The sequence below is a fragment of the Adiantum capillus-veneris genome, chromosome 22, assembly GCF_014529385.1.
Source record: "Adiantum capillus-veneris isolate H3 chromosome 22, ASM1452938v2, whole genome shotgun sequence".
Classification (NCBI taxonomy): domain Eukaryota; kingdom Viridiplantae; phylum Streptophyta; class Polypodiopsida; order Polypodiales; family Pteridaceae; genus Adiantum; species Adiantum capillus-veneris.
In genome coordinates, this window is record NC_140952.1 from 11,385,950 (window position 1) to 11,458,038 (window position 72,089).

Here is a 72,089-nt window from a genome sequence, read left to right on the forward strand (position 1 = left end):
CCAGTTTGTAGTCACACACGGGAGCTTTGTAACACATGCCAAATCACAAGCTCGGTCCACTGGCTACGTGCAGCTTTTTACAAGATGTCATGCTCTATAAGACATGCAACGGACCCTGAATTGCTTCAATTCTTCACCATTTTTTGTGAAAAAAAACCACTCGTAGATAAGATCAATTGTATCAATTGTCGATGCCATAAGACAGAATGTGAAGTTACATGTATTATTGTCCTCATTCATTGTACTGGGAATAACTACAAAAGAAGAAAGGCAGCACACAAACAACTATAAAAGAAGAAAGACAAAACATAGTCAAAATCCACCTTCAAGAATGCGAGTTGATGTGTTGTGCTAGCAACCATTCAATGAAAAATTTCATATGTAATACAACCTCGCTTGGATATAATCTCAACTGTGACCACTCCTATAAACTCTAATAATTGATCCCATAAACATTATAGCATTTTTTGAGTGTATATCCCTTTCACGCAATGCTGCCCTTCCCAAATTAGTCTTGCTTTTGTTCTCTTTAGTCATGCTAGCTGCTAAAAGTCAATTTGCATATTTCATGTTATATGCTATAGATGTTATATAGCAAGGCCCACCAAGCAAGACTAGTTCTATATTCATGCAAATCTTGTACACTCTTAAGAATAACTATGGTAGCATTGAATTCTTCAACTTTGGCATCGATTCCAGCCAATTGCAACATAACTTTGTGCATGCTATTAATATGAGTCACAAGAGATGTACTTGACTTCATGAAGAGGAAATCTTCATGAATCTTCACAACAAATTTTGTGTTCTTCATGTGAGCACCAAATAGCTTGTTCAAATCTTGTCATGCAAGCACCAACGTGATCATCCCTACAATATGATGGATGAAGTTCTCGTTAAGTTCTAGGACAATTATCGCAATTTTTTTCTCATCGCATTTTAGCCATTGCAGCTCAACATCACAATTAACGATTGTTGCTTTGTTTTTTTGACAAAACTCTACCAAGTGAGAAAATTGGAACCGTCAAATTTTTCCACTTTTAGTGAGGTTGTGTTGATGATGCCATAGGATCAGGCGTAATGTAGGTAAATTGTGCTAACCAGTAATTTTGCAAATAAACTGTTGTAGACAAAGCCGAAAATAAACTTTCTGGATAAATTCACAAACTACCGCTTATGGAAGTCAAGTTCCAAAATTTTCATTAAAGAAAAATTTTGGCTCTAAAATTAGGGTGAACACTTTAAAGAAAAATTTTATGGAAGCTTCTTTGCAGCATGAAGTTTATAAAGTTGATGGCATTTTTGCTTGTAGGTGACAGTATAGGTCGAGTTTGAGAGGGCTACTATGTCAAAAAATCTTCTACAAGACTGGGTGCCAGTGTTGATACCGGTTTTCAGCAGTGTTACACATAATGATTTTCCTCTTTTCCTCTCTCCAAGAGCTCTTTGAGGGCTTCAAGCGAAGGCTATGGCCCGTTAAACCTATAATGGATATGATACCAAGTTAAGCCTGGAATGGCTATAATACCATGATGGTTTGCATACCCATGATCTAAGGGAGATGGAGTGGAAAAGTGCAAAGCACAAACAAAGGAAGAAGCACACCACAATGAGCCAAAAAGAGAGTGATAGATTGAATTACATCCAAGTTACATATATATAAGAAAGTGAATGTATTCATAGCCAAGTGAATTACATCCAAGTTACATATATAAGAAAGTGAATGTATTCATAGCCACTCAATTTGTGCATGGTGTATGGACATATTTCTATGATGGTGGGTAATATTTGATTATCCACCAACAGGTACACGTGATCTTGCACCCGCTCTGTAATGGTAGCATGTGAGGTAGCATGGCTACAGATGCTACTCAAGAGCGCTTGGAATAAAAATTCACACATTGGTTCTCATTTATTGTGACAACATCATTAGAATACAGTTGGTGTGGACCGTTGTGTTTCACATGAGGGCGAAGCACATTAGGTCCACTACCACTTCATTAGAGATAGAGGCTTGGCTAGTGGCATCGACCTTGGGTACATTAGGATGGATAAGAAAATTATAGGTATCTTTACAAAGGCCCTTGGAGCAAAGAAATTGCAATGATTCTCAATGATGCTCAGAGTGTGGAAGACGGCATTGAGCTTGATGAGGAGTTTTGAGATATTATGTCAGGACACCGGCAAGGCCAGACTAGGCAATGTGGAAAGGGAGTCCAACTAGGGCAAAGGGCCAAGGGCCATGCTATATAGTGGGTGGTTGGGTAGTGGACTCTTAGGTTCTAGTTTCCCTTGTCTAACATTGGTATTAAGAGCTTGGTTCTTTTTTTTGGGAAAGGCATAGTCGTGGAGGAGGGGAGCCACAAAAACTTGCATGAGCTTTTTGCATGTCGGGGTCAACGGAGGGTGGAGCACACCTCCTGTGAGGAGGACGACAGGCCGAAAAACGTGGGAAACTCCCCTTGCAAGGAGAAGCCTCCGAGGTGGGACCTGCACCAAACATAGCCCTTGGGGGCTCTATGGCATCGTGACGGGCGGGGGAGCAATAGTCGACCCAGGGCCGAAGCCCATTGCGCCCTGCAGCGACCGCCATGGCTTCACCTTCCTCCTCGTGTGCTACTGCAGTGGCCATGGCGCTTGTGAGTGTTTGATTTCACAATCAAAAACGCCTAAGGCCTTTGGCCTTAGGACTTTATTGCCACAAGGGGTGATACACACCCCGCCTCAAACAAGGAGCTCTGATTCCGGTGTTGGTAAGCAGTAAGCATCGATCCAAGCGAATCAAAGGCAGGGCCGGTAAACACACACACCCACACCAATTCTCTGCGTATTACGAGCAGAAACTCAAAAATTTAATCAAAGCATTCCGACGGGAGTTCAAAGTACCATTATTTTTCAAAATTGATTAATGGTTGCACGCATAATTGGTTCGGCTACCAAAGAATTAAGGAATTCCCTATATGACAGACATTTCGGATCGATTTCCACCGGGATACTATCGACTTTGATGGAATTAGCAAGGCTAATTAAACTTTGCAAGTGCTCTCAATCTCAGGTATTTTTCTGACTATTCCTTGCACCACACTGTGTCGCCATGGATTCAGATATCAATATGACCTTTGATTTTGAGCAAAGTACGCCCGATCCTGCCCATGATGGCCCGCGATCGCGGATCCTCTCAAGGAGAGTACCCGCGACGCTACGGCAAGTGATGTGAATTGCTCGACATTCAAGAATTTCGTGCACTTCAGACACGTATGTCAGTCATGGATGAAAATTTTAAAGCTTTAAATGCAAATGTCACTAAGCTATCTACATTAGTGATTCAATTAATGCAACAACAGTCCAAGGGTCCTGCTGACACACACATGCATGAGCACGTTGCTACACAAGGGCAAGGCCCTTCTAATCCAGGGCAAGGCCCAACTGCTGATACTTTGCACACTCTCACTGCAAAAGAGGTGGATGAGTTGTTGAAAAATACCAAACCATCGATTTTTAAGGGAGAAGATCGAGACCACAATAAGGATTCAGAGAATATCTTTCTCAGCAAGTGGGATGGAATTCGCGCCTTACAGCGTACTCCGAACGCAGTCAGAGCTCTACAAACGAGATTAACTTTGAAAGGCAAGGCCTACAAATGGTGGATGTCTCTCAAGGAGAAGAATATCATACCACAAAGTTGGGCAGCTTTTGAAGCTATGTTTAGCAAAGAATTTTTGCCTACAAATGAGGCAGATCGGAATTGGACAGCTTGGGACACGTGTTCCATGCGCCAATACCCATCATTGCTTGAATATATATCTCACTATCGGGATGCTATCCTCAAGTTGGAAGGCTTAGATAACTTTCAACAAATACGGGGGTTTATATGTGGTCTAACACCAGAGCTTAAGAAGTGACACCAGAGCTTAAGAAGTACGTCAAGACCCAAGACCCTAAAACACTTGAGGAAGCGATAGTGAAAGCACATATTCATGATGATCCAGATGAAAAGAAAGCACATAATATCTACGTGCCTGTTAATACACATGGTAATACACGCACTCGGTATGGGCACAATAAAAGGAAATTTATAGTAGCCAATTCAGATGCATCTAAAAATTCCAAGGGGTCGAGAGGTCCTCTCTCTCTTGAGAACTTTGATAAAGCTAAGAAAGAGAAATTATGTTTTCAATGTTTAGGAAGCGGTCATGGCAAAAAAGATTGTCCCAAGGGGAAATCTGCTGCTCATAGCAAGGAGAAAGCAGCACACACGGTGCAACTGCTACCTCTTGAGTCTTCCTCACAATTCTCTACAGTGGAAGTAACACACACCGAGGTGGTACATGAATGCTTTCTCACAGCTTCCATGTGGCAACAAACCTTTGGACCACATGAGTTAGTACGTATGCACGGATCTCTACAAGGCCACAAGGTGCGCATCTTGGTAGATGACGATGCTACTCACAATTTCATCAATTATGGATTGGTGAAAAAACTCAAATTGCCTCAAACTCCGAGTATCCACCGCTACAAGGTAGCAGTGATGAATGAACATGATACCGAAATCTGGGATACTCAATGCCGAGCTGTTCCATTGGAAGTACAAGGTTACTCCACATGCTTGGATTTTCAGGTTATGAACATGGAAAGGGCAGACGTGGTCCTTGGTAGGGAGTGGTTGCATAGCCTAGGACCATCACTGAAGCGTAGCTATGAGCACAACAGCTTGATGTTTTGAATTCCATGGCGCACATGTATTGTTGTTAGGAGAGAAGGATGTACCTTCTTCACCATTGATTTGTACCGCTGAGCTTATGCAGGTCGTTTCTGATAATGAAATAGATCAAGTTTTCTTGTGTTACTCACTGTCTCATTTTCTTTCTAACATTGAATCTATTGAACATTCCTCAACGCTGCATGCTTCTCTCTCATCTCTTCCACCAATGGCTAATTCCAAACAAGCAAACATTGCTAGTGAGTTACATACATTATTAAGGGAATTTCAAGATGTTTTTCCTAATGATTTTCCACCAGGATTACCGTTAACAAGATCGGTGCAACATAGCATCGATGTGGCTGCAGGCTGTAAACCTGTCAGTAAACCGCCCTACCGTATGAGTTATTCTAAAGTTGCTAAGGTGGAACGTCAGCTTGATGACTACCTTAGCAAAGGGTTTATACAACCCAGTTCTTCACCATGGGCCTCTCTTATCCTAATAGTGAAGAAAAAAGACGGCAATATGCGCAATGTGCATAGACTACCGTGGCTTAAATGCGGTTACGGTTAAGACAAGCACCCATTGCCCCAAGTGGATGAGTTGTTTGACAAACTCACTCATGCTCGCATTTTCACGAAAATAGACTTGCGGTCAGGATATCACCAAGTCCATATTCGACTTGCTGATATACCCAAAACTGCATTTCAAACAAGGTTTGGATACTACGAGTTCTTGGTGATGCCCTTTGGGTTAACCAATGCGCCCGCAACATTCATAACACTTATGGATAGTGTCGTACTTGGACAAATTTGTCATCGTTTTCCTCAATGACATTTTAGTCTACAGTGCTTCTGAAGAAGAACACTTACAACATCTCAGGCAGGTGTTCGAGTTGTTACGCACAAACAAATTATATGCCAAGGAATCTAAGTGTGATTTTCTAAAAGAAGAAATTCACTATCTAGGGCATGTTATTTCAGCTAATGGGCTATATATGGATCAATCCAAAGTGGATACCATCCGAAAATGGCCTTCTTCTAAAAATCTAGAAGAGTTACAAATTTTTTTGAGATTTGTAGGTTTTTATCAAAGGTTCGTTAAAACCTATGCTAATATTATTGTTCCCATGACGGATCAACTAAAAGGCAAAGGCAAAGCTTTTCAGTGGGGACCTGCTCAACATCACAGTTTTGATACACTCAAGGATGCATTAGGTACAGCTCCCATACTAGCTATTATAGATCCTTTGAAACCATTCGTTTTGGAAACGGATGCCAGTGATCGTGCTATTGGAGCAGTCCTATTACATGACGTACAGTCAATTGCATTTGAAAGCAAGAAGCTTGATGCAACTCAGCAGAACTACTTTGCTAATGAGCACGAACTCTATGCAATAGTGTCTGCCTTAAAAACATGGCGGCATTTTCTATATGGTGCTCAGTTTGAGATTGCATTTGACCATGAAAGCATCAAATGGTTTACACAACAAACGGATTTGAAGGGTCGGAAAGTCAGGTGGGCCGAGATTCTTCAGAAATATGATGCCAAGCTCAGGTATTGTAAAGGTCGATACAATGTGGTGGTTGACGCTCTAAGTCGTATGCCGGAGATCAATTCTCTCTTGTTCACGGAACTTCGTAGTGAAGTTTTGGATTCTCTCAAAGGAAAATATGAGCATGATGAAGCATATTCCAAAGTGTGGAGCCATGTACAAATGAAAGATCCTTCTCACTCCAATGATGGTAGTGTAAAGTTAACCTCCACACCTAGCTCTCCTCTATCGAGTGACGAACTACAGCGATGGAAGCATTTCACCATCGACAATGGGTACCTACTTCATAAGGGGAGAGTTTGTGTACCGATGGACACAGACATTCGGCGCCAAATTCTTTAGGAGTGTCATGATAGTCCAAGTGTAGGGCACACGGGTATTAGAAAAACTTATGTTCTCGTACGACGACAATTTTATTGGCCAGGTATACATGGCTTTGTTCAAGATTATGTCTTACATTGCCAAAAATGCCAAGTTAACAAAGCAGAGCGTCTGAAAGCAAGAGGACTCTTACATCCTTTGGAGATTCCCAATGGAAAATGGAAAAGCATCTCTATGGACTTTATTGTGCGTTTACCAACCACTATACGAGGTCATGATTCGGTATGGGTGGTCGTAGACCGGTTGACTAAACTATGTAAGTTTATTCCAACCAAATCAACGATTAAGACACCAGAACTAGCGAAGTTATTTATGGATAGTGTATACAAGTTGTATGGTTTGCCAAGTAACATTGTCAGTGACCGTGATCCCAAGTTTAACAGTCACTTCTGGAGGGCTGTGTTTAAACGATTGGATACACAACTAAATCTCAATACAACCGATCATCCAGAAACAGATGGTCAAACTGAACGAGTTACCCAAGTGCTAGAGGATATGCTAAGAGCATACGTCAGCAAAAAACAGTCAGACTGGGCAGAATGCTTACCTATTCTCGAGTTTGCCTACAACAGTGCTAAGCATGTCACAACTGGATTTATTCCTTTCATGCTCATGTATGGGTTTCAACCTAGGTCATCTGTTGAAGGAGTACGAGCGGAAGTGCAACGCGAGAGACAGTGCGAGAAGAAGAGCACGACGATATGGTGAACTCGCTCTACTGTAATGTGTCGATCATAGTGAGTTCTTATTAGGTTTTTACAAAAGAATATGTGTACATACCTGGCGGCCCGCCCACTTACCTGGGCGACCACATTGGGCTTTATACCCCAAAAACCTCCCACTTAAAGTCCAATGTGGTACTTTAAGTGTGAGAGAAGCTACTATACAAGCTAATATACAAGAGATGTAGAGAAGTGATGTACTACCCTACACCTAACTGCTTGCGAAAATGCGCACAGCTTTCTGAGGGAAGTCCTTTTGTAAGTAGATCAGCAGGATTTTCTGTGGTGTGAACTTTGACAAGCTGAAGTTGCTTATCCTCGAGCATTTCCCTGATGAAATGATACTTCACATCCACATGCTTTGTCTTTGAGTGATAAACTGGATTGCGAGCTAATTGTATAGCACTTTGACTATCACAATATAACACAGGCATCTCTTCTTTGATTCCCAAATATGTGTACATACCTGGCGGCCCGCCCACTTACCTGGGCGACCACATTGGGCTTTATACCCCAACAACCTCCCACTTAAAGTCCAATGTGGTACTTTAAGTGTGAGAGAAGCTACTATACAAGCTAATATACAAGAGATGTAGAGAAGTGATGTACTACCCTACACCTAACTGCTTGCAAAAATGCGCAAAGCTTTCTGAGGGAAGTCCTTTTGTAAGTAGATCAGCAGGATTTTCTGTGGTGTGAACTTTGACAAGCTGAAGTTGCTTATCCTTGAGCATTTCCCTGATGAAATGATACTTCACATCCACATGCTTTGTCTTTGAGTGATAAACTGGATTGCGAGCCAATTGTATAGCACTTTGACTATCACAATATAACACAGGCATCTCTTCTTTGATTCCCAAATCTGTTACTAGTCAATTAAGCCAAATTGATTCTTTGCATGCCTCTGATGCTACAACATATTCAGCCTCTGTAGTAGACTGAGTAACACAATCTTGTAATCTAGAACGCCATGATACTGCTCCACCAGCCAATGTAAAGACATACCCTGACGTAGACCTGCGGTTGTCTAAGTCACCTGCATAATCTGAGTCTGTAAAACCCTTTACACTTAGCTCCTGACTCCCATAGCATATACGCATACTCTTTGTAGCTTTCAGGTATCTCAATATTCCTTTCACTGCCTCCCAATGTTTCTTGCCTGGGTTTGACATGTATCGACTTACTACTCCCACTGCAAATGCAATGTCTGGGCGAGTAGCAATCATTGCATACATCAAACTACCCACTGCAGACGCATATGGAATCTTATCCATTTCAGCCTGTTCTTCTTCAGACACAGGACAATCTTGTTTGCTAAGTTTCACATATGGTGGCAATGGAACACTCAGTGCCTTTCCCTTCTCCATATTGAAACGTTGCAAAACCTTGTCAATATACTCTCTTTGAGATAACCAAATCAACTTCTTTGATCTGTCTCTCTCAATGCGCATACCAAGTATATGACTTGCCTCACCCATGTCTTTCATGTCAAACGATTTTGCCATCTTTGACTTCAAAGCTGAAATTTCTTCCAAGTGCTTGTCAGCAATCAACATGTCATCCACATACAAAATAAGGATCAGCCAACTACCATCCTTAGCCTTCTTTGTATATAGACAGTGATCGAACTCACTACGTTTGTAGCCTTGAGAAAGCATAAACTTGTGGAATTTATGGTACCATGCCCTCGGTGATTGTTTTAAGCCATAAAGACTCTTTAACAACTGGCATACCCAATCTTCCTTGCCTTTCTCAACAAACCCTTCTGGCTGCTGCATGTAAATTTCCACATCTAAATCACCATGCAAGAACGATGTCTTGACATCCATTTGGTGCAACACCAAATCTAATATGGCAACCAATGCAAGAAAGCATCTCAATGTAGTCATCTTGACCACCGGAGAGAAGACTTCATCAAAGTCAATGCCTTGTTCTTGCTTAAAGCCCTTGGCAACAAGCCTTGCTTTGTACTTTGGCTGACTATCATGAGCGGTGATCTTATACCTGTAAACCCATTTACAAGGTAGAGCCTTTTTGCCCTGTGGTAATTTAACTAGCTTCCATGTCTTGTTTTTATGCAGAGCTGTCATCTCTGATTGCATGGCCAATTGCCAATTCCCGGAGTCCTTCATTTGCACTGCTTCCTTGTAACATGAAGGCTCATTGCAATCAGTCAACATGGCATAGTTCATAGATGGAACAAACTTATCACGAGGTCGCGTGACATGTCCAGATCTACGCACAATAGGTGGCTCAGGCTCAGCCACAACCTGTGGTTCCACTCTATCCTGTCCTTGCTCCTCTTGAGCCCTGACATTTTGTCTTGCACGTACAAGTCCATCTTCTTGGAAGACAACTCTTCTAATCTCCTCAACCCTCTTTGGTTTAGAATGATATTTGGATTCATTAAAGTGAACATCATTGCTACGGACAACCTTTCTGGATTCAGGATCCCAAAGTCCGTACCCCATCTCACCAGAATTACCATAGCCTAAAAAGATGCACTTTCTACTCTTTGGCTCAAGTTTGTTCCTAAATTCCTTTGGAACGTGAGTATATGCCTCACAGCCAAAGACTCTGAGATGCTTGTATGAGGGCATTTTGCCTGACCATACCATCTCTGGCACTGAATCCTTTTGCAAAACCTTGCTAGGAGATCTATTTACAAGATGAACAGCTGTTGATACAGCTTCAGCCCAAAACCCATTTGGAAGTTGTGCATTAGACAACATACTTCTGACCTTCTCTTGTATGGTCCTATTCATCCTCTTAGCAACACCATTTTGAGGAGGATTGTAAGGAGCAGTAAGTTCACGTTTTATACCTTTTGACTCACAAAAGTCCTGAAAGGCCTTTGAAACATACTCTCCACCATTGTCAGTGCGTAAGCATTTAAGCTTCTTGCCACTCTGATTCTCCACAAGTGTCACAAATGTTTTGAAAACACTAAACGCTTCATCCTTGTGCTTGAGGAAGTAAACCCATACTTTTCTCGAGTAATCATCTATAAATGTCATAAAGTAAGAAGCTCCCCCTAGAGATAGGTTAGGCATAGGTCCACACAAATCACTATGAACAAGTGCCAACTGTGTATCTCTTCTACTGCTTCTATGCTTATGTGGCTGCTGTGTTTGCTTACCATACAGACAATGTTCACAGAATTCAAAATCATTAAATGAAAAGCCAGGCAAATAACCAGAATGAGACAAGATTTCCATTCCCTTCTTGGACATATGTCCTAACCGGCTATGCCACAAAGAAACGTTCGACTGCTCGGTTACATCGATTACATTTTTAGAGACATTTGATACATAAATCATGTAAAGTCCTCCAGACTTTACTCCATGTGCTACTGTCATAGAACCCTTGGATATCTTCCACATGTTCTGTCCAAAAATGGTGACGTAGCCAGCATCATCAAGTAAACCTGTGCTGATCAAGCTCTTTGTAATTGTGGGAACATGTCTCACATTCTTCAGCGTGAAAGAAGAGCCATTCTGAAACTTCAATTGAAGATCTCCAACACCTAAGATCTCACATGTCTGCCCATTGCCTAGCCGAACATGATCTTTAGTGGTCACATAAGAGATAAACCACTCCTTGTTTGGAGACACATGAAGTGATGCCCCTGAGTCTATAATCCAGTCACTCAGTGCATTTCCATCAGATGCTGTAAGAAGAGCTGAGTCCATTGTATTCTTCAAGAAGTAGATGTCTCCTGACACTAGACTGTCATCCTCTGCAACAGTGTTTGTCACATTTATTTCTTGAATCTTCACTGAGGACTTGTTCTTCTCACCATGGTCTTCAGCTTTCTCTTTGCCTTTTTCTGCTTTCCATTCTCTGCAGTCTCTTTTCATGTGACCCTTATTGCCACAATGGTAGCATTCTATGTCACTCTTGCCTTTAGCACTACGGTACTTGCTACGAGACTGATTCCTCTTTCCACCTTTGTACTTTTCTTTAGTCCTTCCCCTGACAACTAAGGTTGTTCCTTTGCCTTTGTCCATTGTCTTTCTATTGGTTTCTTCAGTAAGCAGACTTCCTTTTACACCTGCTATGTTCAAACCATCTGGAGGTGCAGAATTACTCAAAGCTGTGCGAAAAGTGTCCCAACTTTTCGGCAATGTGATCAACAGGAACATAGCTCTAACAGGTTCATCAAACTTGACACCTTGAGCTGACAACTGACTGTAGATTGTGTTGAATTCATTCAGATGATTGGACATAGGTGTCCCTTCTTTCATCTTCAAGTCAACAAGCTTCTTAAGCCAGTATACCTATGAAGCTGCACTCTGCTTCTCATAAAGATCACTCAGCTTTAACCATGCTTGATACGCCGACATCTCGTCTCCTACATTGAAGTAAACGCTTTCTGCCAAAGTCAGCATAATGGTAGAAAGTGCCAATTCATCCATTTCGCTCCATTCATCTTCGTCCATATCTTCTGGTTTTATCCCCTTGAGCTTTATAGATTTTATCTGCTTCTTTTGTACCAACACGTGCCAAATCTGCTTCTTCCACAATGGGAAATTGGTTCCATCCAGCTTCTTGATATTGTAAAGAGCAGTGTCCTGTGATCCAGCCATAGCTACGCTTCACAGTGGTTTACTTTCTTGGGAAAAATTCGGCAGAGTTTCCCCTGTAAACTGACCTCTGAACCAATATCAACCTGTCAAATGAACCAAAAAAGCTTCAGATTCTACATAAATTTCGGCAGAGTCTCCTTTGTAAAATGGCTCTGGTGTACTCAAAAACAGACCAAAAAACAGCTCAAAAAACATTGTCTCTCTGACACTGTAAGCTGCGGGTAAACCTGTCCTGCACCTGTACTGTCTCTCACTGTCCTGTCACTGTCCTGTAAGCATAGACTGTGACAATGCCTCAACGGCAGTAAAGCAAAGATGCAATCCCAACTGTCTAACTCACAGTCAATACATCCTAGCTGCCTATCTAAGGGTGCTCAAGGGATCGCTCCAAGACCTGTATCACCGAAAGGATCTCAACATTCGAGAATCCCCCAGCTCAATAAAACCTCACTCGACCCTCAACAAAGGCTGCAGTAAATCTGACAGTACATAGACTTCCCACAAAGTCATACATCCACAAATTTCCCACTATATGCTGTAACTGCTGCGGCGGTTGTTTGCTGCGTGACTCACAGTCAACAAACCCTCAACAAACATATATCATCTCTGACAATACATCCCATGTGGAAGTACCTGCAATGTCAGGATGAAATCTGGAATATCAAGCAGCAAACACAAGCTACCTGATGAACTAGTGGATGTCGCCTACAGTCTGTGTGTAGATGCGCCCGTGTCGTATGTGACACGCCTCCAAGAACTGTGAGCCGTCCTTCGATGTGTAGACAGCCACAAATCAACACTCTGGGAGTGTCGATATCCTCAGCACCTGCAGTCGTAGGCCGAAAACCCCAAATTTGCAGAGTCGGATCTGCACCCGCTGAGACCACGTAGTCGAAAATGGCCTGCGCAGACCTTTGTCGAAGCCGAACGGTGGCCGAGATGACCTCAGAATGAAATTCTGAGAACACCAAGGCCTTCGGGCTTTCCCACAGGATTTGGGGCCGTGTCTTCGCCTGTCGAATTTCACTCCAATCTGAGCTGGTGACTCTAGCCTCCTGTAGTGCTGCCCCGAGCCTCGATCTAAGCTCTGATACCAGTTGAAGAAGTACGAGCAGAAGTGCGACGCGAGAGAGAGTGCGAGAAGAAGAGCACGACGATATGGTGAACTCGCTCTACTGTAATGTGTAGAGCATAGTGAGTTCTTATTAGGTTTTTACAAAAGAATATGTGTACATACCTGGCGGCCCGCCCACTTACCTGGGCGACCACATTGGGCTTTATACTCCAACACCTGTTACGGTGGGGTTGGCAACTAAAAAGCTCCAACAGGTTAAGGATTTTCTCCAATACCACATGTATATATTGAAACTCGCTCGTCAGAATGTTCGACAAGCGCAGGATCGATATAAGAAGTATGTTGATGAGAAATGTCGGCAAGTTACCTTCGAGGAAGGGGAGGAAGTATTTTTACGTGTGCTAGAACATTCAGAAAGTTTGAAAACTGGGCCAACACCTAAATTATCTCCCCGATATTGTGGGCCTTTCAAAATACTCAAGCGAGTAGGTGATCGTGCCTAGAAATTATTACTACCTACACATTCTCGTATTCATCCGGTATTTTACGTAAGCGGTTACATGGGAACGACAATGTCATTGGTCAACAAATTTTGGTTGATTTCATTGAACCTCCTACCTTATCGCATGAACCTAAATGTGTTCTCGATTATCATGAGTTACGTACACGTCATCATGTACGTCAACAAGCTTTAATCAAGTGGAAAGACCAACCTGAGGAAGGTGCCACTTGGGAAAACATTAGTGTTCTTAAGAAGAAGTTTCCGACTTTTGTTTTCGAGGACGAAAACTCTTCTTAAGGGGGGAGTAATGTCAGGACACCGGCAAGGCCAGACTAAATAAGGGCAATGCCGGGATAGGCAGTGTGGAAAGGGAATCCAACTAGGGCAAAGGGCCAGGGGCCATGCTATATAGTGGGTGGTTGGGTACTGGACTCCTAAGTTCTAGTTCCCCTTGTCTAACATATTAAGCCCAACACGTGGTTTGCCTAGATTGCTTCTCACCTACATATATCAAGTTCAATGCTTGGTTTCCCTAGATGGCTTCTCACCTACATTTATCAAACGTAGTAGACAAGAGGATCACTACTAACGATCAGTGAGTCAGACTTTACAGACATGGTCTACCTGCCAAGACTAGCAATTTTCCATTGATCATTGTACATAGCTATTACCTTATGTTGTGTTTCCTCCTCATGTTTGTAGACCTACTCTATCATTTTCTCAAGTGAAAATGAGGCAAAGAAGAAAAAAGTGAAAGTTTGAGTTAGACACCGGGCAAGATAGGCAAAGGTGACCCCCGTCACTATATGGCACGGACATATGGTCTAGAGGGGATCTAGGGCCCAAATTTGGGGGGCGAGGCGGCTTTAATTTCAATCATCTAGTGAACTAGGGGTGCATGTGCCATGCCAACATGGACAGCGACATGCACTAGCGTGGTGGTAAGGCATTCGTGTAGCAATCGAGAGGTCTTGGGTTCAGCCCACACCCCATGAGGCAAGTGAACTAGGGGTAAACTCGAAGCGCCATCTCACCCCGAGTTCACCCTTAGTTCACCACCCAATTGAACGACTGAGATCAAAGCCGCTTCACAACCCCAACTTTGGGCCTTAGATCCCCCCTTATTGACCTCGTGTAAAGATAGTGACGAGGAGAGGCAACAATATATAGACTAGGCACAAATTGCAGCTGTGTGTATGCATAAGCAATGGGTGTAAGTGCTTGCAAGAATCTCCATGGCTCGCTCAAATACTAGCTAAAAACACTAGGCTAAAAACACCCGCTTCTTTGGTAATGCATGCATGTTGGTGTGGTGTCCCGAGTTGCTACCTCTCCGTAATCTCACTCTGGTCAACTATTAAGAGGCTTAGTGCCACTACCATATCTCTCTGTAGAAAAGCTATAACTATCGTTGCATCAGTAGCATTTGTAAGTGTATAGCCTATATCAAAGGTGCATGTGGATCCACCATTGCTAGCAATCTCAAGATCTCAATAATGTAAACATCATTACTCCCTAGAAAACTGGTATATCTAGGATAAACATTGTCTGTGGGCTATCCATGGGTTATGTAGTGTAGCGGGTAGCCCCCCATAACATCCCCACTAATATAATATCTCCCACTTTAGAGTAATCCATACTATATTGTATATAAGACAACTGCTCATTTGGGCTTAGCATATCCAAAGATAGAAGGTGCAAAGAGACATTTTGCAATGTAATGAGGACAAAAGAACTTTGATTCAAATATAACAACCTCCATAAGCTTCTTTCCTAGGCCACTGATTTTCATTTATGCCCTTTCCTTTGTACCATGAGCTTCTTTCCTAGGCCACTGATTTTCATTATGCCCTTTCCTTTGTACCTTGAGACACACAAGTTCCTCGCCTTACACTATCCTCTCATCCTTTACAATCTCCTCAAAAGCACCTAGATCCAATCAAAATGATTCATTTTAAATCTATACTTCAAAGTTGGAAACCTTAGCATGGTCACACATCAGCATGTACTCTATTTGGCCACAATGATTATTCTCCATCTTTACAAACAGCCTCGAGAATATATACATGCATTCTTTCCTATGTGCTGAGTGAGCATAAGTGAGGTCTTTCCTAAATGTATTCCTAGGCATAGATGGCAAGTGAAAACACCCTCAGTTCATCATAGCCCGTGTCACCACTGTGTTCAATTTCAAGAACTTTGAGAATGCATATCTATGCCTACATTTATCTTTGAAATGATAACATCTATTAATACAATGTTTGTTTTGTACAGCAACTAACTCTAGTAGTGGCCAAAACTCTCATAGCAACAACAAAACACATGTGATGGAGAACTCTGGTTTCCATCTTTAGCAAGTGTTTTTCAGCCGGCTTCTATTTCAGCCTTATCTTTGCATTGGCACACTTTGATTGGCATGCCAAATGGTAATCCACATTCAGCTCATTGAAGAAAGAGCCACTGTTGGTAGCTTCGTTCCGACCCAAAAAATACTCCAAAACCAAGTGAAAGAGATCTATACTAGTTTTAAGCCCTCCCCTTTCACATTTCCATAGAGATATGTTAAGGCTCAATGAAAGCAGCCAAGAAGATAGTCCAAGCAATGAGTTGTCCTTAAGCAATGCTCAACTACTAGTACGTCACATTTAACAAATCAAAGAGGGATCTGGCTCTGAGATGTGCACGTAAATGTTTTAAGGAGAGTACAATGGAGACTTGCAAGCACAAACAATTCTGGGCTTCAGGCAAATAATGAAGCTGAAGATCAATGACTTGATAATGCCAATGCTGGTGCAAGCAGAAAGAATCTTCTGAGAGTGCTACCATTGGAAGGACCATTGGCAAAATAGAGCTCTGATGCCAATATGAATGATTCATGGGAAGGGTCTTTGCCTAAATCTTTGAAAAGACTATGCAACATAACATTTATACCTGTTTGCATCACCTTTTGAGCTTTCATAATGGAAACTTCACATTGATACAATGTCCAGCTTTCAGATTTTTTGAAGATATGGAAAAGATGTCTGATCCAATGACCACCACAAGAACTTCATCAAAAGAGTAGTAATAGGCTTAGAAATGACACTTTAATCAATAACTGATCTGCCTCTCATGTCAATGGTAGTTCCAGTTTCAAAGCGTCCGCCATACATTGTCCTTGCTCTATCATCTTTCCCATGAGGATGCTCAAAAGATTTTCTGGCAAAGCTGCTCGATTATGGCAAACGAGTACATAATTCAGCATGTTCCTTGAACCGGCAATGTTCCGGCAGAAAATAGAAGTACTGTGCATTGCAGCCTTCTCTAATATCAGAGCATGAATAATAAACTCCAATCCCTCCATAAGATTCTCCAAATTGTCATGCACATGCTGGTGTGCTAGGAGTCTTCAGAAAGTTTAGGGTGGCCTGCCTGGTTCTCTTATTTGTATCTGCAAGTCAAACCAGGAGAAACAAAAACGATAAGGCAGAAATGAAATGAAATGATATATTAACATCTTCAAAAGGCCAAAATGACCTATGAGACCATCAGATACAAAGTGGTGAATCTAATACAATGTCTTAAGTACAAGTACAAAAAGTACTGAATGTAAAATGTGAAAAATGAAGTGTGAGATGTGAAATGTGAAATGTGAAATGTAGAACAAGCCCTCAATGACACTCTGGGTGTCGTGCTAGAAAGCCTCTGATCCTCTGCTGGAGTCTCCATCGATGGAGTGTGCTCCTGTGTCTCGATCGTGGTCGTCTAGATCTCCCGAGCTCAATCACCCTGTCAATGAGGGTGCCTCTGGTATGAATGGGGGTACAACTCTGTGCTGGTGGTTGGTCTCCTGGCTCCCTCGATCCAAAGAAATCTGTGATCTGTCTTTGTGACTGTCGTACTCCATGTCTCCTCAGCAGACTATCTCTATGACGATGTAGCTATAAGCCAAGGCATCTCTGATCCTGATACCTCATGACTCTATCTAGGGGTCCAAAACCCTCCCTGAATAAGCAATGGAAGCGCCCTCATATCTCATAATACACAGTGCAGTGGCATATGTACTGTAGCTCTGTCTCTGGCTCTCTATCGCATAGTTGGTATATCCTATACTCCGGTGGTATCCCTCTGAATCTACCCGTCTCAATCTCCAGCTAATGTGAGGATGTGCGAATCTGACCAATAGCACGTCGCAGACCATGAGACAAATGAGTGTCCACGTAGCTCGGACGAATCACAAACCCATCTCCCAAAAGTTGGAGAAGATGCTCTTTGTAGAAAGCCATCTTCGTGCCCAACTCCTACATCGGCTCTACCCATGTCCTCCTGGTGTCCAACTGTATAAGATCCTGACGAATGAATCTAGTGATCTCCGTCCGTGTGACTGGCAGTGAGGGTGCATCCAGGGAATACTGAAAAGGAGGCAGTCTATCCATGCTGAAACCATGCCTCTGAAACCATGAGGTCATCTCCGCATACCAACATGATGCGTCTCCCTGCATCGCTAACTGTCCAGAGGACTCAAGAGCTAATCTAGTATATCTGCCTCTATGTGACTGTGCATAAAGGACACCGATCTGGTAAGAGCCTCAATCTCTATAGGAGGGGCGGCTACCTCCGCTCGAATAATCGCATGTGGTACGGAGGCCTTGGTTCTAATCATCCGGGATATCATAAATACCAAGGGTCTCTCCATGCTCCTCCAACTGTCATGATTCACAGATGGTCCCCAAACCTGGACCCCATAAAGCATAGCTGAAGAAACCAAAGTATCAAAGAGCCATAGCTTTGTTTGTGGTTCTTGAAACTGAACCTACGAACACATCCTCTCTAGTCCTCCCAATGCCGCATAGGCTCTCGACAGTCTAGTCTCTGCTGCTCTCCTCAAAGTAAACCTCGGTCCCGTGAATACCACCCCCAGATATGTATATGCATCTGTGTACTCCACACTGTCCTGACCATATACGTGTGTAGGTGCCGATCTCTTGACCCACTGTGGTGTGGTGTTAAACACCATAACCTTGGTTTTACCAAGGTTCACAGACAATCCACTATCCTCTGCAAAGCTGTGCAATGCATCCAACTGTCTCTGCATACCCTCTGGTGACTTTGATATCAACACAATATCATCAGCATATAATAACAAAGGGATCCATGTCCCTGCTAGCTGAGCGCCTCTGTCGCCCTCTCTGTCAATGTAGTCAAAAACCTCATCTACATACATACCAAATAGTGTAGGGGACAAAGGACACCTCTGTTTCACTCCAATAGTGGAATGAACAATGTCAGAAATCCCCTCAAGAGTGCGTACATGGCCAGTCACTGAGCCGTATAAAGCCATGATCCCCCATATGATCTCTGTGGGTACTCCCAACTTCAGTAGCCCGCGCATCAATCAGGCCCTCGGCACTATGTCAAATGCTTTGCGGGAGTCCGCAAAGCAACAATACATCCGTCTCCCATGTGCCCGACCCTCCTCAATAATGGCTCTGAGTGTAAGAATATGGTCCAAAGTGGAGAAACCCCTCCTGAATCCAGCCTGTCCTGCTGCTCGTATGCCCTCATTTCCTACCCATTTACTCAGTTGCTGTTCAAGAATGGATGCATACAACCGTGCCAATGTGTGCCCTATCATAATAGTACGGTAGTTCCCTGGCACTGTGGGGTCCCCTGCCTTGAAGAGAGGTACAATAGTAGATATCTCCAAGACTCGGCTAGTCCCTCACACATGAAATGGTTAAACAACCGCGCAAGAACCTCTGGCAGTAAATCTCTAGCATGTCTCAAGTGCTCTGACAGTAAATCTCTAGCATCTATCAAGAGTTTCCATTCTTCAAGTTAAAAACAATGTCCTACTTAATGCACTAAAGGTTCAGAAAGCAGAAGAAGACAGTTTTCATCAAGCTTTTGCAAAAATAATCAATGACATGAGGCAGATAACGCAATAAGCATTGCATGCTATACCCGGCCCTGGCTTTGAGGTGTCCCTCGCTGTCACGACTGAGGCTTTCCAGGCCTCATAGGAAGCTTTAGCCTTCTTTTTGGAGAGATTCATTCCTGGAACCTATGGTAACATAAGAATTAGTTTGTTATGTAGGTCACAAAGAAAGCTTCAGAGGGAATGTGCAAACCTCAGGTGCATCTTCATCTGAAGGATCTGAATCACTATCTGAGTGCTCATCTTCAAGCCTCCTCTTGCTTGGTAATGCATCTAGCAAGTCTGCCAGAACATGCAAAAGCCCACAATTTAATCGTGTACACCAACATATATGTGTGAGGCACAAAGAGTTGTGAAGGCATTACCTCTATTGCATTTAACAGATTTAGAGTTTTTCTTTTCTTTCTGAATACCCACCATGTCAAAGCAAAGATCAAGCATGGAGGTTGATACCTGCAGTAAGCCCGCTTAGAAAGACCACCCATCAAAGCTTTCTTTTAATGAGCAGAAAGGCAAAAGAAATAGCGCACCGTTGCAAATTCTGATTCTGATGTCCCACAAGACTCTATAAGGCGCATTTTATCAACTTTCAGCTGCCAATATGGATTTATGAATCAGAATCGTAGAGAAACGGGGCATCCATAACACATGCATAGACCTCGCAAGCATCACAAACATCCATTGAGAGGTTGCATCCAGATAAACAGAGTGGCATGTCTATCAGCAACGCGCACTATGAGCTTGACTGTGGTGTTTTGTGAGCATGCAGGATGTGTGGGACTCCTACTCGAATGTGATTAATGCAGTGAGAACAGAATTTTTCTCGGTATATAGGATCAATGGCACCGAAAGAAAAGAGCTTAGAAAATACTGCAGAATCACCTTGTGTTTCTTTGCACAAAGATAAAAAGCAACTGCAGTAAATACAGGCCTACTAAAGTCAGCATTGCCCTTGCGAGAGGCAGGTAAAGCAGCAACAAACCTCTGCTTGAACCTGCTTTTTTTCAAGAGGAGTTTATCAGGAACTGAAAACTTAAAAGTCATAGAAATTATTGAGCCCAAGAACCAACTTACTCTGTCAATACTCTCTGTACAGACCCTACAAGTCTTACACAGCCAAACTGAACAGCGAGCTCTCGCACATCCAAAGCAGGCCTGCAGCCATTAAGATCTTCAGGAAAGCCTCAAAACACTTATCTAAGACTTTCTCTTGCTTTCCATTAGTTCGGGTCTCCAGCAGAAGATAACTACCTTAAACCAAGAGCATTTTGCAGGTTTGTAAGAGACCTTATGTAAGCTTTCTCTGACAAACCACTGATTCTTATAGCCTTTTGTCTATCCATATCCACATGCAACCTGTTGTAACATATACATATGTTAATTTGAGCTCTGCCCAGGTTTTCTTGTTACAGGAATAAGCTCAAGAGGTAACAAAATGATGAGGTGTGCAAAAGGTTGGATAAAAGAACAATTGATCTGCCTTGCTGAACATTGCCACCCACGATAAGAGATGTGTCACTATTAACTAGCAAAAAGACATGCAGGGAAGATAGAGTCTATTGGTGTTTGTCCAAAGCAGAATATCAACAAAGAAGTCGCTCAGACAGTTCATCCTACTAATAAAGCTGTGCATTATCCTCTATGAATTTAAAATCACATTTTAATTGCCAAGATCTCCATGCAGAGATCAATCACCAATCATTTGTGACATTCTCAAATCTCAAACTGTTTCTGCTAATACTTTCCCTTTGAAAACCTGTTCGCAAGTCATATCCTCGTGTCTCAGCACTCTAGTTTAGTTAAGATAGGGCCTTGTTTCTTGGCATAAAGAAGCATAAACAAGCAAGGATGCTCTTTCGAGGCCTTGTACGAAAGAAGAAGAGCGATTACCTTGCCAAGCTTGAGGCAGAGATCTATGAGTTTTTCTTGAGTCAAAGCACTAAGATGGCTTGACAAGGTTCCAAGAGGAAGAATCACCCACCCCAAGGCTGTTGCCACATCCATAATGCACTGTAAAAATGCTTCTTGATGGAAATTTGATGATCATGCTGTGTGTAACCAAAGGATGTGCATCTAATCTAAGTATCTAGACATGCACGGTCTGCAAACAGACTCACAAAAGTGTCAGTCACTTCCTAAGCTAACAGAACTGAACCCTAGTCATGAAGTAGTTTGTCCACGTACACATAGGGTTAAATGTGCACGTGACATCCCCTCCTTTTCAAAGTGAGGTACGGGTACCGAACTGTATGGCATCGAGGGAGATCGCCAACAAGGTCTGGAATCCTGGAAAGGACTCGGCCCACTTTGATGCATGGGTCATGCGATACTTCAACTTCATAAAGGTCTGCAATGCTTGCTTCTTTGGGCCGCGCCGAAAGCGACACAAAGTCATTTGTGGCTCATTCAATGCTTCAACTTCGTCAATAGTCATGCGTCTACCTTCTTCAAGAAACTTGATGAAAATTCCTGAAACCACTTCCAAGACAAAAACATGAACATACCCATTCCATGTAAAGTGACTGGAAAAATACTATTTCTTCGAAAAAACTGTGCATGCAATGCAAATGGACAAAGTGACAAAGTGCCAAACCATTCATCAAACACACGCAAACAATGGTATCGAATCTTGACTTTTTGATCTAAAATCAATCAACTGTGGCAAATCACAATGGAAATGCCTATGCTTGATGCTCAATCCTTCTTGTGCTCTTTCTGATACTGTGTCATACCAAGGAAGAGACATGGAATGTGAATTCCTTGAATGCAAACATTTCATCTTTTCATGAGTCATCCACATACATCCGTGCTCATTTATGAATGAATCATGTTCATCGTACAATATGTCATGCCTGTGAAAAGGGATCACATAAGGACGGTGACTAAAATACAGGAAAGCATCACGAATGAAACACTCGAACAATGAGTGCTGACTAATCATTCGAACACAGAATACTTCCAGTGGGGGGTTCTTTGGACCTCGACTCGAGAGCCAAGATCGGTTCTCTTGATCTATCAAATCTTCATGTGGGGGTTCTTTGGACCTCGACTCGAGAGCCAAGTTCGTGATTGATCGATTCTGCAATGAGGTTAGCTTCACTATAAAAAGCATCAATCAAACCATCATCCTTGTGAAAAATCACATCTTTTTCCTACAAATCATCATGCTTGTGAGTAATCACATCTTGATCATGCACATCATCATGCTCGTGAAAAATCACATCTTGATCATGCAAATCATCATGCTTATCATTATCATGCAAATCATGTGTGTCGTGCTTTGGAAAAGAAGAGACTGAGAGAGTCTCCTTCTCTTGATTCTGTTCATTCTGTGCTTGCACATGAGAAAAGAGTCGCAATAACTCTTTAATGTGTTGGTCTCTCATCGCTTTTCTTTCTTTGTGCTCACGATCCAATTCTGCTTTTCTTGCTTTGGCTTCCAAGCGTGCTTGCTCACGCTCACGCGCTATGGCTGTCATTCTTTCTTCGTATTTACGCTCTATGGCTGCCATTCTTTCTTCCCGTTCTAACTTCCTGTCCATCATCATCTTGTCGAAAGCCTCCATAGGAGTTAGTGCAATCCTTGGTGTAGATGGGGAAGGAGAAAAACCTCCTGGTGGGAAAACTCTTCTTCGCCACTCCCATGCTCACCATCTCCATGCGAAGTATCCATTCCGCTTCGGGTGATGACCATCCACTGAAGTCTTGGGTTCTTAAGTTCACGAGGAACTTGGGTTCTTGTGCGTCTTGGGTTCTTGGGTTCGTGAGTTTTGAGGTTCTTCTTTAGCTTGCAATCTGTGTTAGAGAAGGATCTTCTCTTCTTCTCTTTTCCGCGGGCGCACCCCTTGACGGCCTTGCGATCACACCAAGGTTGCTTTTTCCCACCTCACGTCGATTGGCTGGCCGCTTAGTGCACGGTCCGCTCTCAACGAGTGAAAAAGAGGCACAGGGGGAGCCTAGACAAGCCCTTCTTTCTTGGGTTTCCTGTCACTCTTCAAAAACACGATTAGCAATCGACACGCCCAAGAGGACTTGGGTTACGTGCGACCGCAACAAGCAAAAAAAAAATTGTGGTTCTTTTCTTGAGTGATACAGAACACTGTCAAAGCTCTAATACTAATGTAAGGTGCAATGGAAGTGAATGTTGAACTTTGCTCAAGATGAATGCTTCGAATTGTGCTCAAGGTTTCCTTTTTACTCAAGGAAGGGAGAGCCTTCCGTTCCTTTAATGAGAGAGTGCAAGTGATCACATGTCACGTGATACATCCAACCCTATGTGTCCGTGGACAAGCTACTTCATAACAAGGGTTCCGTCAATCCAATCAGTCTAGATTAGCAAGTGTTTTGGCACTTTTGTGAGTCTGTTCGCAGACCGTGTGTCACAAAAATACGGAAGCGTAAACTGACTTTAATTGTACTTCAAATACTCAAGAGAATTGGAGAGAGAGAGAGAGAGAGAGAGAGAAAAAGCTTGACACTTCATTGGGGACCAGAAGATGGGCTGGTCCCCCCCCATAAAGAGAATATCTTTATTACTAAGGGAGAATCTCTACAAGCACAGGAACGGGGCGAAAGCCCGTCCTCTATTCTTTCTTGGCCTTTTTCTGCTTCTGACTGAGAGAGTAGAAGAAATGCTCTCTGATTACTGAGAGGATCTATCCTCTTCTGCGAGATTTTGGGAAGCTCTCGTAGGGGAGAGTCTACCTTCCACAAAACTCATCGGAAGCTCTCACGAATGAGGGTCTATCTTTCGCTAATTGTGCCACTTTGGACGTAATCATTTCTGCAATCAACCAACCACAGAAACATGCAAAACACACACACACACACACACGCGCTTGCTGTAATTTTCTGCACATAACCAAAAATTGTTACCTGAGCACGTTCCAATGCCAAAATGGAGGTCCTTTTCGCGATGGAAATGCTCCAAACTTGGTGTATGTGTAGAGTAGGTAGTGGAGAATGAAATTCTATTAAGACTTTGCTGAAATTCACCCTAATTCAAGTGATTAGGGGCTGAAAACAGGGAATTTGCAACAGTTAGACAAGGGAGAAAGAGAGTTTTCTACTACTTTACGCGATGAAACTTCTCCCAAAGCTGCATGCAACCATGAGAGGCCTTGTTCTAGGTGATGGGTGCTCAGAGCCTCCACATACACCACAAGGTGCTGCTCTCAAGCTTCAATGGAGAGCTTCACTGCGTAGAGGAATGTCAACTTAGGGGGGGTAGTGCATTGCCAACCTGGCAAGAGGGGGAGGGCTGCTCTCTTATAGCCTCCCAAAAGAGGGAACGCTAGCATGAAGAGAGAGAGAGAGAGAGAGAGAGAGAGAGAGAGAGAGAGAGAGAGATTGCATGGGAAAGTGTGCCAAGTGGCACACTTACTTTAAAATTTAAAAACCATTCAACTTTTGACTTTTAAAAATTCTATGCTAGTTAATGAAATGTGCAATTAAGTGCACAACTGCACACATAGATGCAACAAATGAAAACGTTAGCTGCTCCCTAGCGCATTGCCGTGCCAGCACTGCTCTAGCATTACCTGTTCGCACTTGTCCGGCCATTTGGTCCAACGTAAACAATTTAAAATAATTTAATTGACTTATCCTAAGGCCGTAAAATAATTCAGGCCTTAGGATTATTGTTGTTCTAAGGATCCCATCTCATTCGTGTGCTTGAACTAGCGCGCGTAATTTTTCTGAGCCTGAAATCTAAGGCTACTATCTACCCCTTTATTGAAGACCCGATTTCCCAATCACTAGGGCTTCAGGGTATTTTTTTGCTAGGGTCTCCTTGAGGTGCTCTGGCCCAAACTTGGGCGCACCTGAGACCCCAGAAACTGCTAGATCTATTCTGATGTGCACACAACTAATTATATAATTCTTTTCTCGTAAATAAATTAATTATTTACAAAGTCTGACATAGTTACATCCCTCTTGGTTCTAAACAGTTGACCTCAACTGTAGAGCGTCAACATAACTGTGCAAGATATCTGGGTAGTCCTTAAGATCGGACTCAATCATCCACTTTGCATCTAAAGGAATGTAATTCTTGAACTTGACTAAATACTTTCGATGTAGACTCCCCGACTTGAGTTGTCTCTCTGAGTGGTGTATTATCTGTTCAGATTGAAGGATTTCCTCAGTCTCTTCGACTTCTGGAGGATCTTCTTGTACTGGCGCCACTGGAGGAGGTCCAACATATGGTCGGAGGAGACTGACATGAAAAGCATTATGGATGCGCCAGTTAGAAGGCAAATCCAATCTGAAAGTCACGTCATTGACTTTATCTATAATTTTGAAAGGGCCGTAAAATCTATGGGAAAGTTTGACAACTTTCCCTTTGCCAACCCGCTTTTTCAATCTAGCTTTCTCAAACCGAAGCAGGAGATATTGTCCTTTTTCAAGATTGAGATTCCTTTTGTGCTTGTTTGCTTTTCTCTTATGTTGCTCTTGAGTACGAAGAATCGCTTGCTTTACTTGTTGATGAGCAATATCAATATTGCGCACAAATTCATCTGCGGCAAAGATGTTTTCTTTGGTAACCATAATAGGAAGTAAGAGTGGCTTCCCATAAATAATTTCGAAGGGAGCTTTACCAGTTGACGAATGTATGGTATTATTATACCTAAACTCAACTATTGGTAAGTATTGTTCCCATTCGGATTGTCGTTCTGAAACATAGCACTTGAGGATATCTAAAATAGTGGCATTAGCGATTTCGCTTTGACCATCTGTTTGAGGATGATAAGCTGATGAAAAGTCAAGCTTAGTTCCCAAGTTTTCAAACAATGCCTGCCAAAATAGACTAGTCATGCGGGGATCTCTATCGCTGACAATAGTCTTTGGCAATCCATGGTGTTTAAAAATCTGAGCTAGAAATATTCTAGCCATGTGATCAGCTTTGATCGTCTTCTTTACTGGAAGAAAATGTGTTTGCTTACTGAATCTGTCGACTATAGTCTAGATTGCATCATTTCCATTCTTGGATCGAGGAAGATAAAATCCATGGCAATACTTTCCCATGGCGTGTTAGGCACAGGGAGCGGCTGAATAAACTTTATGTCTGTCATATTTTACTTTTTGGCAGACTAAACACTCACGTACATGTTTTTCAATGTCCGCACGGAGTGTTGGCCAAAAGAAATATCTTTTGAGGGCACTAGTGGTGGAAGCAATTCCCCGATGCCCGACATAAGGAGAATTATGTGCTTCATCCATCACCTTTTGTCGTAAGGGCTGAGCTATGCATATTGCTTGTTGACGATAGAGTGTATTATCCCTAATGGCATAAGGTGGCCTTGAGTGACCAACTTGAAGATCTGCCCAAATTGTGGCGAAGTCTCGATTTTGAGGATACATCTCGCTGAGAGATTCTAGTTCCTCATGATAAATTGTTGTTAGTGCATTGATCTTTGGACACCTGCAGAGAGCATCTGCAACTGCATTCTTCGTTCCTGAAGTATGTAAAATCTGAAAATGGAACATTGAAAGAAAGTTGGCCCATCTCATCTGCTTTTCTGATAACTTTCTCTGTGTGAGAAAGTAGCGAAGACTTTGATGATATGTCTTGATAATAAAATCAGCTCCTAACAGATAGTGTTTCCAAATGGAAAGAGCATGAATTACTGCCATTAACTCTTTCTCGTATATGGAAACATGCAACTTTGCATCTTTAAGGCACCGACTTTCATAGGCTATCACGTGACCCTCTTGGTTCAAAACTGCTCCTACACAATCTCCAGATGCATCGCAATATACCTCGAAAGGCTTGCGAAGATCAGGGACGGTGAGAACAGGTCCGTGACTGAGTAGATACTTAAGCTTTTCGAAAGCTTGTTTTTGTCCAAACCCCCAATGGAATGGAATCCGCTTCTTTGTCAGGTCATGGAGGGGACCTGCTATCGCGGCAAAAGCTCGAATGAAACGCCGATAATAAGAACAAAGGCCAAGGAAACTTCGTACATCATGTACTGTAGTTGGCGTAGGCCATTCTACAACTGCTTAAATCTTATCACACCATGTACTGTAGTTGGCGTAGGCCATTCTACAACTGCTTGAATCTTATCAGGGTCCATTCTCACCTGATTGTGAGATACTATACGGCCCAAATAGTGGATTTCGTTTAGAAAGAACTCACTCTTCTTAGGATTCACAAATAATTTGTGTTTGCGTAATTCTTCAAACACTAAGGCGAGATGCTTATAGTGTTCGTCTTCCGTCTCTGAGAAGATTAAGACGTCATCAAAGAAAACGCCTGTGAAGCTTCTATGTGAGTGGAAGATTCTATCCATCATTCTGTTGAATGTGGCTGGTGCATTAGTGAGTCCAAAAGGCATCACTAAGAATTCATACAACCCGAAGGTTGTTCTAAATGAAGTCTTATCACATCCTGAGGAGCTATGCGGATTTGATGATAACCGCTCTTTAAGTCTATACGACTAAAAACACTTGCTCCTTGTAACTTGTCAAGAATGTCGTCAATCTGAGGGATTGGAAATCGATTCTTGATTGTGATCTTGTTTAGAGATCTATAGTCTATGCACATGCGGAATGTGTCATCCTTTTTCTGTACTAGCAAGACAGGTGAACAATATGGAGAAGTAATAGGCCTTATTAAGCCCTTCTCCAAAAGTTCGTTAACCTGCTTGAGAATTTCCTCTTGCTGCATTAGACTAACTCGATAAGGGGGCTGATTTGGAGGAGAACGTCCTGGGATCAAATCAATGTTATGATCCTCAAGTCGCGAAGGTGGGAGTTCATTTGGAAGTTCATCTACAAAGCAATCTTTATAACTTTTTAATATCTTAAGTCGTTTTTGCTCTAAAGAGGAAGAAAGTTGTGAAACAGACACATCTCTCTCTCTTGCAAAAATCAAGTACGTTGAAACACACTTTTTCATTTCTTTCTTGATGGCAATGTGATTGGCGATAGGGATACGCCAATCACCTGCATCTGCAAGTACAAGATACTCCTTTCCTTTACGAGCGAAGGATAAGGTTTTCTGAACATAGTCAGGAATGGGATGCATCTTGTAGTGCCAAGGCATTCCCAAGATAACATCGCATCCTTCAAGTGAAGCTAGTAAGAAAGACTCTTGATCTTTGTAGTCGTCAACCTTTAGATTCAACTTCCCTATGATTGGAGTAGAGTTTGAGTTCTGTCCTTTGAAAGCAAATTGTGCTTGAATAGAAACTCCAAAACGATTGGGCTGCAAGTTCAAGTCATCAGCTAGCTTGGTAGAGATGAAGTTGTCTGTACTTCCAGGGTCAAACAAAATAAGAGCCCGTTGGTTGTTGATACTACCCCATGCTTTGAGAAAAGCTCTTTCTTTTCCATCCTTGGTTGTATTTCCCTGTACATCTGGGACTGCATTGGAAGAGGGTGGTTGCGGAGGTTTGGTAGGACAATCACCCTTCATATGACCAACTTGTCCGCACTTGAAGCATCTTCCTTCACTAATGTAGGTTTGCAACTCAGCAGGAGAGAGATATCTCCCTTTCTTGGGCTGATTTGGCTTTGCTTCTGCTTCGGAGGCGGTTCTTTTCTTCTTTTGCGAAGAAGAAGTAGAGGTAGGTTGCTCATGGAGAGCCTTCTGCTTGGCATGGTAAGTGCTTTGCTCCATCTTCCTAGGAGTACCCTTGTCATGTATTCCATCAGCTATGCGGGCTGATTCCATAAGTATCTGCAAGTTACCTGGAGGATAAAGCTTCATAGCCTTTTGCAAGGCTTCATGCAATCCTGCTTCAAACTTGCGCATCTTTTCCGAATCGTCAATCTTCTTAAATGGAGTGACTTTCAAGAGAACGCCCCAAAACCTATCCACATAGCGTGGAACAATTTCGTTCTCCGACTATGAAAGTCAATCCCATTCTTTCTTTACCTCTTCCTCATAGTCTGGAGGAAGAAACTGTGCGTAGAACTCCTACTTGAAAGCAATCCAATCTTGGGGTTTACGATCTTCCAGGATAAGGGTTAACCACCAACTGTTGGCGATGCCTTTCAGGTACATACTAACATGGCGAAGCTTGGATCTTTCTTTAAAATTCCCTTCAACAAATGCAACTTCGAATTGGCGGATGAAGCTTTGTCATTATCACGCCGTCCACTGTAGGTGTCGAATTTCACATCTTTGTCTCCCGACTTGAATGTTTTCTGCCTGTGGTGCTTCCTCTTATGATGCTCCTTCTTTCTATGCTTAGACTCCTTATGGACAGGAGTCTTTTCCCTTGAATGCACTTCTTGCTGCGACGGATCGTCAAGAAACATGTCTTCCGGAGCAACGATGTCATCCAGATCCTTCATGAAAGAGAACTGATGGGAATCAGGGGGATCCTGCTCTTGAACCTTTGGGTTAAACCGCACATGACGTTCTAGAGGTTTCCTGTGCCTCTCGTGCATGCGGGAGGTTCCAATCAAAGGATCTTTCCTTGGTTCTGGCGCCTTTGGGTTCTGCGGGATTTCTCCCGACCCCATCGGCATTTTCTCCTTCCCTTTCTCAAGAGTATAGAGAATCTTTTGGACTTCTGGATGGGAGAGAGCTTTTTGCAACTCTTCCACCTGCTGTTGAAGGAGAGAACTCTATCTCGCGTCCTCCCATTTCTGCAGTCTGCCAAGAGTTGTCAATCCCTTAAGGAAGAGAGAGATGACCTTGCTCTGATACCACTGTCACAAAAATACGGAAGCGTAAACTGACTTTTAATTGTACTTCAAATACTCAAGAGAATTGGAGAGAGAGAGAGAGAGAGAGAGAGAGAGAGAGAGAGAGAGAGAGAAAAAGCTTGACACTTCATTGGGGACCAGAAGATGGGTTGGTCCCGCCCCCCCATAAAGAGAATATCTTTATTACTAAGGGAGAATCTTTACTGGCACAGGAATGGGGCAAAAGCCAGTCCTCTATTCTTTCTTGGCCTTTTTCTGCTTCTGACTGAGAGAGTAGAAGAACTGCTCTCTGATTACTGAGAGGATCTATCCTCTTCTGCGAGGGCATTACCTGTTCGCACTTGTCCGGCCATTTGGCCTAGCGTAGACAATTTAAAATGATTTAATTGACTTATCCTAAGGCCGTAAAATAATTCAGGCCTTAGGATTATTGTTGTTCTAAGGACCCCATCTCATTCGTGTGCTTGCACTAGCGCGCGTAATTTTTCTAAGCCTGAAATCTGAGGCTACTATCTACCCCTTTATTGAAGACCCGATTTCCCAATCACTAGGGCTTCAGGGTATTTTTCTGCTAGAGTCTCCCTGAGGTGCTCTAGCCCAAACTTGGGCGCACCTGAGATCCCAGAAACTACTAGATCTATTCTGATGTGCACACAACTAATTATATAATTCTTTTCTCGTAAATAAATTAATTATTTACAAAGTCTGACATAGTTACACCGTGCATGCCCAGGCACTTAGTATAGATGCATATCCTCTGGTTGCACACAGCATGATCATAAGCATTCCCATTAGAATCCTTCAGGGGAATTTTCCGATGTATTTAATCTATTTTTCCTATTTTTGGCATTTTTCACTTATTATTTTAAGTGACTTTTGTTGGGAACTGACTAGGGCAAATTGGGTAAGATAATATATAAGCAAACCAAGGCTAGTACTATTTGGCAGAAGAGCAAGGAGAACACAGGCCACAGGTTCCCCCCTCCCTCTCTCTTAAGCAGGACATCTTCTCCCTTGGGGAGATTTTCTCTCAAGCAAGACCTCCCACATGCTAGCGTTTTCAACAGGAGCCTCATCGCCATAGGACTCCAGCACCTGGCGTTTTCAACAGTAGCTTCATCGCCACAACCCCCAGACCTTGGCATTTTTCAGAAACCCAACATCGCCTCCCTTTCCGCAGCGTTTTCAGCATCGCCATAGCATCAGAATTTCAGCGTTTTCGACAGCTAAAACAGCATTTCAGCCAGCAGGATTCAGCCTAAACCAACGTTTTTGGTTTCAGCAAATTTCAGCCCATTGGCGTTTTTGAACAACAGAGAAAGTGCATCAGTTTTCAGCCATAGAGTCGGTCTCGTCATCCCCATCGTCAACATCGACATAGCCTAGATTTGCATAAGTTCTCGTTCATCCACTTTGTACCAGTTTGTGCAATCAATAGTAGACCACTCTCACCAACGAGAGTGGGGCCTTCGGAGGAGGGTTTTACAACATCTCTCGTGTCGTATTCTCTTCTCTCTATCTCTCAGTCTCATACACTTTCACGCACAGTGTCCATTCACTTTGTTTGCATTAAGAACAAAAGGTGTAACAAACTGCTAACGTGTCAAAGCCTAAAGAATGGAGCCAACTTACAAATGACGTGGCTGCCCGAGAGCAAAAACCCTAACCCTAATTTCTGCCAAAAACCCTAACTATTGAAACCCTAATTCTGGAAACCCTAACCCTAAAACTTGCAAACCCTAATTCTAGAAACCCTAAGAAGAACAAGTAACAGAAGAAGAAGTCCTACCAACTTATGGGGACCCCTTCCGATGGGGCCCCAAGTGACATAAAGGCATTAAAAATAAAGCCGAAGACGCTCAAAAGACTTTGCACATCAAAATATGATGATGTGACACCTGTACGGGCGTTCCGGAATTCGCGACAGATTTTTAGGGAAATCCCGAAATTTTAGGAAAGTGATTTTTTGGGGTCAACTTTTCATATTTGATGCTTTTAGGCTTTGGGCCTTTAAATATGAGCCTTGGGAGCCCTCTCTGGCACTCTTCAGCGCGCAGATTACAGAGCAGGTGCTCCCCGGCTGTTGTACTTTGCGAATCAGCAATAATATAAAGAAATACCGAAAGGGGCGCCAAGGTTTGGGACCAATACTCTCTGGGGTTGAATTCCGCCACTCCGTGTCACGTGTCGTCTCTCTCTATTTCAGTTCAGTTGTTATTTGAAGTGCTTAAAGTTGTTCCGTTTGTTCTTTTCTATTCGCACGTGGTGCCCGTCTTGTGACAGAAGGCTCTCCCTTCCATAAGAATAAAAGGAACCTTGAGCACAGATCGGAGCACTCATCTTGAGCAAAGTTCAAACATTCACTCCGTTGCACCTTATATTGGTATCAGAGCTTTGGCAGTGTTCTGTAACACTCAAGGAGTCGTGGAAAAAAAACGCTAGCAAAATGGGGATCATGGCGATGATGCTTGCTAAGGAAAACGCCAAGGCTAAGGTTATCCTGGCGGTGACACTTCTTGATGAAAAACGCTAGGGGATGGATGTCTTGCTTGGAGGAGAAAACGCCACCAAGGGAGGTTCTTGCTGAGAAGTTGCCTATTGAGCGATGGTGCTCCTGCTGCCTCTTCTACCAATTAGTGCTAGTCTAGGTTTGCTTATATACAAACTTACTCAATTTGCCCTACCTACTTTTCAACAAAAGTCACTTAAAAATAATAGGTGAAAAATGTCAAAAATAAGAAAAATAGGCTAAATGCACTGAAAAATTCCCCTGAAGGATTCTGATGGGAATGCTTATGATTATATTGTGTGCAACCAGAGGATATGCATATACACTAAGTGTTTGGACATGCACGGTCTAACAGACTCACAAAAGTGCAAGATCACTTCTAAATCTAGACTGACTGGACTGACTGAACCCTTGTCGTGCTGTAGCTTGTCCACGGACACATAGGGTTGGATGTGTCACGTGACATTCCCTCCTTTTCAAAGTGAGGTACTGGTACCGAACTGTAAGGATCGAGGGAGACCGCCAATAGCATCCGGAATCCTAGAAGGGACTCTTCGCCGGCCCAATCTGATGTGTGGGTCATGCGATACTTGAACTCCATAAAGGTCTGCAAAGCTTGCTTCTTTGGGCCTTCGGAGGAGGGTTTTACAACCTCTCGGGTGTCGTATCTCTTTTCTTTCCTTCTCTCAGTCTCATTCACTTGCACGCACAATATCCACTCACTTTGTTCGTGATCATAGCACTCTCCATAAGACGGAAGGCTCTCTCTTTCCCTAAGAACTAAAAGGAACCTTGAGCAAATATAGATCACTAATCTTGAGAAAATACAACATTCATTCCGTTGCACCTTACATTGGTATCAGAGCTTTGGAAGTGTTCTGTACTACTCAAGTAAAGAACCACAAGAATTTTTTTTGCTTGTTGCGGTCGCACGAACCCAAGTTCGCTTGGGCGTGTCGATTCCTAATCGTGTTTTGTTGAAGAGTGACAAGAATCCCAAGAAAGAAGGGCTTGTCCAGCCTCCCCTTGTGTCTCTTTTCACTCATTGAGAGCGGACCGTGCACTTAGCGGCCGGCCAATCGACGTGAGGTGGGAAAAAGCAACCTTGGTGTGAGCGCAAGGCCGCCAAGGGGTGCGCCCGCGAAAAGAGTAGAACTCGAGTGAAGAAAAGATCCTTCTCCAACACGATTTGCAAGCGAAAGAAACCCTCAAGAACCTCAAGAACCCAAGACCCTCAAGACTCAAGAATCTCAAGAACCCAAGACCCTCAAGAATCAAGAACCTCAAGAACCCAAGTTCCTCGCGAACTTAAGAACCCAAGATCATAGTGCATGGTCGTCACCCGAAGCGGAATGGATACTTCGCATACAGGTGATGAGCATGAGAGAGGCGACGAAGACTCTTCCCCACCCGGAGATGATTTCTTCAACCCTCCCCCTTCGCCGTCTACGCCACCAAGTGCACCAAACCCTATGGATGCAATGGTCAAGCAGATGATAGCCATGATGGATAGACAAGAAGCAAATCGCCTTGCTCAGGACCGCGAGCGCGACAAAAGAAACGCAAAACGTGCCACAAAACAAGAAGACAATCGACTTGCTTTAGAACGCAAGGGCAACGAACGCAAAGAACGGAAACAACTAAGAAAGGCGGAAGAGGCGGCAAGAAACGCGGCCTTGGAGGCCGATCGTACCGCTCATAGATTGGCCTTGGAGACCGAGCGTGAAGCTCAACGAGAGCTACGCACTCAATAATTGCTTCGACAAGCACTAGCCTCGAAAACCGAACCACCCAAAGATCGTGGGAGTACCTCAAGTGGTGCAAGCCACGATGCGGATTCCAACCATCCAGTCACAGAAAAGTTGACCTTCAATAAGTATGACCGTAAGATGGATGCTACGGTTATTTATTCTTGGTTGCATCAATTTAATGCTTATTTTGCGACAACTAAGAAGACAGGAAATAGCAAACTTTTGACGGCAGCTATGTACCTTGCCGGTGATGCCATCAATTGGTACCACGTATGGCAAGAGACACAGCTAGCCGCGCACCTAGAGGCAGCCGACGGATTCACGCCCCTTTCCTTCGATTGGGCTGATTTCCAAGACAAGCTCAAGGCGCGGTTTATGCCACCTCAGTACCTTGCACGGTTGAAGGACGATTGGCGCTCTCTCAAGCAAAATGGTATACCAGTTATATCCTTTTCTAATCGTGTTTTGCAACTAGGAACCCAATTACGCAAATCGGATGATGAACGCAAAGAGGCTTTTCTCTTTGGATTGGACGAGTATATCAAGTACGATCTCGAGGTACTCAATCCAATCGATCTCAACAAGGCGGTAGCGATTGCTCTCGCATAGGAGATGAAGCACAACAAGGGAAAGCCTAAGGAGAACAAGACTTCCACAAGTACCTCGCAGACTTCTCAGAACCCTCAGAACGGTAAGAACGGTAAGAATGGTAAGAATCATAACTCTTCTAACCAATCTTCCAACAGTCTCTCATCAAAGAATTCTTCCAATGAATCTAAGGGTAAGGCTAACACAACTATTAAACCTAAGCTTACTCCAGATGAAAAGGTAGCACAAGGAATTGTAGAAGGATACATCACGTCGGAAGAACAAAGCACTTATTCTAAGGAAGGTCGTTGTTTTCATTGTCACATTAAGGGTCACATAAAAAGAACATGTCCTAAGCTTGAATCGAATGAATCTAAAGAACCCACAACACCCACTACATCTATCAATGCAATGAATGATAATACGATTGTGCCTACAGTTTCTCAGGACACTCCCATTGATGATTCTCTCATTAAATATTATGGTCGTACGTCGGGGCACCGTTTTGTCATATTGTTTAACCCAGGTAGTATGCATGATGTGATCAGTTTCTCTCTTGTTGAAAGAGCCCACCTCGAAGTTAGTCCGAGATCTCCTATCAAGGTCTCCGGCTTTCGTCCCGGTATGGACGCTCTCATCACGGAGGAGTGCCATGATATGTTGTTTGCAATTCAACAGACTGCCTTCACTCGAAGATTTGTTGTTTCTCCTCTCTCAGGATGTGATATGATTTTGGGCATTCGATGGTTTCGTGATAATGATGCTCTCATGAAATTTGCAACTAACACTATAACTCTCAATGCCGACAGTGATTCTCCTATTGTCATTCATGGAGAGGACATTGCTCCTTCTCCATCTCTCATTGCTAATATGCAGGACAAGGTTAAAAGGATTCGGGATAAGGAGATTCTCTCAATCTCTTTTTCTCTACAGCATGACACACAAGATTTGCATGACTATGAGAAGCATGATGATTTGAAGGATAATGATTTGCATGATGATTTGGATGATAAAGACAAGCATGATGATGATGTGATTGTTCACAAGGATGATGTGTTAGTGGATGTTTTTTCTAGCGAAGCTAACCTCGTTGTAGATTCGATCAATCACGAAGATCCGATCTTGGCTTTCGAGTCGAGGTCCAAAGAACCCCCACAGGACGATTTGGTCATTCAGGACACACCGATCTTGGCTCTTGAGCCTTGGTCTAAAGAACCCTCACAAGAAGTATTATGTGTTCACATGATTAATACGCACGCATTGTTCGATTGTTTCATTCGTGATCGTTTCCTGTATTTTAGTCAGCATCGTTAGTGATCCCTTCTCCTAGGCATGACATATTGTATGTTGAGCACGTTTCACTCATGGATGAGCACGAATGTATGCGGATCTTTCATGACAAGCTGAAAAGTTTGTATGTAAGGAAGTCACATTCCATGTCTCTTCCTTGGCATGACACAGTTTCCAAACAAGCACATGATAGTATGAGCACCAAGGATGAGCATTTCCATTGGGATTTTCCACAGTTGATTGATTTCGATCAAACAGAAAAGATTCGACCTTATTGTTTGCATGTGTTTGATGAACGGGTTGTCACTCCGTCTCTATGTTCATCTACATTGCATACACAGTCTTTAGAGAAGACTATTTTTTTCCTTCACTTTACATGGAATGGGTATGTTCATGGTTTTGTGTTGGAAATGGTTTCACGAATTTTCAGCCATGGAGATTCTTGAAGATGAAAGAAACAGGACTCTAGACGAAGTTGAAGCATCGAAGGAGCCACAGAAGACTTTGAGTCGCATTCGGCGCGGCCCAGAGAAGCAAGCGTTGCAGACCTTTATGAAGTTCAAGTACCGCACGATCCACACCTCAGAGTGGGCCGACGAAGAGTCCCTTCCAAGATTCCGGATGCTATTGGCGATCTCCCTCGACGCCATACAGTTCGGTACCAGTACCTCACGTTGAAAAGGAGGGGATGTCACATGACACATCCCAACCCTATGTGTCTGTGGACAAGCTACACCACAACAGGGTTCAATCAATCCAGTCAAGTCTAGTGATCATCAGTATTCCCTTCAGAATCCATCAAATTCAATCAGGGAAATTTTCCAGTGCATTTAGCCTATTTTTCTATTTTTGGTTATTTTCACTTATTATTTTTAAGTGACTTTCCAACAAAAGTAGGTAGGGCAATTTTGCTAAGTTAATATATAAACAAACCCAAGTTAGCACTTTCTGGCAGACGAGGCAGCAGGAGCTTCCCGCTCAACAGGCAACTTCTCAACAGTACCCCCTCCTCAGCACCCCCAGCAGATTACCATCGCCATCCTCTTCAGACTTGGCGTTTTCTTCCACAGCAAGCCATCGCCATCACAACCCAGTTTCCTAGCGTTTCCCCCGCAACCAACAACCCCCATTCACTTGCGTTTTTGATCGCCAGCCAAAACAGCAGATTCAGCATTTTTATTAGAGCTTTCAGCCTTGGTAAAAACGCAGCCATACAAGGTTTAAATACATTTCAAATCAGCCTCAAAACGCAGCTTTGCCCCCTGCAATATCCAACGTTTTTCAGCCTTCAACAACAGCAGAAAACGCAGCCAAAAAAAGTACAACAGTTCAGCGTTTTTGTCATCAGCATGAACCCCGACGGAACCATTCAATTTCAGCCATAAAACAGCAGTAAAACAGTCCTTTTTCAGCCACCAAGACAACCCCGAAACTCAGCAGATAGAAGACCACAGTTTTCCGCCATAAGTCATCGACATAGTCTCCGTTTGTATCAGTCCATTGCATACGCATTGTACACCTTTGTGCAATCAAAGTAGACCACTCTCGCCGACGAGAGTGGGGCCTTCGGAGGAGGGTTTTACAACCTCTCGGGTGTCGTATCTCTTTTCTCTCCTTCTCTCAGTCTCATTCACTTGCACGCACAATATCCACTCACTTTGTTCGTGATCATAGCACTCTCCATAAGATGGAAGGCTCTCTCTTTCCCTAAGAACTAAAAGGAACCTTGAGCAAATACAGATCACTAATCTTGAGAAAATACAACATTCATTCCGCTGCAAGTAACATCTTCGCCACTCCCATGCTCACCACCTCCAAGCGAAGTATCCATTCCACTTCGAGTGATGACCATCCGCTGAAGTCTTGAGTTCTTAAGTTCACGAGGAACTTGAGTTCTTGTGGGTCTTGGGTTCTTGAGGTTCTTGAGGGTCTTGAGGGTCTTGAGTGTAAGGTGCAGCGGAATGAATGTTGTTCTTTCTCAAGATGAGTGCTCAATAATGTGCTCAAGGTTCCTTTTTGTTCTTATGAAAGGGAGAGCCTTCCGTTCTTAATGAGAGAGTGCAATGGATACGAACAAAGTGAATGGACACTGTGCGTTAAACTGCTGAGACTGAGAGATACAGAGAGAAGAGAAATACGACACCAGAGACGTTATAAAACCCTCCTCCGAAGGCCCCACTCTCGTCGACAAGAGTGGTCTACTATTGATTGCACAAACTGGTACAAACTGAATGCATGTGACTGATGCAAATCTAGGCTAGAGCGATGACGACAACGGGGATGGCGAGACCGATCTAAGGGCTGAAATCTGATGCTCTTATCTTGCTGTCCAAAAACACAAATGGCTGAAATTTGTTGTTGTTGAAAACACAAGAGAAAACGCCAGTTTGCTTGTCTTTATTGCTGAAATTCTGCTGCTATTTTGAGGCTGAAAATGCTATGGAAAGAAGCAGTACTGTCTACTGAAAAACGCCAATAAAGGGGGGGAATTGTGGCGATGATGCTAGGGACAGAAAATGCTAGGGACTGTGGGTCTTCTGGCGAGGATGCTTGCTGAAAACGCTGGATGATGAAGTCTTCTGGCGATGGGTACTTAGATGAAAAACGCTAGGAACTGGGGCTCTTGCTTGGAGGAAAAACGCCACCAAGGGGATCTTGCTGAGAAGTTGCCTGTTGAGCGATGGTGCTCCAGCTGCCTCTTCTGCCAATTAGTGCTAGCTTAGGTTTGCTTATATACAAACTTACTCAATTTGCCCTACCTACTTTCTAACAAAAGTCACTTAAATTAATAAGTGAAATGTCAAAAATAGGGAAAATAGATCAAATACACTGGAAAATTCCCCTGAAGGATTCTGATGGATTCTAATGAGAATGCTTATGATCATGCTGTGTGCAACCAGAGGATATGCATCTACACTAAGTGACTGGGCATGCACAATCTACGAATAGACTCACAAAAGTGTCAGATCACTTCTAATCTAGACTGACTGGACTTGACGGAAACCATGTTATGGTGTAGCTTGTCCACGGACACAGGGTTGGATGTGTCACGTGACATCCCCTCCTTTTCAAAGTGAGGTATTGGTGCCGAACTGTATGGCGTCGAGGGAGATCACCAATAACATTCGGAATCCTCGAAGGGACTCTTCGCCGACCCACTCGGATGTGTGGGTCATGCAGTACTTGAACTTCATAAAGGTCTGCAACGCTTGCTTCTTTGGGCCGCGCCGAAAGCGACACAGTCTTTTGTGGCTCCTTCGATGCTTCAACTTCGTCGAGAGTCATGCTTCTTTCTTCTTCAAGAATATCCATGGCTAAAAATTCATGAAACCATTTCCAACACAAAACCATGAATATACATGGAAGAACATACCTATTCCATGTAAAGTGACTGGAAAAAATCTTGTGTTCCTAAAAGACTGTGCATGCAATGTAGATGAACAAATAGACAGAGTGCCAAACCGTTCACCACACACGCAAACAATGAGATCGAATTTTTCTCTTCTGATCTAAAGCAATCGACTGTGGCAATTCACAACGGAAATGCCCATGCTTGGTGCTCATACTTTCAGGTGCTCCTTCTACAACTATGTCGTGCCAAGGAAGAGACATGGAATGTGACTTCCTTGAATGCATACTTTTCAGCTTTTCATGAACAATCCGCATACATTCGTGCTCATTCATGAGTGAAACGTGCTCAATGTACAATATGTCATGCCTAGTAAAAGGAATCACATAAAGACGCTGACGAAAATACAAGAACCGATCACGAATGAAACACTCGAACAATGCGTGTGTACGAATCATGCGAACGCATAATACTTCCTGTAAGGGTTCTTTGGACCGAGGCTCGAGAGCCAAGATCGATCCTTTGTGATTGATCGAATCTGCAACGAGGTTAGCTTTGCTAGCAAAGACATCAACGAACTCATCATCCTTGTGAACAATCACATCATCTTCATGCAACTCATCATGCTTAAGAGAAATCACATCTTGATCATGCAAATCATCATGCTTATGATTATCATCCAAATCATCATGCTTATCATTGGCATTCAAATCATCATGCAAATCATGTGTGTCATGCTTGGGAGAAGAAGAGACTGAGAGAGTCTCCTTCTCCTGAATCCGTTCAATCTTTGTCTGCACATCAGCAATGAGAGAGGGAGAATGAACAACTTCCTCTCCACGAATGACAATGGAAGAGTCACTTTTGGCATTGAAAGTGAACGTATTTTCCGCCCAATCAATGAGAGGGTTATGCTCACAAAACCATCGAATGCCCAAAATCATATCACAACCTGAGAGAGGAGAGACAAAAAAATTTCTACAGAAAGCAGCTTGTTGAACTGTAAACAACACATCAAGGCACTCTTTCGCGATGAGAGAGTCAATACCGGCAGCAAAGCCAGAGACCTCGAGAGGTGATTTTTGACTAACCTCTAGGCGGGCTTTCTTAACAAGAGAGGGACTGATCACATCATACACACTACCTGGGTCAAACAATATGACAAAACGCTGCCTCGTCATATGCCCATAACATTTGATGAGAGACTCATCAATGGGAGGGTCAAGAGAAACTTGGGACACATTGTGTTGTCATTGATTGCATTGACAGAAGAAGTGGGTTCTGTGGATTCTTTAGATTCATTAGAGTCAAGCTTAGGACATGTTCTTTTTATGTGACGCTTAATGTGACAATGAAAACAACGACCTTTTTTAGAATAAGTGCTTTGCTCTTCCGACGTAATGTATCCTCCTAAAATTCCTTGTGCTACCTTTTCATATGGAGTAAGCTTAGGTTTAGCACTTGTGTTAGCCTTACCCTTAGGTTCATTGGAAGAATTCTTTTCTGAGAGACTATTGGAAGATTGGTTTGAAGAGTTACCATTCTTACCATCCTTACCGTTCTTACCATTCTGAGGATTCTAAGAAGTCTGCAAGGTACTTGTGGAAGTCTTGTTCTCCTTAGGCTTTCCCTTGTTGTGCTTCATCTCCTGTGAGAGCAATCGCTACCGCCTTGTTGAGATCCGCGGGGTCAACGACTTCTACATCAAACTTGATGTATTCGTCTAACCCAAACAAGAATGTCTCTTTGCGCTCATCATCCGACTTCCGTAATTGGGTACCTAGCTGCAAAACACGATTAGAAAAAGACATGACCGGCATACCATTCTGCTTGAGAGCGTGCCAATCGTCCTTCAATCGTGCGAGGTACTGAGGTGGCATAAACCCGCCTTGAGCTTGTCTTGGAAATCAACCCAATTGAAGGAAAGGGGTGTGAATTCGTCGGCTTCCTCTAGGTGAGCGGCTAACTGTGCCTCTTGCCATTCGTGGTACCAATTGATGGCATCACCGGCAAGGTACATGGTTGCCGTCAAAACTTTGCTATTTCTTGTCTTCTTAGTTGTCACAAATAAGCATTAAATTGATGCAACCAAGAATGAATAACCATAGCATCCATCTTACCATCATACTTATTGAAAGTCAACTTCTCTGTGACTGGGTTGTTGGAGTACCAGCATCTTTGGCTGGTTCAGATTTCGAGGCAAGAACTTGTCGAACCAATCCTTGAGTACGGAGTGCTCTTTGAGCCTCCCGATCGGCCTCCAACGCCGCTCGTCTTGCTTCACCTTCCTCCTGTCTTTGTGCTTTTCTTTCTTCTCATTCATCGCACTCGCGTTCCAAAGCAATGCGAGTCGCTTCTTGTTGTATTGCATTTCTTTCGTTTCGTTCTTCGCGCTCGCATTCCATGACTTCCTGTCGTTCTGCTTTTCTTTCTAGTTGTGCCATCGCAACTCGATTCGTCTCTTATTGTTGTGCCATCATCTCCATCATCGACTTGACCATTGCCTCCATAGAATTTGGTACAACTCGTGGCGTAGATGGGGAAGGGGGAGGGTCAAGAAAGCCTCCTGGTGGGGAAAACTCTTCTTCGCTACTCCCATGCTCATCACTTGTATGCGAAGTATCCATTCCCCTTCGGGTGATGACCATGCACGATGATCTTTGGTTCTTGAGTTCTCAAGGAACTTGGGTTCTTGCGGGTCTTGGGTAACGGGTTCTTGAGGTTCTTGAGATTCTTGAGCGTCTTCTTTTGCTTGCAATCCGTGTTTGAGAAGAATCTTCTCTTCACCCGAGTTCTTCTCTTTTCCACAGGCGCACCCCTTGGCGGCCTTGCACTCACACCAAGGTTGCTTTTTCCCACCTCATGTCGATTGGCCGGTCTCAAAATAAAAGAGGCACAAGGGGAGGCTGGACAAGCCCTTCTTTCTTGGGATTCCTATCACTCTTCAAAAACACGGTTAGGAATCGACACGCCCAAGCGAACTTGGGTTCGTGCGACCGCAACAAGTAAATAAAATTCTTGTGATTCTTGTGGTTCTTTCCTTAAGTGATACACAACACTGTCAAAGCTCTGATACCAATGTAAGGTGCAGCGGAATGAATGTTGTTCATTCTCAAGATGAGTGTTCCATAATGTGGTCAGGGTTCCTTTTTGTTCTTATGGAAGGGAGAGCCTTCCGTTCTTAATGAGAGAGTGCAATGGATACGAACAAAGTGAATGGACACTGTGCATGAAAGTGCATGAGATTGAGAGATAGAGAGAGAAGAGAAATACGACACCAGAGACGTTGTAAAACCCTCCTCCGAAGGCCCCACTCACGTCGACGAGAGTGGTCTACTATTGATTGCACAAACTGGTACAAACTGAATGCATGTGATTGATGCAAGTCTAGGCTAGATCGATGACGACGAAGGGGATGGCAAGAGTGATCTAAGGACTGAAATCTGATGCTCTTATCCTGCTGTCCAAAAACGCAAATGGCTGAAATCTGCTGCTGCTGAAAACACAAGAGAAAACGCCGGTTTGTTGGTCTTTATTGCTGAAATTCTGCTGCTGTTTTGAGGCTGAAAATGCTATGGAAAGAAGCGGTATTGTCTGCTGAAAATGCCAGCAAAGGGGGGGGATTGGGGCGATGATGCTAGGGACAGAAAACGCTAGGGGCTGTGGGTCTTCTGGCGAGGATGCCTGCTGAAAACGCTAGATGATGAAGTCTTTTGGCGATGGGTACTTGGATGAGAAACGCTAGGAACTGGAGGTTCTTGCTTGGAGGAAAAACACCACCAAGGGGATCTTGCTAAGAAGTTGTCTGTTGAGCGATGTTGCTCCTGCTGCCTCTTCTGCCAATTAGTGCTAGCTTAGGTTTGCTTATATACAAACTTACTCAATTTGCCCTACCTACTTTCCAACAAAAGTCACTTAAATTAATAAGTGAAAAATGACAAAAATAGGAAAAATAGGTCAAATACATTGAAAAATTCCCCTGAAGGATTCTAATGGGAATGCTTATGATCATGCTATGTGCAACCAGAGGATATGCATCTACACTAAGTGCCTGGGCATGCACGGTCTGCAAACAGACTCACAGAAGTGCCAGAACACTTCTAAATCTAGACTGACTGGACTGACTGAATCCTTGTCGTGTTGTAGCTTGTCCACAGACACATAGGGTTGGATGTGTCACGTGACGTTGAGGTTCTTGAGGTTCTTGCGTTCTTCTTTTGCTTGCAATCTGTGTTAGAGAAGGATCTTCTCTTCACCCGAGTTCTGCTCTTTTCCGCCGCAAGCGCACCTCTTGGCGGCCTTGCGCTCACACCAAGGTTGCTTTTTCCTACCTCACGTCGATTGGCCGGCCGCTAAGTGCACGGTCCGCTTTCAATGAGTGAAAAGAGGCACAAGGGGAGGCTGGACAAGCCCTTCTTTCTTGGGTTTCCTGTCACTCTTCAAAAACACGATTAGGAATCGACACGCCCAAGAAATCTTGGATTACGTGCAACAGCAACAAGCAAAAAAAATTCTTGTGATTCATGTGGTTCTTTCCTTGAGTGATACAGAACACTGCCAAAGCACTGATATCAATGTAAGGTGCAACAGAATGAATGTTGAACTTTGCTCAAGATGAGTGCTCCGAACTGTGCTCAAGGGTTCCTTTTACTTACGGAAGGGAGAGCCTTCCGTTCCTTTAGTGAGAGATTGCAATGGACACAAACAAAGTGGATGAACACTGTGAATGAAGGTACGTGAGACTGAGAGATAGAGAGAGAAGAATACGACGCCAAAGATGTAAAATCCTCCTCCGAAGGCCCCACTCTCGTCGGCGAGAGTGGTCTACTATTGATTGCACAAACTGGTACAAACTGAATGCATGTGACTGATGCAAGTCTAGGCTAGATCGATGACGACGACGGGGATGGCGAGACCGATCTAAGGGCTGAATTCTCCTGCTTTGGTACTGCTGTCCAAAAACGCTAATGGCTGAAATCTGTTGCTGATTTGTTGTTGTTCCCAAAACGTTGATGGCTGAAATTGTCTGGCAACAAAAACGCTGATATGGGCTGGTCCTTGCGGCTAAAATCTGCTGGTCTTTAGGGGGGTCAAAGGCTGCAATTTGTCGGTGCTTTATCTGCTGAAAAACGCCAAAAAAAGGGGGGCGGTTTGGGGATCTTGGAAACGCTAGGGCTGCAATCCGTCTTGGGAGGAAAAACACTAGCAAAATGGGGATCATGGCGATGATGCTTGCTAAGGAAAACGCCAAGGCTGAGGTTATCCTGGCGGTGACACTTCTTGATGAAAAACGCTAGGGGATGGATGTCTTGCTTGGAGGAGAAAACGCCACCAAGGGAGGTTCTTGCTGAGAAGTTATTTGTTGAGCGATGGTGCTCCTCCTGCCTCTTCTACCAATTAGTGCTAGTCTAGGTTTGCTTATATACAAACTTACTCAATTTGCCCTATCTACTTTCCAACAAAAGTCACTTAAAAATAATAAGTGAAAAATGTCAAAAATAGGGAAAATAGGCTAAATGCACTGGAAAATTCCCCTAAAGGATTCTGATGGATTCTGATGGATTCTGATGGGAATGCTTATGATTATGTTGTGTGCAACCAGAGAATATGCATCTACACTAAGTGTCTTGACATGCATGGTCTGCGAACAGACTCACAAAAGTGTCAGATCACTTCTAAATCTAGACTGACTGGATTGACTGAACCCTTGTCGTGTTGTAGCTTGTCCATGGACACGTATGGTTGGATGTGTCACATGACAAGTCATGAAGTAGCTTGTCCACGTACACATAGGGTTAGATGTGCACGTGACAGATTAAGGTGGTCCTAGATGTTGATGCTTGGATCTGCCAAGCTAAGGCCTGAAAATGCAAACGCTAGTGGATCTGGATGTGGATCTGCAAACTGACAAGGCTATGGGCCGATTTGCTATGGTTGATGTCGAGGATCCTGATAACGATGATGAAAATGGGCTAAAATCTGAGAACGTTGGTTGATCTAGGTTGGATATGGAGATACTATCGCTAGGGTTGACGGGATACACAGGTGCAACGGAATTGAAATGGTGAAGATCCAAGCTTTACACTTTCACAAATCCTTTACTTCTTTCCTTGCGTTAGTGATTGCTTTTAGCTTGAATGATGGTTCTTTTTATTTTTCCCTGAAGAGTGGGAATGAGAGACTGGCAGAGATGTGTAGAGGGAAACAAAGGAAGAGAGAAGAGGAGAATGACACCCGATAGGATCCCAACCAACAGTTTCAAGGGGCCCCCACACCGTTGCCCATGTGATATTTACTTTAGATTGAGCAAATGGAATGTACACACATGCAATGCCTCAAGTGCAGATTCTGATGACTCGAATGGGGAATGTCGCCTCGGTAACTCTTCAAGATGAGGCTCAATGGGCTGCCAAAGTACCGGACCACAATGGGAATGGCCAACGACTACAAATCCGAGCCAATCCAGCAAGGGATGGGCGAAAACTTAAAACGCTAGGGACTGATCTGCAAATTTGCAAACGCTAGGCTGAAATCTGCTAATCACGGGCTGATCTTGCGTCTAACACAAAACGCTAGGGCTGATGGCTTACTGCGGAAAACATTGGCTGTCAGGTGTAGCAGAAGTGTTTATGGATTTAGCTCGGATCTAGTACTCCGCACAAACACAAGGGACACCTTACTTCAATTGAAAGAATTGAACTGAACTCAAGACATGGTGTTGATGATGAACGGATGTTGCTAGCAAAAACACTAGAGTGGTACTACTACCCATACGGTGTTGGGTATTGAAAGCTAATGGTACTGACTTATGCTAGGAGAAGTAACCCTTAGGGTCATTTATACAAGGCAAAAGTTCTGGGTCGAGCAAGGTCATAAAAAAACCCACGACTTCTACAAATGTTGGCCTAATGTCACTTGTTGAATCATTAATAAGAGGTGCTTCGTATGCAATTACTACCTAAGCTTGGTACTAATGATAGAGTATGGGAACACTACCTAGTGCCTACACCTTGCAAACACCGGTGGCGCTTGTGTGTAATCAAAGGGTATGCAACTACTCTAGAGTACTTCGGACGAATATGAGGCTTCTTATTACTTCACTTAAAAGAAACTGAACTGGACACACTGAGAGAGAGAGAGAGAGAGAGAGAGAGAGAAGAAGAAGAAGAAGAAGATTGTTTTAATGTCGTAGGAAACTATCCCAAGAGACCTTAGAGATCTATCCAACGAGGAGAGTTGAACTCAAGAGAGAGAAATGAAATGAAATGAAATGAAATGTTATATTAACGTCTTCAAAAGGCCAAAGTGACCTATGAGACCAGAAAGTTACAATGTGGTGGATCTGATACAAAGTCAGAGTAACAAGATGATAAAATGACAAAATAAAATACTATGGAATCCTAGACTGTTGGGTGTGGACTAAGCAGCTAAAACAGCTAGCTAGGATAGCTAGATCATAGGAGATCCAGCATCGGTCGCTGTCGGATCTCATCAATCTCCTCCATGGTAAGTAGTCTGATCGGGCGTCGTGCATGTCGAGCCAAAGTGACCCGGATCCTCTGATGCAGCCTCTGTCGATGTTGTGTAGTCCTCCGCAGTCGTGGGCGTCTGGATCTCCCCAGCTCAGTCGCTCGATCGATCAGTATGCCTCTGATGTAAAGCGACGAGCTCTGCTGTGGTAGTAACTCCTCCGGGTGTCCAGTGGTGGCAGCTCTAAAGAAGTCTGTGATCTGTCTCTGAGACTGGCTAGTCTTTCCTCTCATCTAGCTCTCTATGTGTCTACGCAGCTCGAGCAAAAACAAACGCAGGCATCTCTGATCCTCGTCCCGCATGACTGTAGAGAATGGTCCAAAGCCCTCTCTGAACAAGCAATGGAAGCGGCCTCGTATCTCGTAGTAGACGGGGCAGTGGCATGTGTAGTGCAACTCTGTCTCAGGCTCGATGTCACACAGGGGGGATGTCCTGGCCTCTGCTGGTACTCTGATGAATCTCCCAGTCTCGATCCTCAACTGGCATGAAGATGTGCGTATCTGGCCAATAGCACGTCGTATCCCATAAGACAGGTGAGTGTCCATGTATCTGGGCCTCGTCACAAAACCTTCCTCCGTAAGCCGGAGGAGATGCTCTCTGTAGAAAGCCATCTTCGTGCCTAGCTCCTGTACCGGCTGTATCCATGTCCTCTTGGTCTCTAGCTGAGTCAAGTCCTGGCGAATGAGCCTGGTGATCTCGGACTGTGTAAGAGTCAGAGAGGGCGCATCCAGTGAGTACTGGAAAGGAGGCAATCTATCTATGCTGAATCCATGCGCCTGAAACCATGACGTCATCTCCCCATACCAGCATGTTGTATCTCCCAGCATGCCTAACTATCGAGAGGACTCAAGTGCAAGGCGTGCATATCTGTCTCTGGGAAGTTCCCACATGCGGTGCATGAAGGAGACAGATCTGGTGAGTGCCTCAACCACCAAGGGGAGACAGCTAGCTCTGCTCATATAATAGCACGTGGTATTGAAGTCTTGGCCCTAATGAGCCGCGAGATCATAGAGACAAAAGGCTTCTCCATGTCCCCCCATCAATCACTGCGGCCTGTCCTCCCGTGATGGTCCAGTGAAGGTCCCCAAATCTCAGCTCCATAGAGCAATACAGAAGCCACCAAAGTGTCAAAGAGCGAGAGCTTCGTCCGAGGCTCCTGAAACTGAACCTGTGAACACATTCTTTCCAATTTACCCAATGCTACATGAGCTCTGGTCAATCTAGTCTCTGCTGCCCTCCTCAATGAAAATGCTGGCCCACTAAAAACCACTCCAAGGTAAGTGTAAGCATATGTATACTCCACCTTCTCCTGGCCGTATGTGAAGGCGGGCGCTGACCTCCTGATCCACTGTGGGGTGGTATTAAATACCATGACCTTGGTTTTACCAAGGTTGACGGACAAACCACTTTCTTGGGCAAACCTATGCAAAGCATCCAGGTGACGTTGCATCCCCTCCAGAGAGTCAGAGATCAAAACAATATCATCAACATATAACAATAGTGGAATCCATGTCCCCGTGAGCTGTGCACCTCTATCACCATCTCCCTCAATGTATTCAGAAACCTCATCTACATACATACCAAATAGAGTAGGAGAGAGCGGGCAGCCCTGCTTCACCCCAATAGTGGAGTAAACCGGTGTGGATAGACCCTTTGGGGTGCGTACATGCCCCACTACTGACCTGTATAATGCCATGACCCCCCAAATGAGCTATGTGGGTACTCCCATCTACTGTAATCTGCACATCAATCTCGCTCTGGGCACTGTGTCAAATGCTTTACGGAAATCCACAAAGCTGCAATAGATCCGTCTCCCATGCGATCTGCCCTCCTCAATGATGGCTATGAGTGTCAAGATATGGTCAAGAGTAGAAAAACCCCTCCTGAAACCTGCCTGCCCGGCTGCGCGCATCCCCTCCCTCTCTGCCCATCTACTCAGCTGCTGCTCAAGAATAGATGCGTACAACCGTGCCAATGTGTCCAATCATGATAGTGCGATAGTTCCCAGGCTCCATAGGGTCTCCCGACTTGAAGATAGGTACAATAGTAGATAGGCTCCAAGTATCAGGCAAGCCCTCACACATGGCACGGTTAAACATAACTGCTAGAAGCTCTGCTAGTAAATCTCTGGCATGCATGAAATGCTCAGCCACTAAGCCATCATGATCATATGCTCTCCCATTCCTCATCATGTCAATGGCCTTCCTCACCATCTCAGCGGTGAAAAAATTAGCAGTGAAAAAAACACATGTCTATGGACCTGGATCGGGGGGGTCGAGAAGGGGGGGTTGCTCAAGAAATGTGTACAAAGATGATGCATACTGCCCCAGGCCTCTATAGAAGTGATGGCAGGGGGGGGGGAGTGCTCATGAAAGAGCCTCCACGCCTCACGTGAGTCCTGACTCAAGAATAGCTGGTATAGATCCTGCTCTAGGCGCGAGCCAAAAATGCCCTCTTCTTCCGTCGCACTAGATGTCGGAAGTCAATCTGTGACTGCCTATGAGTGATATCCTCCAAAAGCACCTCCCTCTGAAGTCTAGCTCTAGTGTCCCGGCATTCCTCATCATACCAACTGTTCTGGGGCATGTTCCCCGAACGGCGTCTCTACTCATGCTGGGTATGTGGGTATGCCTCTGCTGCTGCATCATGTAGTGTCTGTGTCAGTATAGTAGTAAGCTCCTCCAGTGGTCGCCCTGGCTCCTCTGTGCACAGGCGTCTGTAGATCCCATCTATGTATACAGAGTCCGTCTCCCGCATGAAGGTGCAGCGAGTAGGGGTTGCTGCCCGTAGCCTGTGTGCTACACTAAACTGAAAAGAAATGGTCAGCGATACAAGAGCATGATCCACTGCCACACCAACAGATCTGGGTCCAACCGTGAGGTCCTGGATACTAGAGATGAGGCTCGGTTGTGCCATGACATAGTCCACTGTGCTGGCGCCATGTCTGTGTGGGAAGCATGTGAAGCCTCCCGAGCAGGAAACCTCTATAGGCCATTCAAGATGGCCAGTCCATGTGCGGTGCCCATGTCTATCAGGTGTCGCCCATACTCAGTATATTCCGCATCATGTGAGTCTAGACAGGCCCATCTCTACAACATCTAGCTCTCTCAGCATCTCCTCTGAAGTATCATAAAACATTGTCTGGTGATGGGCAATCCTACATTGAAGTCCCCTAGAATGATAATGTCACCATCTCTAGAGAACTCCCATATGTCATCATCCAAAATAGAAAAGGGGGGCTGTCCTCTGGGTGACGCATAGACCGATGTACTCGGGGGAAAGTAGCAAATAGCAATGTAGAGATATCTACCTGTCTCTGCCTTCAATCTCACCCACATGTACCTAGCCTGCTCATCCCTACGGGCTATATGTATCAATGGCTGTAAATCCTCTCTAAATAACACTGCCACTCCCCCCGAGCCCCGCCCTCTGTGCTCTGAGCATCTCTTGTCTGTAAGCTGTCTCCCACCTGTATCCACTGATGTCAAGTCGCAACCAAACCCTCAAGAGTCACCTTGCTTTGTTGCCAGAGCAAGTACTTGCTTTAGATTACTTGCACAAATGTTGATACAATGTTGAATTGCTGAATGCTATGTTGTATGCTGAGGAACTACAAAAATCCCAAGTCTGATGCTGATGCTGAGGAAAACACTATGGCTGATCTGATGCAAAAACGCAAGGTTGAATCTGATGTTGGGGATGATCATTGTAAACACTAGGGCTGATCTGATGCAAAAACGCAAGGTTGAATCTGATGTTGGGGTTGCTCATGGTAAACTCTAGGGCTGATTTGTATGTTGTATGCTATGCTGTATGCTGAGGAACTACAAAAATGCCAAGTCTGATGCTGATGCTAAAGAAAACACTATGGTTGATCTGATGCAAACACGCAAGGTTGAATCTGATGTTGGGGATGCTCTAGGGCTGATCTGATACAAAAACGCATGGTTGAATCTGATGTTGGGGATGCTCATGGTAAACACTAGGGCTGATCTGTTGATGTTGCCGAAATTGTGGCTGAAACACCGGAGATGATGCTGGCGATGATGATAAGGAAGAGGAAAACGCTACAGCTAATGGGTGCTTCGTACTGCTTCTGATTTCTTATGTCCAAGGGTGAGCAGTAGAAAGGCTCCCATTAAAGGGTTTTTATTGTGATAAATGACTAAGTGACTTTAAAGACCGTTCATATGCCTACTGCTTAAGTGACTGTATTGTGCAAGTGATGGTATGCAACTATTGACTTGCCTGATCATGCATGTCCTAGAGGCTCACAAAGTGCCAAGCTAGATCCTAAGATATACTAACTAAGAATAATGTTAACCTATATGTAGCAATAACTTGTCCACATAGCTCTACGCACGTGACATCTCAAAGTTAGTCGAGACACGAAGCGGCGGAGTTCCGCTTCTAAATGGACTGGCCCCAAAGTCTACCGCCCCTTTCGGTACTTCTTTTTGGATTGAGAGTCACACAGTACAACTACTGGAGAGTCTCTGTGTGTGTGTAACCATACACTAATCTGCCAGAGTGCTCTCTAGGCACACTTAGAAAGGCACTGACACAAATGCATGCATCCCAAAAAATAGGGCACCCTTAAAATAGAAACCCCAAGAGCATTGGTAAAAACATCCCAGTTCTGCCGTACATAAAAACGGACTTTTTGCCTCAATTTATGGAAAATTGGCCACATCAACAGTACAGATTGCCATGTCAGCTCCGTACGGACAGCCACGTATCATGTCTGTGCGATCCCTCTTTTCACTTGTTCTCGCTGGAATTTGACTGCCACATCATCACTTTTGTGACAGTTGCTGCACAAGGCTGTTTCCAATGAACAGTACACAATAACCATCATCAAAGTACGTAATAAGATAATCTTGCAACTATGATGTATATTGTCGATGAGATAAACTAAAAGACCTATCTTTGCGGCATGTCATTTCATGTTTTTTTTGTTGAGCCTATGAGCTGATTGATCAACACAGCAATAACACTATGTATAAAGATACCAACCATAGCTCCACTGAAAGATTACACACAGATGGCTGCAATTTGCTGATACCAACCAAAATTCTACCAAAAGATTGCACATAGATAGTTGCAACATCCTAAGAAGCATTATGAAACGTAAGAAAAGGTTTTAATTTAGCCACTCACAGAGAGCATGCGAGTTCAAAGCAGAGGACAGCTTTGCAGACCTCCCCCTGTCAGCATCAAAGAGAACACAATCATCATATAATTGGAAATTGGAAGAGGAGATAACTTGTTCATAGATCAGAAAAGCTGCTATGGTGTGCATGCACATGATAATGCGCGTTAGATGTTAAAATGCAAGTGCTTGTGTGTGTGTGTGTGTGTGTGTGTGTGTGTGTCGCTGTTTTTCTTTTCCTTTTTTTTTTTTGGGGGGGGGGGGGGGGGGGGGGGGGGTTTACTGACCAAGCCAAAGGCAGACGAATCGAACTGCAGCTTACTAAGCCGTTGGAGTTCTTTGGCTTTGCGAATCGCAGCTGGGCAGCCTGCAAGACCTAGCTTGCCTTCTAGGTTGGTGAGATCCATCTCCTATCTCTCTCTCTCTCGCTCACTCTCTCTCCAGCCGCAAACTGGCGGGAAAACTCGTTTTTTTGCTCAGGTCTTTACACACGGCGCAGCTTAAAACGGTGAGAATAAGCGGGGCAGAGTCCGGCCAACACCCAAAGCCCACCGCAAACCCTCAGTGGAATCTTTTCGACTCTGTGAACTGGGTAAGAGGCATTGTTGGCACGAATGACATTATTCCCATTAGAGACAACATCAAGAGAAGTGAACAAGTCACGACGAGATGTAATGTGCTTTGTAGCACCACTGTCATTATACCACACATGTGAATTTGCAGCTTCACCTGCACTCTTCGTGGAGAGATAGGTCATATTGACATTGTGCACTAAAAGTCCATTCTACATCAGCGAAAAAAATCTGTAGATTCACTCTTTTTCTTACGCGCGTCTTTTGCTTAGGACATTGCTTTATTAGATGATCAAAAACTTTGTAATAGTTGCACTGCAACCTTTTCTTGTGTTTTTCAACACATTTTCCAGATGCATTGTTGTTATGGGAAGCATTTGTCATGATCTGCTACTTGAAGAAGGAACATTGGAACTAGTGGCGTTGGCATTTCTTTGTGCAAACAAAAGCCTGATCAAGAGCATGTTGTTTAGCCATCTTTTTTCTTGACATAGCATCTTGTAATAGTAAACTGACCAACCCATTAAACTTAATATCATTATTGCCCTGTGCAACAAGCTTCAAAGTTGAAACAAAAGCTTAATATGAATATGGTAATGCAGCCACCACGATTTGCATAAGTGAATAGTCGGGAATGGCGCAATAAGTTGCTCATTGATATCTTTGATTTTAGTAAGAAAAATGTCCTTGTCCATTTCATCTTCCTCATGCATGATCTTTGATTATGGCTGTTAGTGTAGATATGATGTTTTTGCATCATTGTGACCTACATACAATCTAGCTAGAATGTCTCAAGCCCATTTTGTTGTTTTTGCTAAACGAATGTGAGGAGTAACGGTATGCTTGAAATACAATGCAATCAATGTGCATACACTTGTGCATCTCTACTATCCCAATGAGTCTATTCACTTGTAGGTAAAACAACACGAGCAGTAGGAGAAAAATTGCTAGAACCTTTGACATTCATGGAGCCTCGGTATACATCAAAGCCTTTAACAATGTTCCAAACACCCTTGGAAACAAGTACATGTTGCATCATGTAATCCCAAAATGGATAGTTGTGTCCCTCCAGTTTGTTATCAGCATACAATGTCTTGAAAACGTCATTGTTCTCAACCATAGTGAAAGATTGCACCTGATGTAGAAATGCCCAAAGTGAGTAGAAAATGAAGGGGAATTGTTTGTGCTATGCAACACAATCCATAGAAGACTATAAAGGGCATGCTCTCGTGGCTAGAGCTATAGGTCACAAGGGGAGGAGGCACTAAGTCCTATTAAGGGCACCATGGCTGGGACAATCACCACCAAGTGTGCATGAACTTGGGCATGCAAGAAAGCGGCCAACGTTGTACGGCAATACAATAGCTAGCAAGAAGAGGAAGCAATGCCCATGAGGAGGGCGACAGGAGGAAGAAAGGAGAGAAAGACTCTCTCTCTCTCTCTCTCTCTCTCTCTCTCTCTCTCTCTCTCTCTCTCTCTTAGGAGCCAACCAAATCTCTCTCCTTTGTGCATGGTAGCCACTCGATGGGCATGAGGCAAGGCCTCTCAGTAAAGTTGAGCTGCCAAGAGTTGGTGGTTGGGCTATTGTGCAAGAAGTCACCAACAAACACACAGCCACCAAGGGTTGTGTGGCTAAGGTTTTCTATTGTTTGCAACATGTAGGCATCTACCATGGTTTTGTATGGGCACACAAGGGTGCCAAGGCCACCCAAGGGGCCATTCTCGCCAACAAAAGGGGGCCATTTGCATCAAATCTTGAATACTTTGAAGAGCATAGAGGGCCAAAATTCCGCCCATTGCATGTGTATATTCTCTCTACATTGTTTTCTACCACGACAATGCATGTAAGACATGCAAGTGTCAGTGTATTCAACTTTCATCTATGCACCAAAGGTGCATATGCTAAATATCTATGCATAATAGTTGCACTTACATCCAATTGTCTTCATCAACAAATTTCCTAAGCATTTCTACATGCATAAGGGTGAATCAAATAACATGTAATGGAACAAGGATGCCTCCATGCAAAGTAACCCTAGATGCACAAGCATAAGCTATGTATCTTAACGTAAGGGTGTCTATTTGCATAAGGTGCATGTTTGTTGATTAATTTGCACAAGGGTGCCTTCTGACAAGCAATTTTTTGACTATTGGAATTAGGGTTGGAGGGATACATACAACTTGAAGAAGATGAAGAATCTCAAGGCACAAAATAGAGAGTGTGTTACTTAGTACGTAAATAGAAAGATAACTTAGCGCTAGAGTTATGGGTGCATATACAATCCACATGGAAAAAACCTCCTAGTGAGGGACAAAATGTCCCAGTGGTCCTAAGTGTGTTCAACACATCACTATCACATATATGGCAACAAATGCCCCCTGGGGTGATGCGGTGAATGAGAGCTTGCACATGGTATATAGGGAAGTTCCATGCCCAAAGGACATGATCAATCCACAAAGAAAAGCAAGCCCAAAGATTTGTGAATAGCTCTCATGAGGCAATGCCTTTGTGAATAGATCTGCAAGGTTGTCCTGCGTTGGCACATAATCAAAGTTGATCTCTCCCACTAAGAGACTCTATGTGACGTAGTGATAATGCATCTCACTATGCTTTTTATGAGCATGAAAAATTTCAATTGCCAATGCACTGTGAATGTTGGCAGTGTCCAATCCAACACCCAAATAAACCATGAGGCATATGAGCCATACACAGTCAACCGTAGTTGTGAAGAATGCCATGTACTCAGCTTCACAACTAGAAGTGGCCATAGTAGGTTGCTTCTTGCTCAACCATGATATGCATGAGCTGCCAAGCATGAAACAAAACCACTTGTGGACCCTCGTGTGTCATAATGACTAGCCCAATTTGAGTTTGAAAAAACATGCAAATATGGCGGCAATGATCCTCCCTTGCTACCTGTCGTGTTTTGAATGCACTTGTTGTTACTTGATCTGCTTTAAGCTCATATGGGTTTCTATTGGGTGGAGATGAAACATCTTCAATAGATTCTATTTTGGTGTTAGTCTCCACTTATACTGTATTCAAGTAATTTGTGTCGTCTTTCGTTGGTAATAGTTTTTATCTCCTCATTCTCGGCTGTCTTTGAAGAGAGTATGTCTCATTTGAACTTTGTATGTCTAGAACTATCTGGGCTAGTAGCATTCCCAATATAATGTTTTCTAGTATATATTTTACTATCGTCACATGAAATTGACCTTTGAGAATCTACTGTAAATTTATTCAAATGGCGGTGGAAATGATTCCCCAACATTTTGCTTGTTTGTTTCTAGACATGCTAATGAATTCTAGAACGTCATCTAGTTGTGGTTGGCCACATTTTTGTCAAGTGTGAAAAGCCATAGATTCCTTATCTAGCTAAAAAACTAGTTGTGCTTCAGTTGATAGCTTATCTTCATTTTGACAATTGATGTTGCCCTTGATCTTCTCAAGATTTCCTTTTGTACTAACTTCCCTGGCTATGATTGTTGCACGTGGTTGAACTTCTTCTGCAACCTCCTTGCTTTGACCACGTGATGCAATAGATGCTAGCTCACTTGGCTATGTGGCTGCACTTTTTTCTTGCAACAACTATTGTGCATTATCACCTGCATTTGAGTAACATTTGATCTTAGAAGATCCATTGTACTTTCTAGCAGAATTTGTCTCTTTGGGTGTTGACCTTTGTGTAGCTTTTTGAGCCCTAGCCTCCGTCAATTTCGAGATGTATGTCACCTGTTCGAGCAACTTGAGGTTCCACAACAACTTGGGATAGCCTTTTTTCGCAGGCTTGCCATTTGTAGGGGTTTGTACAAGGCTATTAAGTTGCTATTGAATCTCTCTTCTTATTGACATGAGGTGATGCACATCAGTTATTTCATTGTTACCATGCATGGTGTGTTGTGCTTTATGAAAAGATGGTATATATGAAATTTTTATTGTGGGATCATCATGAATATGAGCATGAATCATGGCATCTTCTAAAGTTTTAGGATCTTGTGTCTTGAATTTCTTCTTAATCTTGAGCTAGTGTGGTCACCACCTTTGCATGCATGTGCATGCAAGTAGGAATCCTTAAGAAATCAGAGCCATAGGCAACATAACTTTATTTTTGAACCACTACGACATAACTTTTTCGTTAAACTTTGTCCCAATGTTTCATTGATTCCATTGTCAATCATGAAATCCAAAAATATGGTGGTACTTCTCTTTATCTCTCGTTGTGGGAGTGGCTCCTTGGGGTGGCCTTAGGGTACCTTTGGGTGCCCACTTTTTTTGAAAAAAAAGTGAAAAACTCAAGCTCAAGCATGGTCATTAGTGTAGAGAGAGAGAGAGAGAGAGAGATAGAGTCGTCCTCGGAGGTCAAATATGACCTATGGGACCAAATGAACATGTCACGTGGTGTAAGTGGAGGTCATAAGTGACTCTCGATGCTCAAAAATGGTTGAAATGAGAGTCGCAATAGAGAGTCCACATCGTGGTTGGGAGAGGAAGGTATGTAGGGAGAGCTCATGGCTAAATATATGGGGAAAAGAGGACCTAATGTGGTCAAAAGCTGAGCAATCAAGTAGTGTGTGGTACTCACTTTCTCGCACTTGACGAGGGCATAAGGTGCAAAGTCGATGACACTCCTCGCTAGTGCCCCAACGTCCTGTCTCGCAGCGTAGAGAATGGGAGCTAAGACGAATGGAGGCAATGGTGCGGATCGCACTCAACGGGATGGGCTCAAGGATGTAGGGATGGGTTCGGTTACCTCGTTCGGAGAAGAAGAGAGATTTGTAGTTTGGGGCAATGTATGTGGTGTAATGGCTGAAGCGAGAACCTCCGGATTTCTCCCAAGCCGTGATACATTGGCATTGTAAGAAAGCCATTAACTTGGGAGTCGATCGACGCATCCTTGACCAAGTGACATGCATCCCATCTTCCAAACCATTTCTTGATGTCAAGCATCCATCCTGAACTTAGTATTTTGCTCTTGCATGTCTTTTGAACCTTTTGACTTGCTTCATATGCGATTCTAGGAAGTCGATGCAAAGGGCTATGTTGTGTCTTACGCATGTACTCCACAACCCTTTGCATGCCCAAGACATCAATGGGAAGCAATCCGGACTCAAGAAGTAAGAGCATGTAGGGTGTTTGTGTCTTGACTTGGAGAAAGTTGGTGAGAAAATGCTTTTGGACATTCTCAAACTCTTTCCAAGTAGACTTCCCGATGCTTCCACCCCACACCTCCACTCCATAAAGAAGCATAGGTGTCACCAATGTGTCAAAGAGGTACTTTTTGAGAGCCCAACACTTGATCTCTCCAGCATTGCACATGTTCTCAAATGCATAATAAGCCCTCTTTTCGGCTTCCAAGCGACGCATTGCACAATCCTTCCATTTATGATTGGATGGAACCTCAACGCCAAGGTACTTGAAGTGATCTACCACTTCAAGTTGCTCATTGTTGTATACAATGCATGGATTTTTGTCATTGAGGGTCTTTACAAGCATAACCTTGGTTTCGGATCCATTCACAATCAACCCGCTATGTAGGCAAAAGCGTTCCAAGACACTCATAAGCTTTTGTGCATCTTCTAAGGTATGTGCCAAGAGCACTACATCATCGGCATAAAGCAAAAGCATGATCACTGCATTTCCGATCTTAACCTCTTCTATGCCTTCTTGCTACATAAAATCAAGAACCATGCATTCCAATTCATCAATGAGTAGCCCAAAGAGGGTTGGGGAAAGTGGGCATCCTTGTTTGACACCAATGGTGCTTGCAAAAAATTCTGAAATTCCATCTCCCATATTAATTGACATATCACTTTTTGGTAGATGCGAAAGACTGCATGCATAAATTCTCTCGGCACTTGAAGGCTTTGCATACGTCTCCAAAGATTTCCTCGCGGTACCATGTCAAAAGCTTTCTTGAAATCCACAAAGCAACAATACAACTTTTTTCCTTTCAATCGAGACTCTTCCATAAGAACTCGAAGAGTGACAAGGTGATCAATACTGCTATGATGCTTTCCAAAACCTGCTTGGCCAAGCGCACGTTTGCCATTCTTTTCAGCCCATTTACTTATCTTCATCTCCATGATACATCCAAATAACTTTGCCATCAAATTTAAAGAACCAACCATTATAGTGCGATAGTTGTTCACATTGTTTACATCTCCTCCTTTGTGCAAAGGTTTGATCCAATTTGCACTTCAATCATGAGGCATGCCATACTGAAGTGCAAGGTTAAACATATCGCATATCCAATATCATGTTTTCTTGCTTGTCAATTTAATCATTTCAGCCTTGACACCTTGAAGGTCACCTACCTTGCGAGTAGCAAGTTTCTCAAGCGCGCGGCATACATCTTCAATGGTAAAGAAGGGAGGCATAAACGGAAGGGAGCTACAACACTCCATCTTATCAATATTGGGTTGCTCATAGAGGTTCTTGCAATGCATATACATATCCTCAAGAGTCAAGTCACCAAAGCTCTCAATGCGCTTGCCTTTTAGATTTTGCCAAAGCTTGCCACATGCATGTGCTTTCTCTTGCGCTAAAAGAAGTTGTTTTTTGACTTCCCACCTTCTCCTCTTCTTTTGAACAAGTGCTTTGTATGTGTGTGAACATTCCAATTAAACTTACTTCTCTTTGATTGCATCGAATCTTAGCAAGTGTTTTCGTGCTTGACTACATTCCATGTCAAACCATTCTTCTTGGTGCTACCCTTCTTAGACCTTTTGCAAGACATGTGTTCCACCAAAAAGCATTCCTTCGCACAAGAGCAAATTACTTCTTTGAAAACTTTCCACTTGCATTCTAATGTTGGGCCCTCTTGATTCTCTATCATGCTTAACATTTGGTCCACCATATCAGCATATATAAGTGCTCATTTGAAGTCTAGACGTAGGTACAAATGATTCACATCATGATTGGAGGCTACATGCTCGGGCCGTTTACCACACTTGAGATCAATACATAACATCCTATGATTCGATTCTGGATTCCATTCACCAAGTGTAAAGCTTTGTATGCATTGTAGAGTGGCTTCCGAGAACAACATATGTCAATCACGCTATCACCATTGTGCTTTCTACATGTAAAGTCATTGGTGCCTTGCCATAGAGATACACCATTTGCAATGAGCATTCTGGTACTATTGCACATATGTAGAAGTGACTTTCCATAGTGATCCAGTTCTTTTGCATCATTAGAACTTCGATTATACATGTATGAGTCATCCATTCTTCTTGAGACATGCGGCATGTCGACTTGTTGTGTGTCGTGTTGTAACATATTTGTGTGAGCATTCATGTCTCCGAAAACAATGACTTCACCTTGATCCTTGTAATGAGCAATGTCTTCCTCTAGTTCAACAAAGGGCTCATCTCTATCCATATTCAAGCGAGCATAAAAGTTGGAGTCATAGTGAGGAATGTAGCAACCAGCCACAAACATGACTTCACCATTTCGTGGGTTGATTTTCAACCATAAGTAGCGTTTATAATTATCTTCTTTGACAATGGAAACATCTTTCAAACCCTTTTTGGTCATACATGCTACGCCTCCTTGGCCTCTTCGTTGCTTTGCATTTTTGGCCCACATCAAAAAATGCACATCATATTTGTCAAATCCAAGAATTCGTTGCGCATCATGCTCCCATGTTTCGACAAGAAGTATCACATTGAAGTCATTGGTAAGCTCATCAATGCTAATTCCCGCATTCCATGGATATCCATTACAATTCCAAAAGCTTATTCGCAAGCGTGAGTTGGTCTCATAGATCATGTGTCCCTATTTGTTGGGTGGACTTGCATCCTCCTCAAGTGGATTTTCTTCTTGAGATGATACCTTAACCTTCTTGCTTCTTTCCTCATATGCTTTGTGACGTACATTTTGTTGCATAAGAGTGCGATCCTCATATATATTACAACCCGTTTCTTTGAGGTAGATCCAACCATTGTCAAGGATGATCTTTCTCTTTACCTCATCAGCCATGGTATATACAATAGGTCTTTCTCCCGAGCAAGGGACTCCTTGTTTTCCAACTCGATGTGCACCATAAGCCATGATTCCTGACATGCCAAAGTGTGTAGCAAAAAACTCTTCAATAGCAACCAAGAGATTGGGGTGTTTCCATGATTTCCTCCTTGATTCCACGAATGACAATGTTCTTTGAGCGTTTTTGTCGTTCTTGCAATTCTTGAGTGTCCACATTCTCTACATTCTTTGCTTGGACAACAGCTTGCGTGATAGGAGATATAGAAACCACATTATCCTTACATATATCAGCCCATGATTTGGATGCATTTCTCATCTCACATACATCATGTCGTATTGTATCTATCGTTTCCTCTTTCAATACACGATCACTCTCAACTTTGCTCAAGCACTCTTTCAATACATTCATGTCAACAAGAGAGCGTTTACATTTTTGAACTTCATTCTCAAGATGCATCAAGCGTGTTGTTTGCATTTCAAGAACCTTCTTGAGGTGCTCATGCTCCACAACGAGAACTCTTAAAGTGCCATTCTCCATTGCAAGTGCGCGCAACTCTTCACCTTGCTTGTTGACGGTTTCTTATAACGAGATCAAGTAAGCCATGATCATTGCTTCCGTTGTTGTAGACGACGTGGTTGGATTAGCATCCAAATTCCTTGGAGATTTTGCATCATTCTCCATGGTGAGTGTGGATTTTCCACTCTTGCGAGTTTTGTCTGACATTGCCTTCAAGTCGGCAACAAAAACAAAAAGTTTTGACAGTTTTTTCAGTTCTGAGATGCTGTTACAGCAAAGCCTTTCATTACATAGAAAAATTATGTCTTTACATCAATGCGTAGAGGGCTTCGTGCTCTTCGATTGAGGCTATAGATCACCTAAATCGGAGTTTGGATGAGCAAGTTATGGTCAAAAGAGTGAACTGTTGTCTATTAGGTCAAAAAACGGCTGAGAGAGATAGAGAGAGAGAGAGAGAGAGAGAGAGAGAGAGAGAGAGAGAGAGAGATGCATCATTGTATGTCTTGAGCCATGCTCTATTTTGTCCAGGTTGAAGGGGCCACTTGTGCATGTGTGTGTTAGGGCCTCTTCACACACTCTCCGAGAGAGAGAGAGAGAGAGAGAGAGAGAGAGAGAGAGAGAGAGAGAGAGAGAGAGAGAGAGAGAGAGAGAGAGAGAGAGAGAGAGAGAGAGAGAACCACATTTTTTTTCATGCTCATGCAAGAAAGCCATGACTTTCTCCCCCCTTGGCTTTGATATCACTAATAGGATAGGGGTAGGAATGGTAGGGCACTCCTCCCATCCAACCCCCTACTTATAATAAAATTGGGGCCCTGGTGCCACCATCCGTCCTTAGGATCCCTATCCACACATTGTTCCACAAACTTCCCTCTTTTTCTTTCAAAAAGTAAGCTTCCAACTACGTCATCAAACTTTAAGGTACCGTTAATAGGAGTAGAATTATGTATCTCATGAAGAAGATCATAACAAACATATCGCTTCCATTTAGTCATCCAAATTCAGCTTTTGAGCATGAAAGTGATTGAAAATGTGTTAAACTCATTCCTCAAATTAATGATTTTTCTCTCAGGACTTGGGTGAAATGAAAATGGGACCTAAGGTATCTCATTGTCCACCCAACCTCACCCCTTTTTGTTGGAATTAGGGTTGCAGAGAAACGCACACAGCTTGGAGAAGAAAAAGGAAGCTCAAGGCACACAATAGAGAGTGTGTTACTTAGTGTGCAATGGAAAGATAGATAGCCCTGGAGTGATGGGCGTATATACAATGCACGGGGGAAAAAACCTCCTAAAGAGGGAAAAAATGCCCCGGCGGTCCTAGTGTGTTCACACACATCACTACCACATGTATATGGTAGTGATGTGTTCACACACATCACTGCCACATGTATATGGTAACAAATCCCCCTGGAGTGATGCGGTGAACGAGAGCTGGCACATAAGTAAAGGGAAGTGCCATGCCCTGAGGACATGATCAGTCCACAAAGGGGAGTAAGCCCAAAGCTTTGCGGAAAGCTTCAAGCTTCTCACGAGACAATGCCTTTGTGAAAAGATTAGCAAGGTTGTCTTGTGTTGGCACATAAGCCAAGCTGATCTCTCCTGTTGAGAGCCTCTCCCTGACAGAGTGGTAATGCACCTCAATGTGCTTTGTGCGAGCATGAAAAATTGGGTTCCTCGCAACTGCCAATGCGCTATGATTGTCACTGTAGATAGTGTTGGCAGTGTCTTGTCCAACACCCAAATCAGCCATAAGGCGTTTGAGCCATACACACTCAATCGTAGCTGTGAAGATTGCCCTGTACTTAGCCTCACAACTCGAAGTGGCCACAGTAGGTTTCTTCTTGCTCAACCATGATATACATGAATTGCCAAGCATGAAACAAAAACCACTTGTGGACACTCACGTGTCAAAACAACCAGTCCAATCTGAGTCCGAAAAAGCATGTAAGTCTGGCGGCAATGATCCCCCCTTGGGATAAAAAAAGCCAAGGTGTAAAGTGCCACTAAGGTAGCGGAAAATCCTCTTGACAACCTGCCAATGCTTAGACCCTGGGCTATGCATGAATCTGTTGACCTGTGAGACTGCAAACTGAATATCTGGCCTCGTGTTGCATACATAAATGAGGCAACCAACAACAGTTTGGTAAAGAGTGACATCAGCAGGATTGCCAACATCATGTAGACTCAACTTCAAACCTGTTTCCATGGGAGTGGCAATAGGTTTGCAATCCTCAAGTCCAAACTTACATAGCAATGTCTCTATGTAACTTTTCTGACACAAGGTAATACCACCATCACACTGCTTAAACTGTATACCCAAGTAATGATGCAACAGCCCCAAATCTTTCATCTTGAAAGTAGCATTCAAATCAGCCTTAAATTCACCAATATGTCTCTCATTTGGTCCAACGATCAGCAAATCATCGACATAAAGAACCACAATGAGAAGTACATCACCCTCATGCTTTACATACAATGTGCTTTCTGTTGGACTGTTACGAAAGCCTCGTTTAACCAAATGAGTGTCAGCTTTCTCATACCAAGCACGAGGAGATTGCTTCAACCCATACAAAGACTTCTTACATTTGCACACTTTGTCCTCTTGTCCTTTTATGACAAAACCGCGAGGCTACGTTACATAAACTTCCTCAAATATGTCACCATTCAAGAAAGTAGTAACAATGTTTAATTGATGTACATCCCAACCAAAATGAGCTGCCAATGCACATAGAAAACGTACAGTAGTCATACAACAAGTGGGAGAAAAAGTCTCTTCATAATCTATGCCTTTTTGCTGTGCATAACCCTTTGTAACAAGTCGAGCCTTATGGCGATCGATCTACCATCCGGCTTGCGTTTCAACTTGTAAACCCACTTCGTACCAATGGCCTTTTTGCCAGGAGGCAAATCACATAAAGTCCATGTGTCATTTTCTATAAGTGCATCATATTCTGATTGCATGGCAGCCATCCAATTTTTTGAATTCTGTGCTTTATCAAAAGACAGAGGCTCCTCAACCTCATGTAAACTAGACACAGCCAAAGCATAACAATCTGATGCATAAGATGCATGGCGAGATCCTAAACGAGTACGACTAGACAAAGGTGCATCCAATTTACTGTCATGCAAAGTGTGCACCAGCCATTTTGGCATACCTCTAGCCTTCTCATTTTCAGCCCTTTCCTCATCAAGTACATCATGTACATCTGCATCAGTAATAGATTGATCTGTAACATTTTTTGAAACCCCCATAGGCTGTACATTTGCCTCATTGGAAATTACATTCGTATTTCCACCACTGAAAACAGGCAACAAAGTGTCATAAATGTCCTGTGAGCTTACATTACTGTCTCTAGTACATGACAGCAAGGGCTGAACAGAATCTTCCACAAACACTACATCCCGTGAAACCAGAATACATTTTTTTTGCGGATGATACAACCTGTAACCTTTGCTTTCAGCACTATAACCAACAAAAATACATTTGACAGCCTTATCATCCAATTTTCTGCGCTGTGTTTGTGGCGCCAAAGCATATGCCAAACAACCAAAAACACGCATGTGCTCAATAGAAGGCTTTCTATCATGCCATGCTTCATATGGAGTAATAGACTGCAAAGCTTTTGTAGGACACCTGCTAAGTACATAAGTGGCACACATGATGGCCTCAAGCCAAAAAGAATGCGGCAAAGCTTGACTTTTGACCATACATCACGCCATTTCCATAAGTGACCTGTTTTTCCTCTCAGCAATACCATTTTGCTGAGGTGTATAAGGCACTGTACATTGGTGTTTTATCCCACAACTAGCCAGAAATGCATTAAATTCATGAGACATATACTCCCCCCCTTGATCGGAACGGAGGGTGCCCATAGTACATTTAGAGACATTTTCAGCCATAGCCAGAAATTGTTTGAAGCACATAAAAACTTCAGACTTCGCTTTAAGCGGAAACACCCATGCATGCCTGGAGTAATCATCAATGAAAGTCACGAAGTACAGGTAATTGCCCAAGGACGGAGTTTGCATGGGCCCACAAATATCACTATGCACAAGCTGCAACCTGCATGTGGCCCGAACTGAACCATCCTTTGGAAACTTAGAACGCTGCATCTTACCCAAAATACAGCCTTCACAAACATGTTTGACAGGTGCTTCAAGAGGCGGCAAAGAAGCAACCATATCAGATTTTTGCAAACGCAGCAAACTGGCAAAATTCAGATGACCAAAACGTGCATGCCAAAGTTTTGCATCTGAAACAGACCTCGAATCTGCAACAGCATTTGCAAAATTTTATCCACACTTGTCACACAAAGCGAGCTTATATAGCCCACGGCACAAAAGGCCAGATGCAACAATTTCATCACCAAAACTGAGATCATGAACTGTACATCTGTCATCCACAAATTTGACTACAAGTCCAAGTCTAGCAAGTGCGGATACAGACAAGAATTTTCCCTTATCACCAGAATTTCCAGACGAATTGCTGCCAGCAGAAGCATTAGGAACATAATTTTTGCCACTCGCAGCAGAACCATAAGAAGTGGCTGCATTACCGTTACCACCCTTTCTTTGAGAAGCAATAAAAGCCTGTTCAACTGCACGCTGCCTAGTCTCGTTTTTTCTAGAAAGTGACTCTTGCAGCAATGTGCATAATGCATCAAACTTGATAACTTCAGGATTTCCTTGGGTCATTAGTCTCCAAGTACTAGCAAAAGTATGGTATGAATCTGGTAAGGCATCAAGAACAGTCTGCACAAGGGAACTATCTGAAATGACTTCACCTGCAAAAATAAGTTGCTCGTTGATATCCTTGACACTAGCAAGGAAAGTGTCCATATCATCTTCCTCATGCATAATCTTCGACTCCAACTCTTTATGCAGCAAAGCAATTTTAGCCTCATTGCGGTTTGCATATAGACCTGCTAGAATATCCCAAGCCTGTTTTGCAGATTTTGTTGAACGGATGTGAGGAACAATGGTGCGCTTCACAGACAACGCAATCAATGCATGAGCCTGCGCATCCTTTACATCCCAACGAGCTTGTTCTACCGTAGGCAAAACAACTCTAACAACAACAATCCTTGCAGCAAGACCTGCAACATCCTCAACATCGCCTACATCCTCAGAACCAGGACGTACATCAATGCCCTGCACAATGTTCCAGACGCCCTTTGACACAAGAACATGTTGCATCATATAAGCCCACATAGAGTAGTTGTCCTCATCCAACCTGTCCTCAACAACAAACATCTTGAACACATCTGTGTTGTTGTTGTCAGCCATGGTAAATGCTGCACCTGATGTGAAAACTGCCCGAAAATAGGAGAAATGGAGCGGGAACAACACGTGCTATATAGCACAAACTGTAGAAGACTATAAAGCACCTGTTATGCAAAAAACGAAACTGACAAAAATTCTGCACAAAATGACGAAATAGTCTGTGCAGTACTCCTTGTAGTGGAAACGGAGGCCGAAGTGAGCCCAAATAAAAAATATGAGCAGACCAAGCTCTACGAGCTTCCCCAAAATATTTGTCGACCTGTGAACGTTCGCCAAAGCTCACTGAAATCAGAGAAAGTGAGCAGGCGTGTACTGGAGCAGCTGGCAACTAAGCTCGGGAGGACGCAACCTGCTTTGATACCAATTGTTGGAATTAGGGTTGCAGAGAAATGCACACAGCTTGGAGAAGATGAAGGAAGCTCAAAACACACAATAGAGAGTGTGTTACTTAGTGTGCAATGGAAAGATAGATAGCCCTAGAGTGATGGGCGTATATACAATGCACGCGGGAAAAAACCTCCTAAAGAGGGAAAAAATGCCCCGGCGGTCCTAGTGTGTTCACACACATCACTACCACATGTATATGGTAACACTTTTATAGGCTCCTAGCCTATCTTTACGAGTTATCCAAACCTTGCATGCCTAGCCTAGGGACGTGCCCCCTTGGTAATACTATTTCCTTGACATAACTCCACCATTGGAGAAGCGTACTCATCCTCAAATACAAAAGTGGGCTATTTCTTCTTAAGAAGATTAATGTTTTTCCAAGTGGCACTTGCCTAAGGTCTATCTTTCGACTTGATCTATGCCATGACAGTCAATAATATGTTCAAGTTCATGCGGCTGAGTGGGAGGCTCAATGAAATCAAGAAGAACATCTCAATTGATGACATTGTTGTCCTATGGAGGCTCAATGAAATCAACGAGAACATCTCGATTGCCAAAATTCTTGTTCTTATGTAAGTGTTTACGTAAACAACTTACAAAAAAACCTAGATAATGTTAGTCCTAGGGTAAGACCGGGCAAGCCAAGGGCCAAGACTCGCATGCGATCAAGGGGTGCCATATTTAGCAGGCTATGAGCCTATATATGGTGAGAATGGGTGGAGAGTTGCATGTGTTAGTCCCTGCGATCTCAGATTGGCATCCAAGCTCAGGGCTCTCTCGAGCGAACTCTGGCCTTGAGGAAGGAGGAAGGGTCTTGGAGGAGTGCATGAGGGCGTGGAAGACCATGCATGGTTGTGAGGAAGGAACTAAGGCCCGACGAACTCTGGCCTTGAGGAAGGAGGAAGGGTCTTGGAGGAGTGCATGAGGGCGTGGAAGAACATGCATGGTTGTGAGGAAGGAACTAAGGAGGAAGGGTCTTGGAGGAGTGCACGAGGGCGTGGAAGACCATGCATGGTTGTGAGGAGCAAGGCTGTGGGTCGATCACTTGTGAGGCATGGAGGCTATGGCGGGTAATGTGGGATGCTTGCCTTAGGATCTACAGAGCTTGGGGATGACCATCACAGAACTGGGCGTTGAAGAGCTCCGTGGATTGGCATTGCTGAGTGGTCGCTTTCTCGACACTGTAGTACCCCCGATTTTGACCTCTTTGCCCGCATATCATCTTGGTCTATGTCTGCATTGTTGTCAAAAGCGCCATGGTTTTTTTTTTGCACATGAATTCACTCTCAAAGCATGGTCTTTTTTGACATGGGTTTACACTGGCTTATGGCCTCTTGCACATCACATTCAAGGTAATGCACAACAGCTGCATGATACTCCAAGATCATGGAGATGCCCAATCATTTGTGTCTCATGGGTGAAGCAGCCAAGTTTACAAGTCATTAATGGTCGACTTGGCAAGAAATTGTTAGTCTAGATTGTAGTGTATCAGAGGAGGAACCACAGATTTGTACAAATCGTGGAAATTTGAAGCAAGCTCAGTTTTGCAAAGCATACATTTGTGTCAAAATCGAACAGGCAAAAAGATTTCCAAAGCTTAGGAGAAAACGACAAGGTTCTAAAACTCAACAAATAGCATGTTATTGAGATGATCCAAGGGAGCTTTGATCCAAAGGACGTTCTCATGGTTTGACTTGAGCAAGGTTTTAGACAAAGCACAATGATCAAGATTGATCAATAGGTTTGAGATTTCATGTTTTTAAGGTTTCCTAGCTTTATGGATACGTTTATACCGTAGGAGCTCTCCAAGAGGTTTGTATAAGTTACTTCTTAATGCAAGAATTACTTCTAAAGTAATTATGTCATCCAAAATTGTCCAACCAAGACAAAGGTGGTAGCGGATCTTGATGCACCGAAGGTTGAATCTTTGTTGATTGTCAAACAACATTGTTTTTATTTTCGCTTGGCCAAGCTTTTTATCATGCATGGCATTAGACAAAGGACTTCGTTAGGGGCGAAAGACCCTAAGAACCTATGCAATGTTAGGTTTCAAACCCTAGTCTATCCATGGGAACAAGCCTTAAGGCATGCAGGGGAAAGTCCAAGTTTTAGTTGAGTTTGCATGGCAGCCTTTTTTGCTTAATATCGTAAGGCTTTCTTATAAGGGAAACAACAATACAAGAGTGTGTGCTTTTAATTGGTGTCAAATCTCTCTCTCTCTCTCTCTCTCTCTCTCTCTCTCTCTCTCTCGTTCATCCCCTTCCTTGTCTGCATGTCCAAGCTCACCATGGCTGGCCCTCGATGGCATCCTCCACAGCTACGCTGCCCTTTCAAGTGGTATTAGAGCCTAGGCGGGCAGGAAAGGCAGAGCCTATCACGTAGTTGCACCAAAGCAAGTTGGTCGGCTAGGGATTTGGTGGTGCAGCAACATCTCAAAATGTAGCTGGCAAGGTGCATGTGAAAAGGCGTGGTCTACAATCAAACGACAAGCTTGCAATTGCTTGCAGCATCTCAAGACACAAGTGCAATTGCAAATATCAGGCGACTATAAGTGGGCGTTATAAAACACTGCTCAGAACCTAGGTGGCAAGCTCTCTGCACAGTGGGAAAGATAGCATCTCAAAATGCTTGTGGCGATAAGCAAAGAAGTAGTTGAAGCCATGCTCCTTGGCTGGCGGTACAGTAGGTTGGCATCTCAGAATGCATTAGTCCTTGGAACTCTTGACAGGCATCAAAAGCGGCATCTTAGAATGCCCTGCGTAGTGGTGGTCATCACCAGCGTTTCAATACACTGTCTATAGTGTTTATCGGTGAAGTTGGGTGTTAAAAGGCACATCTTATCGAAACCCTGTAGGAGGTTGGCTTGACAACTAGACGGGGATTTCAAAGAGAGCTAGGCTTCTTTTGATGCTCAACAACGAGCCTTTCAAAACTCCACCCTTGGAAGCGGGCTCACTAGCTCACAAAGGCATGTAGTGACCTTTGCAATTTTGCAGTTTTGCAAGCACTTATTCAAAGTTTTTTCAAAACACATCCTCTATGAAGCGTGATGCTTTTGGCAAGATTTGGTGGTCTTGTCGGAGACAAGATAATTTCAAGGTAATAGACAAAGATATTCAAGGTCACAACTCGCGGTTGCAATCAAGATGGCGCATGGACACGTTCAAAATGCAAAGGAAGGTTTACAACACGCTCGTACACATCAACAACCACAGGTACAGAGAACATCCCAAATTGAAATTCTGCTACAACAGCTGAGTCCATCAACATATGCCAAGTTTCAAAACTTTTTTATTGTCCATTGTCATAGATTTGTTATTGTCCACTCTCATAGATTTGTTATTTTCTATCTATTGTCACCACAATCATATGCTTTCTGCCAAAAGCCTTGATTTCTCTCATCAGATATCAAATGTTACCATGATAAAAATTTGTAGGGGTTAGACACTACCACACATACAAAGTGGTAAGACCTCCTAATAATACCAGATTTTTGTTCAAGTCTTGTTTTTGTCCCGCTTCGCAAGTAGTTATTGGGTACACCTTAAACCCAAGGTTTGAAATGAACCAAAAACTCCATGTGTTGGTAGCCTAATAGTAGCACCACGTTATGGGTGCACCAAAATCCTTGGTTGTCAGAGAACCTAAAACTCACGGTTGATGAGTATACCAAAAACTCAAGATCTCATGAGAGTGATGTATCGAGTTCGGGATTGAGGGGGAGATTGTTAGGTTTCTCGGCAAGCGTGGTTTGACGAGTTTTCAAAGGCATTTGCTAACACGTGCATATATGTAGTATTAGGCAGATACACATTGTTTTCTCAATTATTATATGTATTTTTATACTTTTAGTCTGGTATATTGCTCGACAAGGTTGATAATCAGCATGGTTACTTTCCTTTTACCTATATCAAATATGACAATTCCATAAGATGCACCACGGGAGCAAGGCTACTCAAGAAATTGGCTTCTGCATTACATTGGCCAATACCTCTTTACTATGTCCTCTTTGTACTATCAAGTGCAAGGAAAAAGCAAGGCTTTTAAGAGCACGACTCCCTACCTATATTTATGCATTGGGGACATGGTCACTCCAAAGCATATTTAGCTTGTGGAGGGCATGTAAAATATATAACTATGAATTGAATCCAAGGTCGACAATCATATCGCAAGGTGCTACGACTTTTGATGCCAACGGTGGAGATCCAAGAAAGCTGGAAAGTGTGTTAAATTTTAGTTTCACAATTTGAACTTATTGCTCTTGTAGAATTTTCTACATTGATGCTAACTTGACAAGCAAATGTTGCTTTGGTCAAGTAGAGATTGGCAACATGATGAAAATTGATAGCTAAGCTTCTTGAGCTATCAAATTCAAGATTGGGCAATCTACATATTCTCATTAAGAAGTATGCTTCAGCAAGGCCGATTCTCTATGCAAGCTCCACAAGGTCGATTCTCTTTTGCTTTGACATTTTGTGTCAATCAGAGTACCTATTAGGTAAGAGCACCCAGGTTCCGTTCTTTTCATTTTCTAGATACACTTATGTGAAGCCAAGCTTCACTTTAGGACATTTGGCCAACTTTCAAAGTTTGGAATATGCTAATAGCATATGGAATTTGGGGGACTTGGTACCATCTCTGTGTGATTTTCTCTCTGAGATCGATATGACCCAAGCATGATGGTGTGTACGGTACATCCGATAACTCTAAATTTCTCAGCATACAAGGCTACAAGCCAACTTCAAGCGAAGACAACCGCATTCAGAGTGGCCACAAGGTTAGTACATTTCAAGTTATACTTGTTTTTCTATAATTAACCTTTCATTTGCAAAAGATTTCTTTACTGTGCAAAGCAAAGTGCTTTGCTAGCCTTCATGCGAAGCAAGGCTTATATTATGTACCAAGGTACTATCCATTGACTTCCGATCAAGGATAATGGCACACATATTTGGCAATAAGTGGATATAAGGTCACAATTTAAGTTTGGCAATGATGCACTGTGATGTATCCATGCCCGTGTAATCGTGCATGCATGTATAGCAGTAGCTCACAAGGTTGAGCATGTCATTGAATCCAAG

At 43.3% G+C, this 72,089-nt stretch overlaps 1 protein-coding gene across 5 annotated transcripts; it reads right to left on the reverse strand.

Annotated features, from left to right (window-relative positions):
- Positions 1-16,270: 16,270 nt before the first annotated feature.
- ORC6 (origin recognition complex protein 6) lies at positions 16,271-52,822 on the reverse strand. 5 transcript variants are annotated; one of them, XM_086495495.1, is made up of 10 exons: positions 52,554-52,819; positions 52,275-52,321; positions 20,726-20,794; positions 20,513-20,593; positions 20,321-20,435; positions 19,969-20,031; positions 19,804-19,891; positions 19,632-19,720; positions 19,465-19,564; positions 16,271-16,951 (listed from the first exon to the last, which is right to left on the reverse strand). In XM_086495495.1, exons 1-10 carry the CDS (start codon positions 52,671-52,673, stop codon positions 16,881-16,883), a joined length of 843 nt encoding a protein of 280 aa, XP_086351621.1. In that variant the 5' UTR covers positions 52,674-52,819; the 3' UTR covers positions 16,271-16,880. The 5 variants fall into 5 exon arrangements, 4 of the variants coding, with proteins under 4 accessions (XP_086351621.1, XP_086351622.1, XP_086351619.1 ...); XM_086495496.1 differs by having other exon boundaries at positions 20,321-20,432; positions 52,554-52,818; XM_086495493.1 differs by having other exon boundaries at positions 20,690-20,794; positions 52,554-52,817.
- Between the last annotated feature and the right edge of the window lie 19,267 nt (positions 52,823-72,089).

What these genes read in the sequence shown, in the direction of transcription:
- ORC6 (XM_086495493.1), bottom strand. Translation starts at nt 52,673, where the DNA reads ATGGATCTCACCAACCTAGAAGGCAAGCTAGGTCTTGCAGGCTGCCCA. An exon ending in CAAAATGCTCTTGGTTTAAG is followed by an intron (nt 20,594 to 20,689) that starts GTAGTTATCTTC and finishes TAATGGCTGCAG; the next exon opens with GCCTGCTTTGGATGTGCGAG. An exon ending in CAGAATCAGAATTTGCAACG is followed by an intron (nt 19,892 to 19,968) that starts GTGCGCTATTTC and finishes GGCTTACTGCAG; the next exon opens with GTATCAACCTCCATGCTTGA.